At 34.5% G+C, this 72,089-nt stretch overlaps 1 protein-coding gene across 2 annotated transcripts; it reads right to left on the bottom strand.

The window, feature by feature from the left end:
- Window positions 1–42,864: 42,864 nt before the first annotated feature.
- LOC131954594 (lectin BRA-3-like) lies at window positions 42,865–59,384 on the bottom strand. 2 transcript variants are annotated; one of them, XM_059318369.1, is made up of 11 exons: window positions 59,317–59,370; window positions 57,365–57,414; window positions 51,742–51,841; window positions 47,290–47,375; window positions 46,178–46,265; window positions 45,632–45,853; window positions 45,134–45,196; window positions 44,558–44,605; window positions 44,388–44,441; window positions 43,481–43,524; window positions 42,865–43,049 (listed from the first exon to the last, which is right to left on the bottom strand). In XM_059318369.1, the coding sequence occupies exons 3-10, from the start codon at window positions 51,815–51,817 to the stop codon at window positions 43,502–43,504; spliced, it is 660 nt and encodes a 219-aa protein (XP_059174352.1). In that variant the 5' UTR covers window positions 51,818–51,841; window positions 57,365–57,414; window positions 59,317–59,370; the 3' UTR covers window positions 42,865–43,049; window positions 43,481–43,501. The 2 variants fall into 2 exon arrangements, with proteins under 2 accessions (XP_059174352.1, XP_059174351.1); XM_059318368.1 differs by lacking the exon at window positions 57,365–57,414 and having other exon boundaries at window positions 59,317–59,384.
- Window positions 59,385–72,089: the final 12,705 nt, after the last annotated feature.

The following is a 72,089-nucleotide window of genomic DNA, read 5'->3' as shown; positions in this document are numbered from 1 at the left end:
CATTCAAATTATATTTCGTTCTAAAGTAAAGGGAGGGGGCGCTGTAGACATTCATCGGGTGGGGCCGAGGTGGGAGGGGGGTGTGAAGTTACAACAAGCTATACATATTTAGTTTTCTTATCTAAACTTACATTTTAATATGTTTTAAATATAAAGTATATAAGTATACGCTGAAATAAATAGCACCATCTCGAGTCAAAAATATGAAAGCAGCTCTGTTTAGTTTTTAAACTGCTATCATTCATATACGACCCCTCACACACGCTTGCTGCAACAGTTACAATTCTCATATTTGTGTATCAACAAAAATTATTGATGAGACTGTTTTGTTTGTGTATCCCGGACTGTGTTAAGCCTCCACAATAGACGTCTCAATAACACGACCATAGAAACACGTGTGGGCAGCATCCCAGTGGACGATATGGAAAACATTAAACATGAAGCAGACGTTTTCTTTTCAACAGCCATTGCGTCATTAACATTTATTATTAATAGTTTATTTCAAGAGCAAAGATGATATACATATACTTATACATTTATTCGATCATGACTTTTTTCCGCTGAGTGTAATACGATATTACATGGATGTTAGAATCGGGTTTTCAAACACTTATTATTCTTTCTATTTTATAATATGAAGGCGATTCCTTTTGATACAATTAAGTATCGACGCGTTAATCTAGAACAAAGTGCAAGCAGATTTTATTTATATACAGTTTTTATTTTTTTTCCTAGATCTGCAACTTTGCCTAAATGAGTAACCGTTTATACCAAGGGATCCGTCCATTTATACAAAAGGAAGGGCTATCGCTACTAAGTTATTTTGTCTGCAGGTAAAACTTTATTTTGACAATGGCTTGGGATTTGTGTAAATCTATAAACCACTTAATTGTGAAAATTACTATTAGGTATTCTAGCAAGCTTTTGCGAAAATTAAAAAAGAAAATAAGAAGAAATGTATTGACAGAAAAAAATAATCCAGACAATGTATTCATGTGTGACAATATCAATATTTCTGAGGTTGTTCCGTACAGTTTTGTGTGTGAAGCTGGAAGGGCATAGATGGAAATGTTAGTCATAGAAAACAGAAATGTCTCAATGATGAAATGCGGGAGTGCATTACGAAGTTCAAATTTCTGTTCAAGCTAAATCAATAACTTAATTGTCCCTAAGTGGTACGTGTATTTCTGCAACATTAAGTGTATGACGAAATTGTAGAAATTAGGCTAAAATCATTAGCTTTTAGCAATATTATCAACATTAATGAAAACAATAATTTAAACATTACTTTTGCAACAACACATACCATATTAATGCCAACATTTAAGCCAGAATTAATGCCAGCATTAACGACAACATTAATGAAAACATTAACGACAACACTAATGGCAACCTACGTTAAAACATTAGCTACAACATTAATTACAACATTCATTTCATCAACGATTTCAACATAACACTTATTTTCGGCCGCATTTACTTCCCTAATGTGTGTCAGATACCCATCACAGATGTGTGGATCCAGGACGTTCTACTTGCTTAAACTTAAACCTAGGATTTGAAATAGCAAATTTAAAATTTGGTTAAACATATATGTTTTATGGAAAGCTGATAATAATAAAAATAAAAATACATTTAAGAAGTTGACCCTAAAAGGTAGATATCTTATAATTGTTTTAAATTATAAAATAGTTTATTTCTAGATAGAAGGCCGAGCTTTTTGTTGGAATGTTGCATGTGTGATGTACTTTCGCGTTTTATAGAAAGCTAGTCGTTAACAACTGCTATGGTATTACTGTAATGACAGACTTTTTGCTATACTATTCATGTTACTAGCATATCCATTCCATGTTGGCAATTTTAAACTACTCGTTAACTCCACCAATATAAATAAAACAAAAGAATATATAATTCGGTTTTTATTGATTCAGCAACTTTCTAGCGGTTACCTTTGGTAACTATTTCCTTTCTTATAAAGTTGTCTATTCTTACACCTGATGGGAGTAGAAATACAAAGTATATTTTAAATACAAACTTTTTCGTTTTATGTTAGTAAATGGTATGTAGGCCTACGTCTGTTAATTATAAAGAAAATAAAAAGTTATTGGCATAGGAAGTAAAATAGCAATTCTCACAATACCCTGCTATTTGAAAAAAACAACGTTACATCTAATTTTTCATGTCATTTACTTCATTAGTAAAGTAACAACTTTCTTTGACATAATATTTTACTTTTGTATTATTTTATGTTATGGTTTTGTGTTTCTTTAGCGCAAAAAGGGACTACGTAATAACTAGTTTATTGACATAAGAAATTTATAAGTGAACGATCTTTCAGATAGGTACCCAAGTTGTATCGCGTCCGTTTTTCATTCACCACGATGTAGTTTCTCAGTCTCGGTGTTTAGAAACATTGTATTATTTATTGTACGATTCTTATCGTTGCTAGTGTCAAGAGCTGGGTTTTTTTTTGTTTTGTTCTTTTTTTAATGCTTGGCTTCATCGAGTTTCTCTATATAATATTTTGTTAATTGATCTATTGCAATGTTAAAACGAGTACGACTGTTTGAAGACCAACTAGTGTATATTTGTTTAGAAGTCCACATCGCTTGATCACTAACAAACTGCAGGGAACTTTATTTTAAGAAGAGGCAATAACTGGCCCCATCAAGTTTGACGAGACGCATTTGCTGTTTGTTGTTGCCATTGAAAAACATACGTTGTTGGTTAATTTCGACTTCATAGTGGGCGTAAAAATGTATAATAAACATATAAAACTTAATCTTTTTAAATCGAAAATGTAATATTTTTAGATTCTTTGTTATATAAATTGCAAATTCCGAAAGCGTGAACATATTATTTATTTGTTTGTAGGCTACATTTCAAATCAATCTCTTTAACCCTAAACTTTAAACAGAAGTTTTATTATATTACGAAAAACATTTGCTATTTTCAGTTACTTAAATGATAAAAACATCAATACAGCTCACCTGAATTTAAGTTCCAAAAAACCACATAATCCAATTTCCATAACCACATGAATTTACATAATAACGCACACGACTGTAAAATATTGGTGGAAAATTAATCAGTTTGTTAGTTTGTTAACTCACTGAGAGGCGCAGGAAAGAGTATATCAGAAACTTTAATCAGATGTGCTTGAAGTATTAAAACATGAATTTTGATTCTATAGGACACGCAAACACACATATGTGCTTACAGACACAATTACCAATGCTCAACTAAACGCAACAGCATACGCTAATTATCATAATTTTTGGGTAGTTAAAATATTAATTCAACGAGAAAAATGGCCCGTTGAGGAAGGGTACAACGGGCGCTAGGCTGATAGTGCTGTCTCTTTTCTCTAAACTAAAACCAACCCACCCCACCACACACCTAAATTTCAAGTACCCCCACCCCTCTCCGGGGAAGAAAAAGTCTGAAAGAAACACTGGTGTCGCGCTTAGCCACTACCCGAAGAATTGCATTAAAGAAATTGCAAGAAAACCACTTTTTAGATTAGACACATTAATTAGGCGGTAATTTTATTATAGAGTATCGATGAAGAAATTTCTTTTGAGTTAGGGAGGGGGGGAGGCTCAGACGTTCTTACGCGGGGGTGGGGCTTCGCCACTACCCGAAGAATTGTACGAAAGAAACTATTCACGCAAACCACTTAGATAAGACAAAATTTCCTTTTTATTCAATGTTTACTCTCCGGTTTGAGATTATTTTCTACTCTGTGCTAAATGTGTCGACGTCATACTTCGTTTTTCGAAATACTATGCATGTTTTTAATTTCCTTGTGTTTTCTCTAGAGCGTTCTTGTCAGACAGAGCGTTCTTGTCAGATAGATAGACAGACAGCGAAACTATTAGTATTAATAAGGCAGAAATCATAGAGCTTCTTTTACATAAAAAGCAGAAATAGAATGTCCGACTTTTACAATACATGCATCCAAAATGAGATTTTTTAAATCGGTTGTCAGTATATTACAAAGCCAGTGTTGTTTGAATAACGGGGAACATATACTAACCCATTATTTATGTAATCCAAAGTTGTATATAACAAATCGATGTTCTCGGTCGCAAACCGTCTAACTCAAAACAATTCGATTTTCTTTTTTTTACATAAATCAAAAGCCAATATGATTCCCCATAATGCCTGAAAATATTAGAGAAATCTGTAGAATGATTATTGAGATATAATCATTTGAACAAACCGCCTATTATTTCTAGCGCTAAAAATCTCGGCGCAAAACGAATATCGCTATATTTGTCAGTACACTTTTGATCGGGAACGCAGTCGCACGCCGCAATCATACAATTTTACAGCACAACAGTCACAGTACTTATATGTAAGGATATTGGACTAATTATTTTCAACTATTCTATTACATTTTATCATTTTAAAGAATAATAAACAAATAGTATTTGTTTAATATAGCCTATTTCCAGATTGTCAATAACCAAACTGATTTGTTTACAATTTTTTTAGGCTAACACAATGCTTTGAAACTTCATTCTAGAATCTAAATATCAATCAAAACATTATAATTCGAATTATATTTCCACAAGAAAGTGCAATACATTTAATAATTGTTAATTCACTACTAGCTTTAGATTGAGAGTTTAGATACGTGTTAAGAAATGTTTATATGGTAGGTTACAAAATGTTTGGCGTACATGTTCAACGTCATGGTTAGTTGTCTTTAGTAAATGCTTTTATGATTAATTTTTCAACAAACAAGTCTATCTCAACACACCAGCCTCACTCGACAGACCAGCCTCTCTAAACAGACCAGATTCTCTCAACATACCAGCCTCTCTCAACAGACCAGCCTCTCTCAACAAACCAGACTTACCACATAACAGACCAGCCTCTCTCAACAAACCAGACTTACCACATAACAGACCAGCCTCTCTCAACAAACCAGACTTACCACATAACAGACCAGCCTCACTCGACAGACCAGATTCTCTCAACAGACCAGCCTCTCACAACCGATCAGCCTCTCTCAAAAGACCAACCTCTGTCAACAGACCAGATTCTCTCAACATACCAGCCTCTCACAACCGATCAGCCTCTCTCAAAAGACCAACCTCTGTCAACAGACCAGCCTCTCTAAACAGACCAAATTCTCTCAACCTACCAGCCTCTCTCAACACACCAGTCTTACCACATAACAGACCAGCCTCTCTCAACAGACCAGCCTCTCAACATATCAGCCTCTCTCAACACACCAGTCTTACCACATAAAAGACCAGCCTCTCTCAACAGACAAGCCTCTCAACATATCAGCCTCTCTCAACAGACCAGCCTCTCTCAACAGACCAGCCTCTCTTAACATACCAGCCTCTCTTAACAGATCAGCCTCTCTTAACAGACAAACCTCTCTCAACAGATCAGCCTCTCTCAACAGACCAGCCTCTGTCAACAGACCAGCCTCTCTTAACAGATCAGCCTCTCTTAACAGACCAGCCTCTCTCAACAGATCAGTCTCTCTCAATAGACTAGCCTCTCTCAACAGACCAGCCTCTCTTAACAGATCAGCCTCTCGACATACCAGCCTCTCTCAACAGACCAGCCTCTCTTAACAGATCAGCCTCTCTCAACAGACCAGCCTCTCGACATACCAGCCTCTCTCGACAGATTAGCCTCTCTCAAAAGACTAGCCTCTCTTAACATACCAGTATCTCTCAACATATCAGCCTCTCTCAACAGACCAGCCTCTCAACATATCAGTCTCTCCCAACAGACCAGTCTTACCATACAAGACACCAGAATCTGTCAACTGACAAATACTAAAGGCACCAGCATCTCTCAACAGACCAGTCGTAACATTAAGGCACCAGTAACTCACAAGAGATCAGTCTCTCTCAGCAGACCAGTCGTAATATACAAAACACCAATCTCTCTCAACTGACCAATCTTACCCTCCAAGATACCAGTCTCTCTCAACAGACCATTCTTACCATACAAAAGACCAGCCTCTCTCAAAAGAGTAGTCTTATCCTACAATAGACAAGCCTCTCTCAACACAACAGTCTTACCATACAAGACACCAGCCTTTCTCAACAGACCAGTCGTAACATACAATAGACCAGCCTCACATAACAGACATTAGACACCAACCTCTCTAAAAAGACCAGCCTTACCATACAAGAGACCAGCCGATCTCAAAAGACAAGTCAGACCTATCAAGAATTCAAAGCGACAGATAATCGTGCACTGCAGTACAAGCCTGATGCTACTATCTACTTCAAAGTGAATTAGCTGATAGCTGGCAATTGCTAAGCTAGGGTCGAAAGATTATGATCTCATCTGTAGCTCCTGTCAAGTTGTACAAGAGCAGAAAAAAAGATAAAAGCTGTCATATTTGAGCACCTAAAAGCAAGTCATAAACACACCTTTTTATGATGATTTCCCTGATTTTAAAATTATGTTGCCATTTTAATTTTTCTTTATGTGACGTTTATTCAAAAAATAAATTTTAAAAATAAACACATTTTTATGTGTTACATTTTTGAAAAATAAGCAAAGATTAAGTCATTATTAATGTGATTAGTGTGTTATGTCTCATTCATAATATATCTGACAGTAAGGTTTCTGTTTTTACTATTATCATTCTATAAACCCAGCACCCACCAGATTTAGTAAAAGAAACTGTGAGAAAAGAAAGATGTAATAAATAAAGCATAACCTTCAACAGTTAACAAGTCTAGTGCTAAATACAGACATAATGAATACAGTCGAATCGATAAAGCCATACTAAAACATCTCTACTAAAAATTAAACTGACCCCATAATGTAGAATAAACTCAAATAATTAAAATATGAGCCCAAAACTATAATCTAAATATTATGAAGTGTTAATTATAGCTTAAAAACATAAACATAACTAAATCACGTTCATTGGACAAAACGAACGAACGCGGCTGAGACCGAAATTCTCGGCTCAAACCGGCCAAGTCTGCGCGCGCACAGATAGATGGTTTGCACCGAGAATTTTAGACCGAGCAAACCGTCTATCTTTTTAAACCTGCTATAATTTTGTAAATATCAACAAAACCCATTTTAAAACGCTACAGTATAGTCGGTAGAGAGCTTCTTCGGATATATCTTTTAAAAAAATTAGTATTAGAACGATCGAGAAGGAAATAATCAGTTTTTTGTCTCTCCTGTAAAATTTACATTTTCGGAGTTAGACGGTTTGCGACCGAGATTATCGAAATACCCTTTATCCTTGAATAGCTCTGGGTTTTGGGGGTCATCCGTAAATAAAGTCACGTTTGTTTGACGATTTGTATCTTTCCCCTTCCCTTCCTACTATCAAATATCGTCACAAAACATGCACAATACTCACGTTTTAAAAGATGTCACACCTCAGACAACAGGTATTTATTTTTTGAATAACTGATTTCGACTTAGCATGGGTCTGACCGCATTATCCCTTCATATGCTTCATTTGCATAAATAGGTGAACTCTACTTCACCTGCCACCGTGTCCTGCCAGATCCAGATAGGCAACTTGTTTTATGTGAAATTTTATAAATATAAAAATACACATAGTAAGCCAGTCTATAAAAAAATAAGTATTCCCATAAAGAGACGCTAAACATAGGTAGAGGATGATAGAGAATGTAAGCGCGTTTTGTATTTCCTTTATCGTATGGGTATATAAGCTCTAACCATAAACAATATATATTTGGTTTTACAAAACCATAAAGAAAAAGTTTTATATGCTAAATCTACGAATTAAATTCGATGCATTAATTTATTAGTTACGTATTATTCACATAAATAGTGACTATACAATTATTATACTGTTATTATAAGCTATCGAGGAAGTTAACGAACACTAATGAATTTTGTCTCTAAAAACTAATTTACAAAAAGTCTTTACTTTCTTAATCTAAGACTATGTTTTTCGCGATCTCCTTAACTTCCCCACAATATGTTTGCTCAAAAGTTTCGTAAAATATTCCTATAATATTGCTCTACTAGTTGTAACCTACTTAGTTCTTTCTTCTTTTTAATAGTTTAATTTTATTAATGTTTAAATGGCCTTGAGCTAGCTTTTTGTTAAACTAAGAAATTTTCCACCATAATCATGTGATAGTATTCACAACTCTGTTCGTATTACTTGTGTTTTGGCTCCATCCCCCGATGGTCCTTGATATTGGTGTCAACATCCTATAATTTTAGAGTAATATAAAAAGGAGGAATTTTTCAGACACGAGGCGTGTAACACTTAGAGAGAACCCATGGCTCATAGCATCCATGATGTGTTAGGCCGTAATTAACTTATGTTTCAATAGTACTAAGTATTTGAGTTTTCATAGTGTAGGTTGTGTTAGTGAGATATTTTATCCAGTGTTAACTGTAGAAAGAAGGGTTTGTGATTTCCATAAAATTGTAAATTGGGTTTTAAATTATTGTATAGTTTTTGCATTGTATGTTATTATTTAGACTTGTTTGCTTTTTAGAAGGTTTTAGATTGATTAAAAGTTCTATAAGATTTCGAATCTACGAAGAGTTTGTTGTTGCTAGTAATCTTTTGTATTTTCGTATAATTATTCATCAGTCTGAAGCCATCACAAAAGAATCTGGGTGTTACCTAATATTTTATCAGTTGTAGAGTTACGTAACATAAAGTAAAACTCAACACTTAACACACGACTCATAAGGTCATCTCAGCAGTAAAATAATTGCATTGACTTCATTCAAATATAAATTATGTAAATAGGTGAATGTCAAATCAACTGAAAACACTAGCTTGTGGTTTGCACAATACTCTCTTGTGGCGATCGATAGCAAGCTGGAAATCTGCGAAGATGATAAAAAGCGTAATTGTCTTTTAGAGATGGTATTTTTAGGCGTAATGAAAAAGGATCTGGTATAGATAAGAGGTAACTAGCTTTTCAGTGCGACGGAATAAAAAAAACCCAGCAACCTCACTGTAATCAAAATTAAATTGTAATGTTGGCAATATGGGTGTTAACTAGTTTTGGGCATGTTATAAACAGAGTGAAATACTCTCAGGTGTTTGAAATTGAAAATGTATAACGTTTCCATAGAACATAATAACATCATAGTTATATAGTTGACCAAGTAGCCTTTTACACGTAGAAGTTTTATTGACTTTTCAAGTAAAGATCAATGATAGCTGACATATACATTCTTAATGAAGCTCAAACGTCATATCGATATCAATTTGTAAACATCGATACTGTTTATATAAAAGACACTGCCCAGTGAATATTATAAAGTTGATGGAATCTGACATTCTAAAGTGTCTATCAGGTTCATGATATTGGTATATTATAATAATTATTATAACTAAACTTTTCTGATACGCAGCAAAATATTGCATGATAAAACCTTTTTTTTTTAAAGTACAGCACATTAACGATGGCGGAAAAAGTGTCAATGATTTCTTCACTGGTTTGGCTGTTGTTCCATTACCTCACGACTACGTTGGGAGCTGATACATTATACAACGTTGCTCTTTACAAGCCAGCCTTCCTGTCCTCTGTGTACAATGATTGGACTCCTGAAAAAGGAAACGATGGTGATACGAGAGTTAATGAAATCGGTGGCCAATGTACATCTAGCTGTCCTTTAAACAACAGTTGGTGGATGGTGGACCTCTTGGATACTTACGTCATCAAGGCAGTTGTTCTGACAAACAGGTGGGTTAGACATATTTTACATCTATGTGTAAACAAAAAAGTGGTCGTAAAATCGGTGTCGTGTCGTTTTTTAGCGCAATTTCCATTCTGGAGAATTGCGTTTATTAACCCGTCATTTCTAGATGTATGAATGTATGAATGAATGGATGGATGGATGGATGGATGGATGGATGGATGGATGGATGGATGGATGGATGGATGGATGGATGGATGGATGGATGGATGGATGTGTGTCCGCAGCTTTAAGTCGTATCTCCTCCTCAATGAAGCAAGTTACGAGGATGAACATAGCCCATAAAAATTCCGCGTTTCTTTCATGTATTTCCCGGAAACGCCAAAAAACCTCGACAAAATGCAGTTTTTGGCCCATATCTCGGCAACCAGACCACTTAGTGACTTGAAACATGTACCAATCGATTCCTGCCATAATTTAGAACAATATTGCCGAAGAAAGTTTTCAAAAATATCCTTTCGTTCGGTCACAAAAATTGTTTTGAATTAATTAAAATTTGGACCGAATTAGTAGGCATTTTATGCAACCACACCACACGCGTCATCACGTTCAATAGCTGCGCCATCACGTTCAATGGCTGCCACGTCACGTTCGGTAGCTGGGCGCGCAATGGTTTTTAGTCATGTTACTCTATTGTAAATAAAACATTTAAAATACTGAAATTTTTTTTAATAAAAAGCGTTTTATTACTAACCAATGGTTTTACTAACCCTGCTCTTGATTTACGCTACGACAGAGCTATTTTTATATAACACAAGGAAATTGTGCGCTAAAATTGTCACTAGACTTCTTTAAATTACTTGTTTTATTGTATTTGAGTCCTCCCTGTGTGTCTGTTGAATTGTCACCAAATATGTGCTTGTGTGTGCTTGTGTGCTTGTGTATGCTTGTGTGTGCTTGTGTGTGCTTGTGTATGCTTGTGTGTACTTTTCTGTTATATATAGTGTGCTTGCTCCTCTGCAATTTTGCTGGTCTATACTGTGTACTTGTTGCGTGATACCTACTGTGTTAGAGTATTGCTGTGCTTGTTACAGTGTTTTAAAATGTGCTTGAAGTTGTAATATGTCAATGTTTTGTGAATTAATGATTGGAAAGCGAAGATTTTACCTCTCGTTGTAGTTTTCTGCTTTGGTAAGCAGCTGTTAATATTGGCTGTTATCAGGTTTGTATCATTTGTTGTAATTGCTGTCTTTTTCGTATTGATTGTCTTTTTGATGTGGGATGATATCTTTATTTTACTATTGACAGTCAAGGTTATCTTGTTTATCTCCTCTATTGTGGCGTTTACTGTATTGGCTTGCTGTACTGTGTCTTGGTTGTGGAGCCGCATGTTATTAACTGTATCTATTCTGGGTTTATACGTGGTACCAGAGTCTAGTTTAACTTCTCGCATGTGTTTTCTGGTCGTACTGTCCCCAAAGTTGACAAACTAAAGCAGAAGACTCTGGTCAACTTAGGATTCTTTATTAGTGATGTGACCTACTTAGGTCTTCTTTTTTATGTTTTAATTGTTTGATTTTATATTTAATTGGCCTTGAGTGGTCTGTGGTGCAATTTAAAGAAATTTTCCATCACGCATGTGATAAGATTCACCAATGATTTTGCTTGGCTAATACTTTGACTACTTCCTTCCCCAATAGTCTTTGACTTTGAGATCAGCATCCCATAATTATAGGGTCCTATATATATCAGGGTATTTCCTCCCTCGTGCAGAGAAAGCCTCTTAGACATCTAGCGGGAGAGAAAGCCAAGTACGACGCCATGTTGTATTTTCTAGTTTAAGCAGCAAATATCCCTAAATACCTGTGCATTCAGTATTTCTCTGTGCCTCAATTTAATAACGCGTAAGTTGTGTTGATTACTCAAGTATCTTATGCAGTGTTAGTAGTTTCATTGTGTTATTCTTCAGCTCGTAATTTGGGTCTTTCATTATTTGTATATTCCTATTATTTTACATAGTGTTTATTCTTTGGACTTCTATACATATTAAAAGGTTGTGAATTGATTAAAAGTATTACTAGTTGCAGAAGGCCTTCGTGTTTTTACCCTAGACATTAGATACGAGTTCACGGAGAGTTTCGTGGTCTGGTAGTCTTTTAGTTTCATAAGTCATCAATTTAAAACCATCCAAAAGAATTCGGTTAGTGCGTTACCTTTACCAGTGGTTGAGAAGCGCCGTAATAGTGAGAACCTGTACTTCGCTTTTCGATGCCACCTTTGTTAGATCAAATTAGTGGTCCGGGCGGTCCAGTCCCTTTGTTACAAAGGGTCGGCTTTGCCAAATTATTGGCTATTGATTACAGCTATATCGTTTCGCCGCGCATTTCCGCTTTACCAATGGGTCGCTATTCAATTGACTGGTCCAATAAGAGGTTTGGTCTTACCCAGGGTGATATGACAGCTATCGGATGATGTAGATCAAAACCGCCAGGTGTCCGTAGCATCCCGCCCTTTTTGTAGCATTAAGCATTGGCTGTAACTTTCCACTTGTTACATGCATACATACATACATATATATATATATATATATACATATATATATATATATATATATATATATATATATATATATATATACATATATATATATATATATATATATATATATATATATATATATATATATATATATATATATATATATATATATATATATATATATATATATATATATATATATATAGTATATGTATCTGAAAAACTATTTCTTTGCTGACGGCAGGAACGATGATCTACAATGGGCAGTTAGGTTAAATCATTTCCTGATTGATGTGTTTACCACCGATCCTCGTAAGACATCACCATTTCCAAATTTTCTTGGAAGCATCTGTTACCAACAGACAGAGGCCGCAGCCATTGGTACCTTCACGTGGAACTGCAGCAAGCCAATAGCTGGTCGTTATTTGAGATTAATCAAGTAAGTGTCAATTGGTTGTTTAGTCTAGATATTGTATATTGTAAATGAAAAAAAAATCTTGCTATATGTTATGTGTCTTTTTGGAATATACGAGAATGCGGAAGTCAATAAAGTGGCTATTAGGCAGCTTTGTTTACATATTAGTCGATAAAAGATAATTGCTGCATGTGTGTATCTTAGGCTTGAAGACTTGACACAAGGCAATAATGCAGTGGTTTAACAATATTAGTCTACCCAAGAACAAACTACAATGCAGCAGATATTTAATATTCGAGATGTCTCTTCTAGATGAGTGGCTGTCCTCAGATACCGAGCCTCAACTGCCTGGGAGATTTAAACTTGGGGCATGGGACAACGCCAATAAAGACTAAGGAAGCAAATCTTCTTAACTTTCTCGAATATTCTTATATAACACAACGGGGGATGGCAAATCGGGATATAGACATGATTTTAATCAATGTGTACATACTAAAACTACTTTAAAAGAGATTAGAAACTTGCAGAAAAAAATAAAGTGCACACAAAAAAAACAGCAAATTATGTGTATATAATAGTGCGGAACATTCGTACTTTATAAATTCATTTGTGTTTTGTTTACAAAATCTAAAATAGCGTAAAGTGGTGTTTCCGTTCACCGGAAATTAATAAAAAATGTTACCTAAAAATTTATTAAAAAGTAGATATTTTACGTATTGTGATTTTAATTTTCGGCAGAATTACAATGATTCCTAAATACTTCGTATACATGAATGTTATAAACCGGGAGTGATTTCCCCTAAACTTTCTCGAATATTTTAATATAACACTACGTGGGATGTCAACTCGAAATATAGACTTGATTTTTGTTTACTTAAACTTTTTAAAATAGATTAAAATCTAGTAGAAAAAAGTTGCGCACCAAGCGAGCACCAAAACCAAATGTGCGTAATAGTGCGCAATATTATTAATACTTTATATATTTACATGGGTTTTTAGAGAAATCGGAAATAGCGTAAATTAGTACTTCCGATCAACGGAAATTACTCAAAATTTGATAGAAGGTAGAAAATTAGATCTCTTACTTACACGTGAAATTTCATTTATCTATCTGAATCAGTACTCAAGTTATATGCTTTTGAAAAATTCAAAGTAGAAAATGTACCACTTCCGGTTATCGGAAATCGCTCAAAAGTTGATACGGATCTACGATTTTGATATGATACTTATATATGAAATATCATCAACCTAGCTGTAACGGTACTCAAGTAATCGTGTTTAAACACAGACAGACAGACACACACACACACAGACACACAGACATACGGACAAGATTGCAAAATTATGTTTTTCCGTATCAGTGAGGTGAAAAACGTCGAGATTTGTAAAAATCTCGATTTTTTTTGCACGATTACAAGACTTTCTCTATACTTCGTATAATCGAGAAAGTAAAAAAGAAAAGCAGGCTGAAATTTAAGTCAGCAGCTTAAAAGGTCTTTATCATATTGATTCATAACACATAATTGTATTGGATGGATTTCTATGATTTAGAACACAGAATAAGAATTTGTTTTGAAATGTTCGTTTAATTCAAATCCGCGTATCGGTTAATATAAGCTTTAATGTCTATGTACTCATTGTCGGCTAGAAACGCCCCTAACCTTTACTCAATGGAACGCAAATGTTAGACGATATGTTTAAATCATTCTTAAATTCTAACCAACTGTCTTTATCTACAGTTTCAATGTCCACCAGGTTTGCTATTTAAAATAAATCTTTGTATGAGTTTATTTTTGTATTTCAACAGGTATACTGAAGACTTTCTCAACTTTTGTGAGCTACAAGTGTTGGCTACAACACCAACAGAAGCCAGCCCTTTTAAAGTTTACAAGAACAAAAAGCTTGACGTCACGTCTATGTTTGATCTAACTGTGTCCCGGTCCATGGTGTGTGCTTCTAAATGCCTAGAGAAACGTTACACAGACGGTTGTGCTGCTTTCAACTGGTTCCCTTCAACACGTCTGTGTCAACTGTTGATTGTTGACCCGAGAGATGTCACTGTTGTAACAAAACTTGTCTCAATGTCTGATGTCCAGTTCTATATTATAAAGTTCTAGATATAGTTTCGGAATAGTGAAAATAATGTATTGACACTCCAGGTAGTGATATTACTGGTTTGACACGGCGACTTTGACTCTGGTTTAAAAACTTCACGACCCAGATTGTGAAATGCATCATTTGGATCAAGTCTAAGCTCTACTATTTCTTTCGTGTTTTCTTTGATATGTGTACATAATGTTACGTTTTTCCGTTTTTAATTAACTAATTTGATCTTTTATTTAATTAAATATGATCTTAAAACTTATCATGCCACATTAGGCTTCTATAGCTTGCTTTTCAGACAGCACTTTGACTTGAATCACTTCCTTAAAAGCCTTCTTTGCATGCTGATGCTAATTATATTAAAATACTTGTCCGTTGCTAAATCATGAAAATATTTACAGCTAATTTTGACTCTCTGAATATTTTATATTTACAAGTGTCACCCCCTTCAAATTTAGTACCCCCTACCCCTAAAACATTTTAAAGTGCACTTTTTTCCGTTTTTATTCAACACATTTTCGATGTGTTTTTGTATCACATCACAATTTTTCTCATCCGGTGCGGTCCACAACCGCCGCCCCCGCATAGCGACGCCTCTGTTTATAGCAATATGGCACGTAATAACACTGTTGCACGTTGTCCAGACTATCACTGTCACGCTAAAAGTAATACGGTCGCCAAGACACATTGTTGCTGTAAAATAACTGGGTCGATTCGTTTTTAAATTTAAATTTTTTGTTTCAGTTATTCTTTCTGTTTTATCACAACCACGCAGGGTATTTTTGCTCTAGTAAATGAATAAGGAATGGGAAAGTTAATGTTTACATTGTATTAACATAAAGAATACGCTTTTATGTTCCGTTTTTCTATTGCTGTAACATCGAAGGGTATGTTGGGGCTCCAGCCTACATTCATCATTGTGTGTGTAGGCCTATTCAGTCGTATCGTGCTAGTCTAGGCAAAAAACATTTTTGTAGTCGATGCCAATCGAGTGAAATATTTATTTGTAGCTTATATCATGTTTTCAAAGAGCAAATCTATACTTTTTCTTGCAACAAAACTACGAACACCGACTCTGATCTTTGGACCAACATTACTACCAACACAAACCAAAATGTATAATTTTATACGCTGATAAAAACAGCATAAACTATAAATAAAACCTTATTTTCAAAAAGGCATACCCCTCAGTTCAAATGTGTTTTTTTTTACCTGCGGAAAAAAAATTATCCTTACGTAATTCGACAAACAACACAAACAGTTACACATTTACAAACAAAGCGAAGCTGTGTCTTAATTATTTTTTAACCTATTTATTTTTTAAACCTATTTATATGAAGAAATCCAGACTGTAAATTACTGTTCATGTATTTTGATGTTATTTGCTAACCTTTTAATAAAGCATACTTTTTATCTAACGGGGTTTATTTCATGTAATTTATTGTTTAAAATAAATTTTAAAAAAGTTAAGTTAAAAGAAGTTAAAAATGTAAATGTCTCTTTTCGATCATGGTGGTCCATTGGGGTAGTGAAGAAGATTTTACCTGTTTCCGTGATTGCGGTTTTAAGGGATAGTGTAGTGAGCACCATGCCCAACCGCAGTAAGTCATTAATACGTTGTGTTATAGAATTAAGTGAGGCATACGACGGCTTGACGGTTTCACTGCGACCACCTGCCTACTAACGGCCTATCTAAGTAGAGTTATAAAAACAAACAGCTTTTTAAATTGTATTCTTATTTTGTGATGGTAGCTACAGAACAATACAATAAAAGAGTACCAATCCAATTACCTACTATTAAATTACTTTTGCTAAAAGTGCTAATGTTGATGAAGAATCTTTTTCCCGCTCGTTTTAAACATGAATTATCCTCGATGTTTTAGATGCAAGTATGGGCAAAGTGTTATTACTAACCACTGTATAGTAGATGACATATTTGTTTCAGTCACTTGATAGATAAAAATTAAGGATTTACATATCTAATGTATAAACGTATACGTGCTTATCTACCTAATCATGTAGCTTTTAGCGAGTTACTAGCACTAACTGAAGTCATAACGATTAGTCATTAATTACAGTTGTAGAGAGCTGGACTGCTAACCCGAAAGTCTCGAATTTGAATCCGGGTTCAAGTCAGTCGACCGTCCCCGAGTCATACCAACTCTTATGGGTACCTAACTCACTTGCCCCATTTGAAAGGGAAACTTTACTTTTCATTAATTAAAATTCTTAGATACATGAGCAGTAGTTGTTATGTTTATCATTTTGACATCAGCTTTAACAAGATACAATTAAAAAGGAATTTTTAAAAATATTTTAAAACATTTTTACTAATTCACGAAATTCGAATTCGTCTCACACATGCACTGAAATCCTGCACGTTCGGAAACAAGTTGTCCTGATTTAATCTTAATAGATCTGTCGTCTGCAATGCATACATCTTTCCAAATCTTTACTAACGCTTACTATATATTTTATTTTTCCGGTATTTTAGTGTATATCTACAATGAAATACTACACTTTTAAAATTAGAAGTTTTTCTTTTTAGTCTCTATTATCAATGACTTAATTATTATTGTGCATCATTTTCAGCATTCCATTTTAAATTAAATTTTGTATTCAACACTCAATGACTTATTTCTTTTTTGTGTGTAGACGCCAAATTACACATAACCATAATACTTTACCTGGTAACCTGGATCCACACGTACTAACTGCACATTCATACTAAATATAGTCGTAGATCATACCCTTAAACCTTGCGAGTAAACTTACCCTTCAAAATTTCTCACAGGTATCTCTAGGTTGGTGGGGGTGGGAGGGAGGGGGGGGGGGGGTGGGGGTTTGCTGAGCCCCTTCCCTCCCGAAATATATAAATGTTTTTATAGAAAACATACTTTTACAAGTGTCCGCCCCCCCCCCCCCCCCTCGGAGAAAAATGTCATTAAAAAAAACCACTGGTCGCTAGACCCTACATCTGTAGAATAGAACCATTTCGTACTTTGTGCCACGAAACCTTAGTCATGCAGACATGGTTTCTTTCAGACTTTTTTTCACCGTGGGGAGTGGACTAACATTTTTGCAGGGGCGGATAAAATTTTCCGGGAAAGGGGATGGGGTGGACCCTGCTAAAATTAATTATTTTCCATTCAAATTATATTTCGTTCTAAAGTAAAGGGAGGGGGCGCTGTAGACATTCATCGGATGGAGCGGAGGTGTAAAGTCACAACAAGCTATACATATTTAGTTTCTTATCTAAACTTACATTTTCATATGTTTTAAATATAAAGTATATAAGTATACGTTGAAATAAATAGCACCATCTCGTGTCAAAAATATGAAAGCAGACCTGTTTAGTTTTAAACTGCTATCATTCATACACGACCCCTCACACACGCTTGTTGCAACAGTTACAATTCTCATATTTGTGTATCAGCAAAAATTATTGATGAGACTGTTTTGTTTGTGTAACCCTGACAGGTTACGCCTCCACAATAGACGTCACAATAACACGACCACAGAAACACGTGTGGGCAGCGTCCCAGTGGACGATATGGAAAACATTAAATGTGAAGCAGACGTTTTCTTTTCAACAGCCATTGTGTCATTAACATTTATTATTAATAGTTTATTTCAAGGGCAAAGGTAATATACATATACATATATTCAATCATGACTTTTTTCCGCTGAGTGTAATACGATATTGCATGGATGTTAGAATCGGGTTTTTAAACACTTATTATTCTTTCTATTTTGTAATATGAAGGCGATTCCTTTTGATACAATTAAGTATCGACGCGTTAATCTAGAACAAAGTGCAAGCAGCTTTTATTTATATATAGTTTTTATTTTATTTTTTCCAAGATCTGCAACTGTGCCTAAATGAGTAAACGTTTATACCAAGGGATCCGTCCATTTATAGAAAAGGAAGGGCTATCGCTACTAAGTTATTTTGTCTGCAGGTAAAACTTTATTTTGACAATGGCTTGGGATTAGTGTAAATCTATAAACCACTTAATTGTGAAAATTACTATTAGGTATTCTAGCAAGCTTTTGCGAAAATTAAATAATAATCATTAAAAAAGTTTAAAAAAACCCACGTTTTCTGATTGAACTAAAAAGTAGAAAATAATTACTATACATCACAATAATGCAAGCGATCACTCTACTATAAGCGATGAAAAACGTATAGGACACGCAAACACACATATGTGCTTACAGACACAATTACCAATGCTCAACTAAACGCAACAGCATACGCTAATTATCATAATTTTTGGGTAGTTAAAATATTAATTCAATAAGGCAGAAATCATAGAGCTTCTTTTACATAAAAAGCAGAAATAGAATGTCCGACTTTTACAATACATGCATCCAAAATGAGATTTTTTTAATCAGTTGTCAGTATATTACAAAGCCAGTGTTGTTTGAATAACGGGGAACCTATACTAACCCATTATTTATGTAATCCAAAGTTGTATATAACAAATACCCTTTATCCTTAAATAGCTCTGGGTTTTGGGGGTCATCCGTAAATGACGTCACGATTGTTTGACGATTTGTATCTTTCCCCTTCCCTTCCTACTATCAAATATCGTCACAAAACATGCACAATACTCACGTTTTAAAAGATGTCACATCTCAGAGAACAGGTATGTATTTTTTGAATAACTGATTTCGACTTAGCATGGGTCTGACCGCATTATCTCTTCATATGCTTCATTTGCATAAATAGGTGAACTATACTTCACCTGCCCCCGTGTCCTGCCAGATCCAGATAGGCAACTTGTTTGACGTGAAATTTTATAAATACACATAGTGCAGTGGTTTAACAATATTAGTCTACCCAAGAACAAACTACAATGCAGCAGAGCAGATATTTAATATTCGAGTTGTCTCTCCTAGACGAGTGGCTGTCCTCAGCTATCGAGCCTCAACTACCTGGGAGATTTAAACTTGGGACTTGGGACAACGCCAATAAAAACTAAGGAAGCAAATCTTAACTTTCTCGAATATTCTTATATAACACAACGGGGGATGGCAAATCGGGATATAGACATGATTTTAATCACTTTGTACATACTAAAACTTCTTTAAAAGAGATTAGAAACTTGCAGAAAAAAATAGTGCACACAAAATAAACAGCAAATAATGTGTGTATAATAGTGCGGAACATTAGTACTTTATAAATTCATTTGTGTTTTGTTTACGAAATCTAAAATAGCGTAAAGTGGTGCTTCCGGTCACCGGAAATTAATAAAAAATGTTACTTAAAAATGTATAAAAAATGTAGATATTTTACGTATTGTGATTTCAATTTTCGGCAGAATTACAATGATTCCTAAATACTTCGTATACCTGAATGTAATAAACCGGGAGAGATCTCCCCTAAATTTTCTCAAATATTGTAATATAACACTACGTGGGATGTCAACTCGGTATATAGACATGATTTTTGTTTACTTAAACTTTTAAAAAGAGAATAAAATCTAGTAGAAAAAAAATTGCGCACCAAGCGAGCACCAAAACCAAATGTGCGTAATAGTGCGCAATATTATTAGTACTTTATAAATTTACATGCATTTTTAAGAAATCGGAAATAGCGTAAATTAGTACTTCCGGTCAACGGAGGTTACTCAAAATTTGATAGAAGGTAGAGAATTAGATCTTTTACTTACATGTGAAATTTCATTTATCTATCTGAATTAGTACTCAAGTTATAGGCTTTTGAAAAATTCAATGTAGAAAAAGTACCACTTCCGGTTATCGGAAATCGCTCAAAAGTTGGTACGGTTCTACGATTTTGATATAATACTTATATATGAAATCTCATCAACCTAGCTTTAACGGTACTCAAGTAATCGTGTTTACACACAGACAGACAGACACACATACACACACACAGACACACAGACATACGGACAAGATTGCAAAATTATGTTTTTCCGTATCAGTGAGGTGAAAAACGTCGAGATTTGTAAAAATCTCGATTTTTTTATTTTTGCACGATTACAAGACTTTCTCTATACTTCGTATAATCGAGAAAGTAAATAAACCGGGAGTGATCTCCCCTAAACTTTCTCGAATATTCTTATATAAAATAACAGGGGATGGGAACTCGGGTTATAGACATGATTTTTAATCCATTTTAAATACTTAAAGTTTTAAAAATAGAATAAAATCTCGTAGAAAAAAGATTGCACACCAAGTGAACGCCAAATAAAAAAGTGCATAATAGTGCGCAATATTATTAGTACTTTAAAAATTTACATTAGTTTTTTGAGAAGTCGGAAGTAGCGTAAATTAGTACTTCCGGGCAACGGAAATTACTCTAAAATTGACAGAAGGTAGAGAATTAGATCTTATACTTACATGTGAAATTTAATTAACTATCTGAAATTGTACTCAAGTTATAGGCTTTTGAAAAATTCAAAATAGGAAAAGTACCACTTCCGGTTATCGGAAACCGCTCAAAAATTGATACGGATCTACAATTTTGATAAAATACTTATATATGAATTTTCATCAACCTAGCTGTAACGGTACTCAAGTTATCGTGTTTACACACGGACAGACACACACACACAGACATACGGACAGAATTGCAAAGCCCAGTTTTTTTTTTCAGACTGGATTACACATAAAACCTCTTAATTTTGATAAATCTGGATTCATAATTTTTGCCCGATTAAAATAAGTCCTCTATACTTCGGATGTGATGAAGGACTGAGGTGTATTACGGTGAAAATTGTTAAAATTTCAATTGATTTTTGTGCACGATTACAATACTTTCTCTATATTTCGTATATACGAGAAAGTAAAAAGAAAAGCAGGCTGAAATTTAAGTCAGCGGCTTAAAAGGTCTTTATCATATTGATTCATAACACATAATTGTATTGGAGGGAATAGCTATGATTTTGAACACAGAATAAGAATTTGTTTTGAAATTTTCGTTTAATTAAAATTCGCGTATCGGTCAATATAATCTTTAATGTCTATGTACTCATGGTCGGCTAGAAACGCCCCTAACCTTTACTCAATGGAATGCAAATGTTAGACGATATGTTAATATTAAACATTCTTCAATTCTAACCAACTGTCTTTATCTACAGTTTCAATGTCCACCAGGTTTGCTATTTAAAATAAATCTTTGTATGAGTTTATTTTTGTACTTCAACAGGTATACTGAAGACTCTCTCAACTTTTGTGAGCTACAAGTGTGGGCTACAACACCAACAGAAGCCAGCCCTTTTAAAGTTTACAAAAACAAGAAGCTTGACGTCACGTCTTTGTTTGATCTAACTGTGTCCCGGTCCATGGTGTGTGCTTCTAAATGTCTAGAGAAACGTTACACAGACGGTTGTGCTGCTTTCAACTGGTTCCCTTCTACACGTCTGTGTCAATTGTTGAATGTTGACCCGAGAGATGTCACTGTTGTAACAAAACTTGTCTCAATGTCTGATGTCCAGTTCTATATTATAAAGTTTTAGATATAATGTCAGAATGGTGAAGTTAATGTATTGACACTCAAGGTAGTGATATTACTGGTTTTACACGGTAAACTTGACTCTGGTTTAAAAACTTCACGACCCAGATTGTGAAGTGCATCATTTGGATCAAGTCTATGCTCTACTATTTCTTTCGTGTTCACTTTGTAATGTGTACACAATGTTACGTTTTACCGTTTTTAATTAACTAATTTGATCTTTTATCTAATAAATATGATCTTAAAACTTATCATGACACAATAGGCTTCTTTAGCTTGCTTTTCAGACAGCACTTTGACGTGAATCACTTTCTTAAAAGCCTTCCTTACATGCTGCTTTTAATCATATTAAAATACTTGTCCATTGCTAAATCATGAAACTATTTACAGCTAATTTTGACTCTCTAAATATATTATATTTACTAGTGTCACCCCCTTCAAATTTAGTGCCCCCCACCCCTAAAACAATTTAAAGTGCACTTTTTTCCGTTTTTATTCAACACATTTTCAATTTGTTTTTGTGTCACTTCACAATTGTTGTCATCCGGTGCGGTCCGCACCCGCCACCCCCGCATAGCGACGCCTCTGTTTATAGCAATATGGCACGTAATAACACTGTTGCACGTTGTCCAGACTATCACTGTCACGCTTGAAGTAATTTGTTCGCCAAGACACATTGTTGCTGTGAATTAACTGGTTCGATTCGTTTTTAAATTTAAAATGTTTGTTTCGGTTATTCTTTCTGTTTTAACCCAGCCATGCATGGTATTTTTGCTCTAGTAAATGAATTATGAATGGAAAAGTTCATGCTTACATTGTACTAACATAAAGAATACGCTTTTATGTTCTGTTTGCTATTGCTGTAACATCTAAGGGTATGTTGGGCTCCAGCCTACATTCATCGTCGTGTTAAGGCCTATTCAGTCGTATCGTGCTAGTCTAGACAAAAAAACATTTTTGTAGTCGATGCCAATCGAGTGAAATATTTATTTGTAGCTTATATCATGTTTTCAAAGAGCAAATCTATACTTTTTCTTGCAACAAAACTACGAACACCGACTCTGATCTTTGGACCAACATTATTATCAACACTAAACCAACACGTATAATTTTATACGCTGATAAAAACATCATAAACTTAAAATAAAACCTAACTTCCAAAAAGCATATCCCTCACTTCAAATGTGTTTGTTTTTTCTGCGAAAAAAACATTATCCTTACGTTATTCTACAAACAACACAAAGAGGTACAAATTTACAAACAAAGCGAAGCTGTGTCTTAATTATTTTTTAACCTATTTATTTTTTTAACCTATTTAAATGAAGAAATCTAGACTGTAAATTACTGTTCATGTAGTTTGATGTTATTTACTAACCTATTAATAAAGCATACGTTTTATCTAACGGGGCTTATTTTATGTAATTTAATGTTTAAAATAAATTTTAAAAAATAATATAAAAAGCCTTGAAGTTAAAAATGTAAATTTCTCTTTTCGATCATGATGGTCCATGGGGGTAGTGAAGAAGATTTTACCTGTTTCCGTGATTGCGGTTTTAAGGGATAGTGTAATGAGCACTATGCCCAACCGCAGTCATTAATACGTTGTGTTATAGAATTAAGTGAGGCATACGACGGCTTGACGGGTTCACTGCTACCACCTGCCTACTCACGGCCTATCTAAGTAGAGTTATAAAAACAAAGAGCTGTTTTAATTGTATTCTTATTTTGTGATGGTAGCTACAGAACAATACAATAAAAAGAGTACCAATCCAATTAACTACTATTAAATTAGTTTTGCTAAAAATGCTAATGCTGATGAAGAATGTTTTTCCCCCGCTCGTTTTAAACATGAATTATCCTCGATGTTTTAGATGCAAGTATTGGCTAAGTGTTATTACTAACCACTGTATAGTAGATGACATATTTGTTTCAGTCACTTGATAGATTAAAACTAAGGATTTACATATCTAATGTATAAACGTATACGTGTTTATCTACCTAATCATGTAGCTTTTAGCGAGTTACTAGCACTAACTGAAGTCATAACGATTAGTCATTAATTACAGTTGTAGAGAGCTGGACTGCTAACCCGAAAGTCTCGAATTTGAATCCGGGTTCAAGTCAGTCGACCGTCCCCGAGTCATACCAACTCTTATGGGTACCTAACTCACTTGCCCCATTTGAAAGGGAAACTTTACTTTTCATTAATTAAAATTCTTAGATACATGAGCAGTAGCTGTTATGTTTATCATTTTGACATCAGCTTTAACAAGATATAATTAAAAAGGAATTTTTAAAAATATTTTAAAACATTTTTACTAATTCACGAAATTCGAATTCGTCTCACACATGCACTGAAATCCTGCACGTTCGGAAACAAGTTGTCCTGATTTAATCTTAATAGATCTGTCGTCTGCAATGCATACATCTTTCCAAATCTTTACTAACGCTTACTATATATTTTATTTTTCCGGTATTTTAGTGTATATCTACAATGAAATACTACACTTTTAAAATTAGAAGTTTTTCTTTTTAGTCTCTATTATCAATGACTTAATTATTATTGTGCATCATTTTCAGCATTCCATTTTAAATTAAATTTTGTATTCAACACTCAATGACGTATTTCTTTTTTGTGTGTAGACGCCAAATTACACATAACCACAATACTTTACCTGGTAACCTGGATCCACACGTACTAACTGCACATTCATACTAAATATAGTCGTAGATCATACCCTTAAACCTTGCGAGTAAACTTACCCTTCAAAATTTCTCACAGGTATCTCTAGGTTGGTGGGGGTGGGAGGGGGGGGGGGTGGGGGTGTGCTGAGCCCCTTCCCTCCCGAAATATATAAATGTTTTTATAGAAAACATACTTTTACAAGTGTCCGCCCCCCCCCCCTCGGAGAAAAATGTCATTAAAAAAAACCACTGGTCGCTAGACCCTACATCTGTAGAATAGAACCATTTCGTACTTTGTGCCACGAAACCTTAGTCATGCAGACATGGTTTCTTTCAGACTTTTTTTCACCGTGGGGAGTGGACTAACATTTTTGCAGGGGCGGATAAATTTTTCCGGGAAAGGGGATGGGGTGGACCCTGCTAAAATTAATTATTTTCCATTCAAATTATATTTCGTTCTAAAGTAAAGGGAGGGGGCGCTGTAGACATTCATCGGATGGAGCGGAGGTGTAAAGTCACAACAAGCTATACATATTTAGTTTCTTATCTAAACTTACATTTTCATATGTTTTAAATATAAAGTATATAAGTATACGCTGAAATAAATAGCACCATCTCGTGTCAAAAATATGAAAGCAGACCTGTTTAGTTTTAAACTGCTATCATTCATACACGACCCCTCACACACGCTTGTTGCAACAGTTACAATTCTCATATTTGTGTATCAGCAAAAATTATTGATGAGACTGTTTTGTTTGTGTAACCCTGACAGGTTACGCCTCCACAATAGACGTCTCAATAACACGACCACAGAAACACGTGTGGGCAGCGTCCCAGTGGACGATATGGAAAACATTAAATGTGAAGCAGACGTTTTCTTTTCAACAGCCATTGTGTCATTAACATTTATTATTAATAGTTTATTTCAAGGGCAAAGGTAATATACATATACATATATTCAATCATGACTTTTTTCCGCTGAGTGTAATACGATATTGCATGGATGTTAGAATCGGGTTTTTAAACACTTGTTATTCTTTCTATTTTGTAATATGAAGGCGATTCCTTTTGATACAATTAAGTATCGACGCGTTAATCTAGAACAAAGTGCAAGCAGCTTTTATTTATATATAGTTTTTATTTTATTTTTTCCAAGATCTGCAACTGTGCCTAAATGAGTAAACGTTTATACCAAGGGATCCGTCCATTTATAGAAAAGGAAGGGCTATCGCTACTAAGTTATTTTGTCTGCAGGTAAAACTTTATTTTGACAATGGCTTGGGATTAGTGTAAATCTATAAACCACTTAATTGTGAAAATTACTATTAGGTATTCTAGCAAGCTTTTGCGAAAATTAAATAATAATCATTAAAAAAGTTTAAAAAAACCCACGTTTTCTGATTGAACTAAAAAGTAGAAAATAATTACTATACATCACAATAATGCAAGCGATCACTCTACTATAAGCGATGAAAAACGTGGGGCGCCGAAGTAAAAGTTATATTACTATTGATTAGATAATACTATTGACTTTTATTAGAGAGCTTGTAGAGAGTCAACAGTATTAGAAACTGTAAGAAAATCACGGCGCCCCACGTTTTTGATCGCTTATAGTAGAGTGATCGCTTGCATTATTGTGATGTATAGTATTTATTTTCTACTTTTTAGTTCAATCAGAAAACGTGGGTTTTTTTAAACTTTTTTAATGATTATTATTTTCTACTTTTTAGTCTTTGTCTGTTTGTTTGCATTAAAATCTTGCTATCGATTTTATCTTTTCACTTTTTTTTGGGTAAACGAAGACAACTCGTAAAAAGACAACTCGTAAAAAGACAACTCGAAAAATACGTTACTGACTAGAACACATAGATTTGAACCCGTGTCGAGTGGGATAGCAATCGTGTGCCCAACCACTCGACCATATCGTCTCCCCCAAACTGGCCTACCTCCTGTAACTTTAAACTCGGTTCAAACTAAATTATCTGCCCCTAAGCCTGTGGCGACGTGGGATCGTTCGCTTCACTGCGCGCGAGGTACGCGTCGCTCGTTTTTTTTCTAATGGCTCGCAGAGGAGAATTATATATATAGATTATATAGCGGTCTAAAATGCTCAATAAAATGTTTCCATTGATCAATTTAGTAATAATAACAATTGCATATTCTATGGTCATCCAAAAGAAAGCTTCCCTGAAAATTTCAGCGCGCTAGCTAACTGGGAAGTGCCAGAAATTTTGATCGCAAGATTTGATTGGAAAGACAAACAAATAAACAAACAGAGAAAGCAAGTTAAAGAAAACGTGGGAAAAAGAAAATAAGAAGAAATGTATTGAAAGAAAAAAATAATCCAGTCAATGTATTCATGTGTGACAATATCAATATTTCTGAGCTTGTTCCGTACAGTTTTGTGTGTGGAGGTGGAAATGTTAGTCATAGAAAACAGAAATGTCTCAATGATGCATTAGGAGCCATCTCTAAACTTGTAGGTCTCAAGATCACCAAAAAAGACAGAGGTAATGAGAATCAACAGTAACCAAGAGGCCCCAGTGACAATAGACGGTAGACATTTACATGATGTTGAAGAGTTTGTCTACCTTGGCAGCAAGATCAGAAAATCGGGAGGCACAGAGGAGGACATAAGTGCTAGAACTAATAGAGACCGCTGCGATTTCAGAGTTCTGCGACCCATATGAAAAAATTCTGCCTTCTCCATTGCAACAAAAATAAGGATACTTAATTCAAATGCCAAGGCCGTTCTGCTGTATAGAGCAGAGGCATGGACGTCTCCAAAGCAAGCACAGCGAAAGTACAGACTTTCATAAACAGTTGCCTTAGACAGATTTTGAAATTGAGATGGCAGGACTAAGTGCCGAACATAGAATTATGGAGGAAATCAAGGCAGGAACCTATGAATGTGCAAATAAGGAGAAAGTTGCGATGGGTGGGACACACGCTACGAAAGGCTGACCCAAATGTTACACGCCAAGCGCTTGAGTAGAACCCTCAGGGAAAGCCGAAGAGAGGGTGCCCAAGACAGACCTGGAGGCTTCTTGAAGAACTGAAGCCAACAGGGATGCCTCGGGGATGCCAAAACTAATGACCGGGGATCGGAAGAAATGGAAGGAATTGGTGGAGGCCCTATGTTCCATAGGGAGCAAAGAGGACTTAAGTCAAGTCAAGTTGTCTGCAGGCTTTTGTCTGCCGTGTGTCGTGTGAAATTTATTGTCTGCTGGTTGTTGTCTGCCTAGATACCGTTTGTTGACTCTTGATTATTGGCTGTTGTGTGCCGGCTGTTGTCTTCTTGTTAGCATCTTCCGGCTGTACTCTGCAAGGTTTTGTCTGCCTTCTGTTGTCTGACGGTTAGTGCCTGTCGGCTGTTTTCTGCCGCTGTTGTCTTGGACACAGGATAGTACATTGCTGTGTAAACATAAAATAAAATAAAATACATACGTTTTAGGATTTAATCCTAGGAGAGGAATAAGCATGATCTTTTTAAATCAGACTATAGTACAATCCATCTGCCTGGAATAAAAAATTCTAAATAATTCATTTAGCTCGCTCACTTTTCAATCGCTTAGGCTTTATTTTTATTTTGCCTATTGTGTGTAAATTAAAATGTATAGACTAATTCTTCTAAAAACTGTCTTTTTTCACTTTTTCTATTTTTGTACATATGTTGTTAAAATATAATTGTGTGACATAGACTATATTCATTCCATAATGTGCCTTGAGTTTACAAGACAACACAGGATACACCCAGTTGTTAGGGGTACATGCGTTAGCTGAGTAAAGGAGGGTCAGAAGACTATGGCACATAGAACGGTTTATAGAACATTAAATACCAATAAAAACTTATGGTGTAAAATGTCCTTAACCGGGAAAAACCATTTATATAAAAAAACGTTTAGCTTATGAATAGAATTCAAACTAAATGGGATAGGACTTCACGACTTTTCCCCAGTGAGGAAAAACATTAAAATAACACAGAACCTTATACGTGTTTGCTAGGTCAAATAATAAATAATTTTTATCAAAATAAATATTATTATGATTATAAAATTTTATTAGCAGTCGATATCGATTTATATAGATAACAGAAATGTAGGATGTAGATGCTATGACCTACTTGTGACAAAACTAGCGTTTAAGATCAAACATTCGTACCTTATATTAAATATTCAAGACGAAACAATTATATTATCTATTCATTTACAACAATTTAATTGTCTTTAAGTGGTATCTTTATTTCTGCAACATTAAGTGTATGACGAAACTAATTACATTGTAGAAATTAGATTAAAACCATTAGCTTTTAACAATATTAGCAAATTTAATGAAAACAGTAATTTAAACAATACTGTTGCAAAAACAATTACCATATTAATGCCAAGATTAAAGCCAGAATTAATGCCAGCATTAACGACACCATTAATGAAAACATTAACGACAACACTAATGGCAACCTACATTAAAACATTAGCTACAACATTAATTACAACATTCTTTTCATCTATGATTTCAACATAACACTTATTTTCAGCCGCCTTTACTTCCCTAATGTGTGTCAGATACCCATCACAGACGTGTGGATCCAGGACGTTCTACTTGCTTAAACTTAAACGTATGATTTGAAATAGCAAAATTTAAATTGGGTTTACTTTATATGTTTTATGGAAAGCTGCTAATAATAAAAAAAATACATTTAAGAAGTTGATCTTTTATAATTGTTTTAAATTATAAAAGAAGTTGATTTCTAGAATAGAAGGCCAGGCTTTTTGTTGAAGTGTTGCATGTGTGATGTACTTTGGCGTTTTATAGAAAGCTAGTCGTTAACAACTGCTATGGTATTACTGTAATGACAGACTTTTTGCTACACTATTCATGTTACTAGTATATCCATTCCATGTTGGCAATTTTAAACTACTCGTTAACTCCACCAATATAAATAAAACAAAAGAATATATATTTCGGTTTTTATTGATTCAGCAACTTTCTAGCGGTTACCATTTGTAACTATTTCCTTTCTTATAAAGTTGTCTATTCATACACCAGATGGGAGTAGAAATACAAAGTATATTTTAAATACAAACTCTTTCGTTTTATATTAGTAAATGGTATGTATGCCTTCGTCTGTTAATTATTGAGAAAATAAAATGCTATTGGCATAGGAAGTAAAATAGCAATTCTTACAATACCCTGCTATTTAAAAAAAAACAACGTTACTTCTAATTCTTCATGTCATTTACTTCATTAGTAAAGTAACAACTTTCTTTGACATAATATTTTACTTTTGTATTATTTTATGTTATGGTTTTGTATTTCTTTAGCGCAAAAAGGGACTACGTAATAACAAGTTTATTGACATCAGAAATTTATAAGTGAACAATCTTTCAGATAGGTACCTAAGTTGTATCGCGTCCGTGTTTCATTCACCACGGTGTAGTGTCTCAGTCTCGGTGTTTAGAAACATTGTATTATTTATTGTACGATTCTTATCGTTGCTAGTGTCAAGAGCTGGGTTTTTTTTTGTTTTGTTCTTTTTTTTATGCTTGGCTTCCTCGAGTTTCTCTATATAATATTTTGTAAATTGATCTATTGCAATGTTAAAACGAGTACGACTGTTTGAAGACCAACTAGTGTATATTTGTTTATAAGTCTACATCGCTCGATCACTAACAAACTGCAGGGAACATTATTTTAAGAAGAGGCAATAACTGGCCCCATCAAGTTTCACGAGACGCATTTGTTGGTTGTTGTTGCCATTGAAAAACATACGTTGTTGGTTAATTTCGACTTCATAGTATAAATATTATAAATGTATAATAAACATATAAAACGTAATCTTTGTAAATCGAAAATGTAATATTTTTAGATTCTTTGTTATATAAATTGCAAATTCCGAAAGCGTGAACATATTATTTATTTGTTTGTAGGCTACATTTCAAATCAATCTCTTTAACCCTAAACTTTAAACAGAAGTTTTATTATATTACGAAAAAAATTTGCTATTTTTAGTTACTTAAATGATAAAAACATCAATACAGCTCACCTGAATTTAAGTTCCAAAAAACCACATAATGCAATTTCTATAACCACATGAATTTACATAATAACGCACACGATTGTAAAATATTGGTGGAAAATTAATCAGTTTGTTAGTTTGTTAACTTACTGAGAGGCGCAGGAAAGTAAAGAGTATATCAGAAACTTTAATCAGATGTGCTTGAAGTATTACTACATGAATTTTGATTTTATAGGACACGCAAACACACATATGTGCTTACAGACACAATTACCAATGCTCAACTAAACGCAACAGCATACGCTAATTATCATAATTTTTGGGTAGTTAAAATATTAATTCAATAAGGCAGAAATCATAGAGCTTCTTTTACATAAAAAGCAGAAATAGAATGTCCGACTTTTACAATACATGCATCCAAAATGAGATTTTTTTAATCAGTTGTCAGTATATTACAAAGCCAGTGTTGTTTGAATAACGGGGAACCTATACTAACCCATTATTTATGTAATCCAAAGTTGTATATAACAAATACCCTTTATCCTTAAATAGCTCTGGGTTTTGGGGGTCATCCGTAAATGACGTCACGATTGTTTGACGATTTGTATCTTTCCCCTTCCCTTCCTACTATCAAATATCGTCACAAAACATGCACAATACTCACGTTTTAAAAGATGTCACATCTCAGACAACAGGTATGTATTTTTTGAATAACTGATTTCGACTTAGCATGGGTCTGACCGCATTATCTCTTCATATGCTTCATTTGCATAAATAGGTGAACTATACTTCACCTGCCCCCGTGTCCTGCCAGATCCAGATAGGCAACTTGTTTGACGTGAAATTTTATAAATACACATAGTAAGCCAGTCTATAAAAAAATAAGTATTCCCATACAGAGACGCTAAACATAGGTAGAGGATGATAGAGAATGTAAGCGCGTTTTGTATTTCCTTTATCGTATTGGTATATAAGCTCTAACCATAAACAATATATATTTGGTTTTACAAAACCATAAAGAAAAAGTTTTATATGTTAAATCTACGAATTAAATTTGATGCATCAATTTATTAGTTACGAATTATTCACATAAATAGTGACTATACAATTATTATACTGTTATTATAAGCTATCGAGGAAGTTAACGAACACTAATGTATTTTGTCTCTAAAAACTAATTTCCAAAAAGTCTTTACTTTCGTATTCTAAGACTATGTTTTTCGCGATCTCCATAACTTCCCCACAAAATGTTTCCTAAAAAGTTTCGTAAAATATTCCTATAATATTGCTCTACTAGTTGTAACCTACTTATTTCTTTCTTCTTTTTAATAGTTTAATTTTTTTATGTTTAAATGGCCTTGAGCTAGCTTTTTGTTAAACTAAGAAATTTTCCACCATAATCATGTGATAGTATTCACAACTGTGTTCGTATTACTCGTGTTTTGGCTCCATCCCCGATGGTCCTTGATATTGATGTCAACATCCTATAATATTAGGTTAATATAAAAAGGAGGAATTTTTCAGACACGAGGCGCGAGACACCCAGAGAGAACCCATGGCTCATAGCATCCATGTTGTGTTAGGCCGTAATTTACTTATGTTTCAATAGTACTAAGTATTTGATTTTCATAGTGTAGGTTGTGTTAGTGAGATATTTTATCCAGTGTTAATTGTAGAAAGAAGTGTTTGTGATTTCCATAAAATTGTAAATTGGGTTTTAAATTATTGTATAGTTTTTGCATTGTATTTTATTATTTAGACTTGTTTGCTTTTTAGAAGGTTTTAGATTGATTAAAAGTTCTATAAGATTTCGAATCTACGAAGAGTTTGTTGTTGCTAGTAATCTTTTGTATTTTCGTATAATTATTCATCAGTCTGAAGCCATCACAAAAGAATCTGGGTGTTACCTAATATTTTATCAGTTGTAGAGTTACGTAACATAAAGTAAAACTCAACACTTAACACACTACTTCATTAGGTCATCTCAGCAGTAAAATAATTGCATTGACTTCATTCAAATATAAATTATGTAAATAGGTGAATGTCAAACCAACTGAAAAGACTAGCTTGTGGTTTGCACAATACTCTCTGATGGCGATCGATAGCAAGCTGGAAATCTGCGAAGATGAAACAAGCGTAATTGTCTTTTAGAGATGGTATTTTTAGGCGTAATGAAAAAGGATCTAGTATAGATAAGAGGTAACTAGCTTTTCAGTGCGACGGAATAAAAAAACCCAGCAACCTCACTGTAATAAAAATTAAATTGTAATGTTGGCAATATGAGTGTTAACTAGTTTTGGGCATGTTATAAACAGAGTGAAACTTTCTCAGGTGTTTGAAATTGAAAATGTATAACATTTCCATATAACATAACAACATCATAGTTATATAGTTAATCAAGTGGCCTTTTACACGTAGACGTTTTATTGACTTTTCAAGTAAAGATCAATGATAGCTGACATATACATTCTTAATGAAGCTCAAACGTCATATCGATATCAATTTGTAAAAATCGATATTGTTTATATAAAAGACATTGCCCAGTGAATATTATAAAGTTGATGGAATCAGACATTCTAAAGTGTCTATCAGGTTCATGATATTGGTATATAATAATAATTATTATAACTAAACTTTTCTGATACGCAGCAAAATATTGCATGATAAAACCTTTTTTTTTTAAGTACAGCACATTAAAGATGGCGAAAAAAGTGTCAATGATGTCGTCACTGGTATGGCTGTTGTTCCACTACCTCACGACTACTTTAGGAGCTGATACATTATACAACGTTGCTCTTTACAAGCCAGCCTTCCTGTCCTCTGTGTACAATGATTGGACTCCTGAAAAAGGAAACGATGGTGACACGACACTTAATGACCTCAGTGGACAATGTACACATACCTGTCCTCTAAACAACAGTTGGTGGATGGTGGACCTCTTGGATACTTACATAATCAAGGCAGTTGTTCTGACAAACAGGTGGGTTATACATATTTTACATCTATTTGTAAACAAAAAAGTAGCAATAAATTCGGTGTAGTTCGTTTTTTAATGTATTCGAGTCTTCCCTGTGTGTCTGTTGAATTGTCGCTAAGTGTGTGCTTGTGTGAACTTGTGTATTGGCTTGCTGTACTGTGTCTTGGTTGTCGAGCCGCATGTTATTAACTGTCCTGGTTTATCCGTGGTTCCAGAGTCTAGTCTAACTTCTCGCATGTGCTTTCTGATCATACTGTCCCCAAAGTCGACAAATCATGCCAAAGCGGTCGAGGTCCAAATCTGTCATTACTTACGACCGTCTCTAATCTCGTCCTCACCTCGTGGTCAAATTCTGGTCAGCTCAGGATTCTTTATTAGTGAGAACCTGTAGTTCGCTTTCCGAAGCTATCTTTGTTAGAGCAAATTAGTGGTCCGGGCAGTCCAGCTTTTCGGCTATTGATTACAGGGATGGCTATCTCGTTCCGCAGCGCGTTTCCGCTTAACCAGTGGGTCGCTATTCAATTGACAAGTCCAATAAGAGGTTTGGTCTCACCCATAGTGATATAACAGCTAACGTTGTTACATGCATACATATATATATATATATATATATATATATATATATATATATATATATATATATATATATATATATATATATAGTATATGTGTCTGAAAAACTATTGCTTTGCTCACGGCAGGAACGATGGTCTACAATGGGCAGTTAGGTTAAATCATTTTATGATTGATGTGTTTACCAACGATCCTCGTAAGACATCAACATTTCCCAATGTTCTTCGAAGCATCTGTTACCAACAGACAGAAGCCGCAACAATTGGTACCTTCACGTGGAACTGCAGCAAGCCAATAGCTGGTCGTTATTTGAGATTAATCAAGTAAGTGTAAATTGGTTGTTTAGTCTAGATATTGTATATTGTAAATGAAAAAAAAATCTTGCTATATGTTATATGTGTCTTTTTGTATAACCTGCTGGAATATACGAGATTGCGGAAGTCAATAAAGTGGCTATTAAGCAGCATTGTTTACATATTAGTCGATAAAAGATAATGATAAGTCAATTTCTGCATGAGAAAAGCTGCAAAACGTGTGTATGTTAGGCTTGGAGACTTGACACAAGGCAATATTGCAGTGGTTTAACAATATTAGTCTACCCAAGAACAAACTACAATGCAGCACAGCAGTTATTTAATATTCGAGTTGTCTCTCCTAGATGAGTGGCTGTCCTCAGCTATCGAGCCTCATCTGACTGGGGGATTTAAACTTGGGACTTAGGACAACGCTAATAAACACTAAGGAAGCAAATATTCTTAACTTTCTCGAATATTCTTATATAACACAACGGGGGATGGCAAATCGAGATATAGACATGATTTTAATAAATTTGTACATACTAAAACTTCTTTAAAAGAGATTAGAAACTAGCAGAAAAAAAATAGTGCACACAAAATAAACAGCCATTAATGTGTGTATAATAGTGCAGAACATTAGTACTTTATAAATTCATTTGTTTTTTATTTACGAAACCAAAAAAGCGTTAAGTGGTGCTTCTGGTCACCGGAAATTAATGAAAATATTATTAAATTTTTTTTTTTACGTATTGCGATTTCAATTTTCGGCAGAATTACAATTTCTCAATACTTCGTATACCTGAATGTAAAAAAGAAAAGCAGGCGGAAATTTAAGTCAGCGGCCTAAAAGGTCTTTATCATATTGATTCCTAACACATAATTGTTTTGGAGGGAATTGCTATGATTTAGAACAAAGAATACGATTTTTTTTTAAAATTTTCGTTTAATTCAAATCCGCGTATCGGTCAATATAAACTTTAATGTCTATGTACTCATGGTCGGTTAGAAACGCCCCTAACCTTTACTCCATGGAACGCAAACGTTACAAAATATGTTAATATTAAACATTCTTCAATTCTAACCAACTGTCTTTATCTACATTTTCAATGTCCACCAGGTTTGTTATTTAACATAATGCTTTGTATGAGTTTATTTTTGTACTTCAACAGGTATACTCAAGATTATCTCCACTTTTGTGAACTACAAGTGTTGGCTACAACACCAACAGAAGCCAGCCCTTTTAAAGTTTACAAGAACAAGAAGCTTGACGTCACGTCTATGTTTGATCTAACTGTGTCCCGGTCCATGGTGTGTGCTTCTAAATGTCTAGAGAAACGTTACACAGACGGTTGTGCTGCTTTCAACTGGTTCCCTTCTACACGTCTGTGTCAACTGTTGAATGTTGACCCGAGAGATGTCACTGTTGTAACAAAACTTGTCTTAATGTCTGATGTCCAGTTCTATATTATAAAATTTTAGATATAATGTCGGAGTGGTGAAGTTAATGTATTGACACTCAAGGTGGCGAAACTTCTGGTTGGGCGAAGTTCACTCTGGTTTAAATATGTAACGATCTAGCTAGCAGTTAACCATCGTGTTGATGAAATCCATCATTTTAATTAACCGGGAGTGATCTCCCCTAAACTTTTTCAAATATTCTTATATAACACTGCGGGGGATGGCAACTCGGGATAAAGACATTAGTTTTAATTACTTACACTTCTAAACATAGAATAGATTCTAGAAGAAAAAGGAATTTCGCACCAAGTGAACGTCAAACAATGGGTGTATAATAGTGTTGAATATTATTAATACTTTATAAATTCATATGCGTTTTTTTAATAAATCGGAAATAGCGTAAATTACTACTTCCGGTTAACGGAACATCGCTAGTCTTCATTTATTACTCAAAAGTTTTAATTCAATTTTTTTAAAAACAGGAACATAAATGAAACTTTGAAACATTTTTGTAAATTTCAAAAATAAAATCCTCCTATAAATGTGAAATAAATTATTAAAATTTAAGCAGTCACCTTAAATCGCGGACTATTTTAATTACCTAAAGATAGATTACCCAAAAATAATTATCCACTAGAACATAAATGCTCAAGGTGAAAATAAGTTGTTTTCTTGTTGCTTACATTTTTTTAGACTAATTAAAATGTTGTCTAATTAATAAATGTCAAATTATTGTCTGACAAATTTTGTTACTGATCTCGATATTTCCGTCATGATGTCGGTTGTTTTATAACGTTCCAAATCCAATGTAAAGCGGAAGGTGCCATGTAGCAGGTATAAGTATAAACAACTGACTAGTAATGTTCTATTTCAATGAGGTGAACTTCAAATAAACCTTAACTGATACCAGACACAATCGTTAAGATCTACATCTTGTGTTGTCCTACTCCAATAGAAATGTTAAGTGAGATCGGAGTTTGTCGCTCTGATAGACTGACACTTGTGTAAACATTTTCTTTATTCTTATTTCTTCTAAATACTTTGATTAGCTGGTGATAGAACACTCGCATGTTGAAATGTAAATATCTCGTTCCTGAGTCAATTCAGCTCTGAAGGGTTCATGTATAAAATCGGGAAATTTAAACGCGGCCGTGACGGCATATTTTTTAAACATATGGCTTTATGATATTGTCATGGTCCAAGAAACAGATTAAATCTATTTTATCAGCTAAATTGACCTTCACATTTTTAAGATACCGTAACTTCCTTGGATTTTATGTCAAAACTTGATAAATATTTGAAACATTAAAAACAATCATTCATACACAAAACCTATGGTTTATAATGAACTCACAAAAAATTAAAGATTATAGGGGCATTGTTTTTATCTAAAGAGTATGATTTAGAGTTATTTTGATGCATGTAATATTAATCAAATTTATTACATGCTGTAAAGTCAATATATTCCAGACATTTAGTCTGATAGCAAGTGCAAGTTCCTTATTTCATAACTTGAGAACTGAAATGAAAGGAAAGCAATTATAAAAATATTAAAAAAAAAAAAAGAATTTTATGATTATCTTTCTTTTATTCCTGTTTCTATCAATAGTTAATAGTGAACGTCCTAAATTAAGAATAATTAATGTTTAATTTCTTTTGTAATCGCATATATTTTTAAAGAGATGCTGATGTCTTGTATAGTAAGACTTGTGAGTTGAGAGAGGCTGGTCTGTTGAGAGAGGCTGGTCTGTTGAGAGAGGCTGGTATGTTGAGAGAGGCTGGTCTGTTGAGAGAGGCTGGTCTGTTGAGAGAGGCTGGTCTGTTGAGAGAGGCTGGTCTGTTGAGAGAGGCTGGTCTGTTGAGAGAGGCTGGTCTGTTGAGAGAGGCTGGTCTGTTGTGTGATAGGACTGGTGTCTTAAGAGAGGCTGGTCTGTTGAGAGATGCTATTATGTTGAGAGATGCTATTCTGTTGAGAGAGGCTGGTATGTCGAGAGAGGCTTGTCTTTTGAGAGAAACGCTGATATGTTGAGAGAGGCTGGTCTGTTTAGAGAGGCTGATGTGTTGAGAGAGACTTGTCGGTTGAAAAATTAATCATAAAAGCATTTATTTAAGACAACTAAACATGTCGTTTAACATGTACGCCAAACATAAAAATTGGTTTACAGAATGAAGGGCAACGGAAAAAAGCGCACACAGAAAAAAGCGCAAATACAAAAAAGCGCAAAACGAAAAAAACGCAAAACAAAAAAAGCGCACACAGAAATAAGTGCAAACGGAAAAAGCGCAAACAGAAAAAAGCGCTTTTTTGTGTGTGCTTGTTTCTGTTTGCGCTTTATTCCGTTGTGCTTCATTCTGGTCACCATATATGTATATATATATATGTATATATGTATATATATATATATATATATATATATATATATATATATATATATATATATATATATATATATATATATATATATATATATATATATATATATATATATATATATATATATATATATATATATATATATATATATATATATATATATATATATATATATATATATATATATATATATATATGTATATACCAAAGTATCTTTTTGAGGTACGAAATTCTTATGTAGTTTTTTTTTAAATTTTTCTCTCTAAGTAAAACTATTTTATGTGGCTGGTACTAAATTTCACCTACACCGCTGGGTAGTTAGAAGCTGTTTATAATTCATGTATTTAAATGTTAAAGAACATCAGTTGATTCTTTAAACAAGTCATTGTTGAGAATAATGAAACAACTGCTACATGAATATCTGAAAAATGATGTCCCAGAAGTTATAAACATAATCAAATTCAGAATGAATTGTAATTTAATTTTTATCCTCCTAAAATGGTTTCTATATGGAACTTTTAACTACGTATGTATTAGAGCTACTTGTAGATTTAGACTTGAGTTCAGAAACATTTTTTTTTTTCGGGCAATCGGCCTTCTGGCAAACGGAATTTGGGTAAATATCTTTCGGAAAAACGTCTGGCTCCCAAATGTCGTATCAGTTTGAAAACGCAATGTTGACCGAGCAATATAACAGAGTGCATTTTAAAAACTTGTTACATCTTTCTACATCTTTCTATACTCAACAATAGAACATAATAACCTCCTTTGTATTAAAGTGACATTCATTGTATACAATTTGTTACATTATATATCATCTTGTTAACTGAATAAATGTTTTTTTTTAAATTTTGGTCATGTAGTATTGGTGCTATGGCCTTTAGTTTACGCGTATAAATTCTGCAAAAACAAAGTGTCATGTTCAAAGGGAAGTAACAATGAAAATGCAATACAACTTCATGATTGTCTTTCTTCTTAAATAATTTCAGAGCCGTAATTTGTTTTGTCAACGTTATAGCAAATATAAATAAAAACAAAAACCAAAATAGTTGCACCAATGAGCGTCAAATCGTGTCGTTTAAACCTCACAGAAAATTAGTTTTCAAGTGGCTATTAATACAATAGTGCCAAGCTGGGTAGCCTACAAGGAGACAAGTTATTGTACGCGGTTTCAAGTGCCTATACCAGGGCTCGGCAACCTGCGGCTCGCGAGCCACATGCGGCTTTTTTACTGTCAAGATGCGGCTCTCATGCTCCTTGCACAAATGTTAATAGTTATATTATTTCATTTTCAAAACTCATATTAAATATCATAATGTAAAGAAAAACAACTTTAAACAGAATTAAAACAATTATCAGAGAACATTGAGAATATGTGCAGTAGAAAGTATACGGACAGCCCTGTGGCAACAATCCCATGCTTGCCACTGCCCAAGTGCCGACTTTTTCGAATGTTTTTAAATGGGAATGTTATTTTTATTTAGAATGCATTTCCATATGTGTCAGTAATCATTAATTTGACATGAGTGACGTAGTTTTTTTTTAGCTATTAGCTTCCTATTGATGAACCGGGTACTGGACTTTGGGGTAGGAGTTTACCCTGTGTTCAGTGGGGTGGAAGTTACACCTGGTGATAGCCAAAGGACAGAAGCGACAGATACACTGTTACGAAACCGATACCCAAGCCAGTTAGTCGGAGTTTGTCGTGTTGAGGCTTGCCTAGCTAATGGCAGACACTTTTTGAGCCGGTGATATCCGTTAAGAGAGAAAAAAAAGTTAACAACTTCTAAAGTAGATTGGGATAGTCCTATAGTTATATTATTTGATAACTAAGTTTATTATTCTTGAGAATTATGTGTATGTTTTTATATGAATAAATATTATTTCATATTCAAAACTATTTATCTTAAATAACAAATCACATTTATTTACCTAGTCCTAATCAAATAATAAAATATTGTAAAAACATGTGGCTCTTTAAAAACTGGGAAATTTTGAAAATTGTAACATTTGGGTCTTCCGTCTCAAAAGGTTGCCGACCCCTGGCCTATATCGTTTGGTTTCTTTGAAAGAAAAGAATGCATTTTAATGTTTACAACTGAAATTTTAAACAAAACGTAAACACGTTTTGTTCTCTAGGTGTCAGCGGTATGGAAAGGAATATGCATAGTAAAATTGTGTACCTGATTCGTCAGGTATATTGTTAGGATTGCTTCGATTTTCTTTGGCATGGCACTGTTCATTATTGGATGTCAAGTACGCATCTTTAAATACCGCATTCCACTGTGATACAACGTGTGTATGTGTGTATATATATATATATCTAGCTGCAATTTGCATCTGTATCTCATCACTAAACCTAAGGCAACATCTAAATTTAGCATCGATAAGGTCTTAACTAATTACCTAATCAAGCTGTGTCGATCTGTGTAAAGCACAGCTCAAGGTGTGTAGAACTATGTTTAGCACAGCTCGAGGTGTGTAGAACTATGTTTAGCACAGCTCGAGGTGTGTAAAACTTTGTTTAGCACTACTTGAGGTGTGTAGAACTATGTTTAGCACTACTCGAGGTGTGTAGAACTATGTTTAGCACTGCTCGAGTTGTGTAGAACAGTGTTTAGCATTGCTCGAGGTGTGTAGAACTTTGTTTAGCACTACTCGAGGTGTGTAGAACTATGTTTAGCACTACTCGAGGTGTGTAGAACTATGTTTAGCACTACTCGAGGTGTGTAGATCTATGTTAGCATTGCTCGAGGTTTGTGTAAAAATTGTTTCAGTTAAAATTTAAATGGAATAATTTTTGAATAGAATTATAATTATAATAAGATCTGCGACTAGTTAAGCCAGGACGTCTTTGCTCGTGTCCTCTAGTCTCTTGCTGATGTCTTTTGAGGAGGAATTTGGAATAATTTAATTTCCGCTACTTTTCCTGAATGATATTTCACATCATCAACACAGCTGGTGTTATGAGTGTTTCCCCAATGGGTTGTAGTTTACCCTGCTTTACCACCAGGAAAACGGCATTAAACGATGTCGCGACGATCAGTTTATTAATGGGTACAAAGCTTAGTGCAGACAGAGTAATGTTTTTATCGAATCTACCTCTTCACCTTGAAGAGTATTAAATTTCCGACCAGCGTTTCATAAAAATCAGCTTGTTAGGTAATTATAATTAACAGTAGCCAGCCCGTAGCATACTACTAAATCCTACTCGTTGTCCATAGACAAGCATATACATTACATTATGTTAACGTAAAAATAGAGACGAGGTATGCGTCTAGTACATGGGTCAGTTAACCTCCGGCTATTATTACACTTGTATTACCCGTCTCTCTCAGTTGAATTACAATCACGTTAATTACCCACCCCTTCTGTGGAGTATACACGTTAACCTGGTTTAAGTAAAACTTAAAACTCAGGACACTTCATATATTTGACACGTTCAGAGACGCGCCAAGTACGTGCTGCTAGTTTTATATTTTTTAAAAAAAGCGTTTCAGCTGAAGAATGTAGGCCTATGTGTCTGTTACCACTAATTGATAGATTTCCTACAATGTAACAGTATGTGGTGCCTTAAACAACAACAGGATACTGTGACATATCTGGCCATGGTTAGAATACACATGCGACAATATTTTAATTGTGTTTGTTATGTAAGTCTATTTTAGGTCCGAACCACGAGATGTGATTGCAATGTGTCTACACTGTACTAAGGTGACGCTAAATTCATCTACCTGATTTCTTACCACGCGTCTACCAGTCTTGTCACTTTATAATAGCCTATGTTTCAAAATACACCACGTCTACTCAGTTGTAACTACAACCTAAGCTGTATTAATTTATGTGCCTGATATCTTTCAAAACATCTACTTTTTTGTTTGGGATACATCTAGATTTTTAACCCCGTTTTGGAGATGTTAACTTATGAGTTTCAAATAATCATGTCAAAAACTATCCAAACTAAAAAAATTATTTTTTGCAGAAACCTTCCAGGTTGTGTTATAATCAAATCCCCAACGTCTAATGGCTATCGAATGAACGGTGTCATCTGCCCAATGATTCGAACTCGAGACTTTTCGGTTTAGCAACCATGAGCTTTACCGAAATAATAATACGTGTATATACCAATGTCAAGTTAAATGGTGATTTTGCGTTAATGTACTCTATTGGTCGCTAAGTTTGTATGGTTGTTTACGTTGCTTTCTTGTGGTTTTTTATTTAGTATTATATATTTGGTTGAAATTTTTTAAACAATAAAAAAAATTATAAACTCTAGTTAATAGTGCACTTCGAATTTTTTATTAGAATATAATAATTTTCAAAAAAGCTTTAAACTTTATTTTTTGTGAATTGATTTTTTGTTTCTTAGAAATTTAATGCAGAATTTAGTTCCGAATTCTAAAATTATTTAGCGAATTTTGTAGATTATTTTAGCAAGTGCTGCGTTCCAAGGATTGATAACAGGTCAGGCTATCTGGAATAAAATGAAGAACCAAACTATATTAAACAAAAATGAAATTTGATTTACTTAAAATTAAACGTATATTCTATTACAATTAAAAATTTGAACATATTTTTCGTCTGTCTAATAGCTACACAACAGCATAAGCATAATCTCAAGGTTTACATTTAACGATTCTACTAGTTGCATACATAAGAACAATTAAAATTAATTCAAATGTATAAAAAAAATATTCAGTTTGAAACATTACAATGCAAACGTTGTCTATACAGTCACATTTTTTTTAAAAGCCATCAACCCATCCCTCCTAAACAAACATGGTCACACAAGTTTAATTTCCTTCTACCCAAGGTGTGTGACGTCGTTTTAAAATAGACCTCTTATAGTCTTAAATTGGAGCATGTTTTAAAAGTCACTAAGTAAATAAATACAAAGGAACTTACGACTGTTAAAACTTCCTGTTTTTAGCCTCTATGGCATTTTCGCCCTAAAAATAAATAAAAATTTTAAGAATAAAATGTGTGCAACAATTCAATAGCAAGATATGACATTTTAATTAAATTATCACTAAGATGGATTTGAAACAAACCGGCTGTGGTCTCCCCTAAACTTTCTCGAATATTCTTATATAACACTACGGGGGATAGCAACTCCGGATAAAGACATGATTTAAAATCTATTTTTTAATTACTTAAACTTTAAAAAATAGAATAGAATCCCGTAAAAACAAGAATTGCGCACCAAGTAAACGGCAAAGTGTTTGTGCAAAAAGTGAGAAATATTGTTAGTACTTTCTAAATTCATGTGTGTATTTTCAGAAATCGAAAATAGAGTAATTTACCAATTCCGGTCAAAGACATTACAAAAAATTCGACAGATTGCAGAAAATTTGATATTTTACTTATATGTAAAAGATCGTTTATCTATTTGAACCAGAACTAAAGTTATAGGCTTTTAAAAACTAATAGTAGAATGAGTCGCACTTCCATTTATCTGAAATCGCCGAAAAGTTGATACAAAACTCTAAATTTGATGTAATACTTATGTATAAAATTTATGAACCTCTCTGTAACGGTACTCAAGTAATGGTGTTCACAGACATACACACATACGTTAACACACATAGACAGAATTGCAAAACCCAGTTTTTTCGACTTGATTATGCGTAAAACGCCAAAATTTTGTTAAATCTGGATTTATAATTTATACCCAATTGCATTAAGTCCCTTTTACTCCGTATATGATACAGTACTAAGGTGTAAAACTGCGAAGACTCAAAATTTCACGTGATTTTTGTGCACGATTACAATACTTCCTCCATACCATGTATACGGTAAAGTATGAACGTACTTGTAGTTTTTGTGGTTCCAGTCGTCATCGTAGTAGGAAGGTGTTCTGTGGTTTCTGAAACAAGAATATTTTTCAAATGCTGTAAGAATTTAAACGTTTATAATTTCATCTAGAAAGATACATCCTGCCGTCCTAAACAATTATTCACTGCCCAAGTTTTAAAAACATACCCATAGTAGTTTCAAATGACGTAGTAGTAGCAGAGAGTGTTGTAGTTCCTGAAAGAAAAAGATGTAATGTTAATTTAAAGTTGATAACTAGACTAGTTCACACATTTATAGAATAACATTTACTTCTAAGTTGTTTTTTTTCATTTTCGACATTTTTCATATCCGTTGCGTTATGTCACTTGAGTGTAAAAATGTTCTCTATCAAATGAAACACATAGAATAGGAACAAATATTAAAAAATAAAAACAGCTAAAAACTAATCTGTTTCTAAATAAGCAAAAACCGGTTAAAAGTGCGTTCAATAATGCATTTTAAATATACAGCCTAGGAAATGTTTAATTAATTGCTCATTAGGCTGTGCGTTAGTCTCTGGATAAGTTTAAAGGAGTCCATGCAAGTTTGTTATCTAATTGTAAAGATGCAAGATATATGAGAGTAAATTTACAAAATAAAAGTATATGTTTTTCCCAGCTCTAAATCGATTTTTATAACATTTCCACAATACAAGTTTTTTGATTTTATAAATAAGCATTGCATTGGACAGATAATTAGTTATTGTAAATTTAAGAAACCAACCAGTTGTTGCCGTGGTAACATCCTCTGTTGTTGTTGGAGCAATACATTTTGTAGTACGTGAATCTAACAATATGTAAGTTAATAGAGTTTTAGAAAGCGAAAACATTTTAAATGTGAATGACATCTGTGTTACGTATTATCGAAAGACATTTACTAATTCAACGACCATATTTTAGTTTATTTAAATATTTACTACATTCTTAAAAATTACTGGTTCTTAGTGTCTTTATGGTTGAAAGAGATAGTGTGTTTTGTGTATTTAAACTATAGTTGTTACTGTCACGTTGAAACACAGTTAAACAAATTAAATACTAATGTTACTGATTGGCGCATTAACACAGTTATTAGCAAATTGCATTGCATTTTGTGCTTGCCTAGGTATTTGCCTCAAGGTACAACAAATTCCACAAATTTCAACCTAACTGTTTGGGGAACTTAATATGAAATAAAATGTGACATAGCCAAATGAATAACAATTAAAAAAGAGATTTAACATACTTGGTTCCATGCACACGTAGAACGTTGTGTAACTATTGCATAGTTGGTCGTACACCTGGTCACTCAAATTAATAACGACGCAGGACCATACGTTTCCGTCCCCTGTGAACGGAGCACCAGATGTCCACCAACTATATATCACACTAGCCGAGCTCAGATCTTCAGTCCAAACAAAGGTTCCCTCAGTCGTTAGATCATTTGCACCAATCCAGAATTCGCTGTCTTTAGTCAAGATATTAATAAGTTCATTTTTAGTGAAAGCATTTACTTACTTTAGCATTTATCAATTTTTATTTGTTTCATATGTTGATGACTTGTTTGTAATTATATGCTGGATTATATTAAGTGAAATTTATATATATATATATATATATATATATATATATATATATATATATATATATATATATATATATATATATATATATATATATATATATATATATATATATATATATATAATTTGAAGGCATCATTTTCAGGGCATTTTTTGTAATCACAGCGAAGGGTTACATAGATGGTTTTAAAGAAAAAGCTTAAACATACCATAAATATTAAGCGCTGCTCTTAGCGCCGCCAACTGTGTTAATGATGTAATCGTTGCAAGAGTACCCCCCATGTTTTGACATGCTGACTGTTAGAATAAGATTTTTATTGTAGAATAGTTAACGTGTACTTTGTACAAATCTATATTGAAAAGACAAAAGTAACAACATAAAGCAAGGTTGAGTTCTCTAAAATTTGTCAGTTAAATCTGACTACAAAAAAACGTTTTGGATTAAAAAAATCCGCTGTTTTTTGAGAAACAATGTGTTGCTTTTTGACAATTAGGTTTGAATTATATTCAAAATGTCTTTTTTTTTTAACTTGCGGTTAATGGAAATCTCTCAAAAGCTGAAAGAAATCAGTGGATAGTATCCAGAACTTATAAATCAACGCTCCTGAATTTAAATGAAACGATACTCATTTTATCTTGTTTGCGTACTCACTGAAATAAAAAATAAGTCAAGCCATGTTTGCAATCTTGTCTGAATGTATCTCTATCATTGTGAGTGTGAATACAGTCACTAAAGTATTGTTTTAGTTAGGCGGACATAATTTTAAATATAATTGTGATATCTGATGGTAGGTTTCTAACTTTTTTTCCGGTAAATAACTTTATTTCCAGGTGAACATTATACGGTGTGTATCGTTTGAATTAAGTGGTGGATATTTTTATTCACAAGTGCCAGTGCGATTACCAGTTAACGGAATTGGAATCTTACTATATTTTTTGTTTCCTAATAACAGAGGAATTTGGTCATTTGAAAGCATATTATAAAAAAAAAACAAATTCTCAGAACTCTTGCCCTATCACTTCTATTTTTCGTTTGCTCGATTCCACTGCAAGTGCCATTTACAATATTGCTTATATACACAAATATACGAGAAAGTTTAGGGAGCGAAGTTACTTTTTATCCGTTATGCTATAAAAATATTCGCGTCATAAATGTGTAGAGTCAGAATTTATTGTAAATACTTAGAGAAATGATCAATATGGCTTATATAATGTGATATATTAATGTAGTTAGTTATAAAACAGATAGATTTAGCTAACTATTGTGTATGCATAGGAACGAGCTGCATTAAGGCACTTAATTTTAAAGACGTTAACTTACCAAGGCACTGTTCCATGTAGCTGGCTCTCTTACCAACAGAAAACATTTTCCATCCACTACTTTACCGCCGTCCCACAGATCTGAACCTGTAAATATAAAGTTGGTTGCTGAATAAATTAAAATTTGGATTTATTAGTTTTCTTTCTTTGAAAGCAATGCAGCGTCTATCAAAATAACTAAATAAGAATGTGTATTGTAGGCAATTATGTATTGTTTTTTTTTTAATGCAGACTACCGAAGATGCGATTGTTTTGGATAATTAGATATAGTGTTGCAACTGCAAACCCTAACACACCTCTCCAGTCAACGACCTCTCTAGCAAAAAACACTAACAATCAAATACCCAAACCATATTCAGCCGAACAGCAGACACGTATATAAAGCATTACCATACAAAATGCATGTGTAATCCTATATACACAAGACACTGATGCCTTTACTAAACAAAGTAGGTTTGTTTTATTTTTCTTACTAGGCATTTTGCAAAGCTTTGCTTAGGTTTGCGAAAAAAATTATGAACAAAATCTTAACTTCTACATAAGCAGTCATGTAGTAATCTGCTTGTAAAGACTAATAAATATTTAAAATTATAATACAATAGATCTACTTTTTCTGACATGTTGGCCTACTTTAATTCCGTAAAAAAAGTTTTGTTTATACCTACTTAATACATAACATTTAATTTTACTTTAAGTTAAATCTGATAATTTTAGTATTTAATAAATTGTTGATTAGATGATATGTGACAAGTTGTACAGTACAAGTTCAAGCAGCATTTTTTTCATTTTATATTAACAGTAGCCGTCTCGACTAGACCATGCACTGCCCTCTGTGAAAATCATATATGAAAGGACCAAAACGTGTGTTTATTAACCATCATGGACGTTTGACAAAAGAACACATAACCTTAAACCCAACTCTAACTTTGAATTTTAAACTATCCAAAACCAACCAAAACACAAACACAAAAGCAAACACAAACGCAAACAAAAACAAAGACAAACAGTAATAATAACACAAACCCAAATACAAAAGTAAAGTAAAAACAAACGCAAACATAAACACAAGCAACATGTAAACTCAAATACAAACTCAAAAACAAACATAAACCAAAACGGAAACAATAACGCAGAACACAAACACAAATTGAAATGCAAACATAAAAGCATAGTGGTCTTGTTATAGCAAGGGCGCCAAATTACATCCTGCCGGGGCGCTGGCGGAGCTGCCTGATTTAACTTAGTAAACGACTATAATACCCCAGCTTTCCCATAATCTATTGAACTCACTAAACTGAACGTAGGCGTCCTAGCGCTCACGGAAAAAAACCCTGTTGCGCCAAATAGCCACATGTCGGGGCACTGGGAGACGCCTAAGATTTTATTTATTTCAAGTCAATAGACCGTCCCTGAGTCCACACATCTCTGATGAGTACCTAACTCACGTTAGGGAAAGTAAAGGCGGCTGGGCATAGTGCTGACCACTCTATCTCTTCATATGCCGAGGATACTGAAACAGGTGAATTCTACTTCACTTGCCACATAGACTGTCAGGTTTAAAAGGAAACTTACTATAGTAACCTTTATATCCATAGTCTATCGCACTGTTTAAATCGAGTGTATGCACCATAGCGCATACATGATAGCCAAGTCCTCCACATCTAGGGGCGCCGGCGGATGCACTTGATTCAATTTAGTGAACGACTCTAATACCCCCAGCTTGTCCGTAAGCCGATAGATAGAATTAAACATAGAGGACATTTCGGAGCGGCCTCTAAGCTGTTATTGATTAAAAATAATAATTAATAAACAGTACGCTCAGTGTATAAAATAAATAAAAGTATTTAAAATATCCGTGTTTTACCTACTATATTGCACTTTATCAATTCATGCTAATTATATATTTTTTTTCCAACATCAAATCAAACTAATCCAAAAAAAATTCATAAAAAACGTTTTAATAACAAGCTTTTATGTAATGATGCACTAAAAAGTAGAAAATAAATTATAGACTACTATTTAAATAACTATAAAGAAAAGCGTGGGTCACTTTAGTATCTATTGGATACCTTTACTAATGTTAAGGAAAACACCCACGCTTTTCTTTATAGTTATTTAAATAGTAGTCTATAATTTATTTTCTACTTTTTAGTGCATCATTACATAAAAGCTTGTTATTAAAACGTTTTTTATGAATTTTTTTTTCAGTACTTTACATGTTTTATTTACAATAGAGTTACATGACTAAAAACCATTGCGCGCCTACTGAACATCACGTTCAGTAGGCGCGCAATGGTTTTTGAACGCAGCCATTACGTGATGGCGCAGCTATTGAAGGTGATGACGCGTGTGGTGTGGTTGGCTAGACATGCCTACTAATTCGGTCCAAATTTTTATTAATTCATAAAAAATTAGTTAGGCATCCAATTAAGCCAAATTTAGTTTCAGATTGCATTGTCTTCATGTCTTGACCCACGTGCTAACTTTGAATCGTATCGATCAAGTAGAACTGTCCGAATTTTCACTCCTGCGTTTCCGTCTAGACAGACAGACAGAGGAAGTAAGTTAAATAAAAGCTTGTAAAAATGTTCATCACCGATGTAATGTTTTTTTTTTAAAGGAAAGTAACTGTGTTTCCATGAACCATCAAGAGAAGTAATTAGCAATAAAGGAACAACCTGAAATAATTTTTACTATTGTAAAGGACGATACATTTTTTGTTACATTGTTTATATGATTTGACGTTAGTTAAAATTAGGAAACGAATGGTTTTTTTTTACTTTTTTATTTTATTTATTTATTTGTAAAACAAACGCTATAAAAATATTACACTATCGTTATCAAGCAGAATTTTTTACTAAATGCAATGCTTGTCACGGATCCGACGGCTGTCCGCTACAAACAGAAATGAGTTTTATTTAGGTTTAAGGTGTTCAGGACAGAAATAAATAAAGTATTAATTTTAATTTAGACAGTCTCAAGCCAGCCAAACATCACTCGATCATCCCCAAGTAAATTAATATTAGAACAGTCTTCTGTTTCCCAGGTTTTTAAAGTGCACAACCTGAATGGTAGAAAGAGATACAAACCTCAACCCCCCCACCAACACACACACACAAACACACTTCCCCCAACTCAACCGGACTGGCAGATATTTCAAGGTAGCGTGCCCTCATTGTCAAGGGTCAATTTTATGTCATGGAAAGTTTTGAAATGAAAGATCAGTTTGTGTATTACAGAGACACTTCTCTTACGGTCGTTTCTATTTCTGTCCATGGGTAGCTACAATCTGAACTTTTGACTCCGCAGCTAAGGACTAAGCACAGTAAACTATGCAGTCAAGAGAAACCTAATTTGCACACCTTATTTTAGTTTAGTTCTTATGCCATTTTATTTTCTCCCTTTTATTATTATATATGCAACTGATGTTCATTGTTCATGTCTTTGATGCTGAGTAAAATCTATCAAATAAATTATTATTACTGAAAAAAAATATTAGATTAAAGTTTTTAATCTAACGAACTATATAAATCGTCATTTTTTTGTCTCAAAAAAGAAATTTATTTTAAAAATTACAACTTTAAAACAATTACTTATCTTACACATAGTAAGAAAATAAAATCATTATTGTTCAGATTCTTTTCCAAAAAATTACAATGTTTAAAAAAGCAAATACTGATACTTATAACAATCTGTTTTACCTCTGCTTAGAATCCGACCGACAGTTATCCTATATCGCCGAGTGAATTACCGAGGTTAATGTTTTTTTTAGCCGGCTTTACAGAGCCTAAATACTCTAATAACTTTTTAAAAAATTCGCCTCTGTTTTTTCATAACAATTTATATAAGAAAATGGGTCGCTTTTATCGGCCTTGCAAGGTTCCCGATCGGAACACTGCTTTTTTTATTACCCAGGGGTGTCGTCCTATGAACTCAGGAGTTATCAGAAGTTTATATATGAAGAGCCTAGTGCTAAAATTACTTAAGTCAAATTTTTGTGAAAATCAAACCAAGCAATGTTCGTTACTTCTGTAATTTAGCTTTATCTTAAATAGAAATAACAATACTGGAAAAAAAAATAAGTTGCTCTTTTGAATAAACATATAATATAAACCGTTATGTTTTACAGTAAATTAAATTTTGAACTCATTTATCTCAAAATGCTGTTTGTGTGACTTTAGTACTTTTAGCACTAAGGCCTTCATATATATTGCTCATATGAAGCGCTTGTCACTAACATTAACTTTGTTGCCGATCAGCAATTTTGTGGTGTACTCCCCTGCAAAATTGTAAGCGCCTTTAACACCGTCAAGTTCCCTAACCAGCAGCTGATAATTTTTCGTTTTCTACATAGTTTTTCTGTGCATTTAAAGGCTCAATATTTTTAGCATTTTAATAGTTGTTTTATTGTTCCGTTACATTTTACAATATATCTATAGAGAAGCGAACTCACCTACTGCCCCAGGAGAGTTGATGATGAAAAGCACCAAAACTGACACCACTAGTTGAGATAATTGTGCAATCCACATCCTCGTCAATTTTAGTTTGCAAATCTGCAAATAAAACTTCACTAGCTTTTGACAAGAATACAGCAGATTTTTCTAACATTATTTAAACTATCTTAACCGTCGCAGGTTGCTGCGATCTGGTACTGCTAAAAATGACGCAAAGTAGGTTACTTTTAGACGTTTATGTTCATTAATGTAATGTGATGTTAAATATTTATTTGTTCTTAATTTTTGAAGTGAGTGACATTGGGAAGGGGGGGGAAGAGTTGAAGTAAAACTTAAACTGTACGTTAATCACGGTTTGAAATAGTGAGTTCAAATACGACAGGCGTATTCAGGTTTTCGGGTAAGGGTGAGCGTCAACCCCCCCACCCCATTCTCTAACCATTTTTATATAGGCGGTAAATCATAAACAAGAACAAAAACTACTAATAAATTAACAAAATTAGTAACTATTTCTGCTATTTAATACAAGAATAGGAATACAACAATTAACGCTAACCCGCCATCAAATGGAAAACAATCAGAAAATACTGCTATCTACAACTAGAAAGTAAAGTCCCTAGTCAAATCTAATCTAAGTCTACAGACATCCCGTTGCCTGCCACCAGCTTACAGAGACGCCCCGCACCGACTACCTACTCCAGCTATTGATCTCTCCGAGTGTCGTCTCAAACCCTTCCTAAAATAGTCAAGTAAGAAACTCCGCCAATCGATGTCCTACAGTAGCGCACGCTATTAGTAGCGTTGATGGGAGTTATCAACAGCAAGCAGTTACAGATTATTGGGATCAATAAAAAAACTAGCACTATGCATCCTAATATATAAAAACCCATGTGAACACCTCTCTTTCTCTCTATCTCTCTCTCTCTCTCTCTGTCCGAAAGTTTATTTTTAATCGATGTGATTTGTATGTTCAGCGATATATGGATAACTTAAAGATACCAACTTTTGTTGAAAATAACATGGTGATGTCATAAATGTATAAACTAAAGATATGTTCAGCGATGTATGTGTATGTGTATGTGTATGTGTATGTGTATGTGTATGTGTATGTGTATGTGTATGTGTATGTGTATGTGTATGTGTATGTGTATGTGTATGTGTATGTGTATGTGTATGTGTATGTGTATGTGTATGTGTATGTGTATGTGTATGTGTATGTGTATGTGTATGTGTATGTGTATGTGTATGTGTATGTGTATGTGTATGTGTATGTGTATGTGTATGTGTATGTGTATGTGTATGTGTATGTGTATGTGTATGTGTATGTGTATGTGTATGTGTATGTGTATGTGTATGTGTATGTGTATGTGTATGTGTATGTGTATGTGTATGTGTATGTGTATGTGTATGTGTATGTGTATGTGTATGTGTATGTGTATGTGTATGTGTATGTGTATGTGTATGTGTATGTGTATGTGTATGTGTATGTGTATGTGTATGTGTATGTGTATGTGTATGTGTATGTGTATGTGTATGTGTATGTGTATGTGTATGTGTATGTGTATGTGTATGTGTATGTGTATGTGCATGTGTTTGTGTATGTGTATGTGTATGTGTATGTGTATGTGTATGTGTATGTGTTTGTGTATGTGTATGTGTATTTGTATGTGTAAGTGTATGTGTATGTGTATGTGTATGTGTATGTGTATGTGCATGTGCATGTGCATGTGCATGTGCATGTACATGTGCATGTGCATGTGCATGCGTATGCGTATGCGTATGTGTGTGTGCGTGTGCGTGTGTATGTGTATGTGTATGTGTGTTTGCGATGTTCAAACCGAGTCATGGGCGATACCCGGCGCCCCTGCTGTAGTGGCCCAGAAAGCACCCCGTTAAGTCACTGACACTTGGACGGTCGCTGAAGTGTGTTCTACATCACTATAACTGAGGATAATTAGCTTACACAGCCATCCTGGGGCATATAGGTGGTAATGTAGACAAACCCTTGCCTCGACAACTAGTACTCATGAACAGTGGCGTAGCTACCGTAAAGCTAGCGTAAGCAATGCATAGGGGCCCAAAGCAAATAGGGGCCCTTTTTCAAACGTTTGAGGGGGGGGGGGGGGTTGCAAACCGAAAGTCTGTGGGGGGGGGGGGGGGGGGGGAGGTGCTAATAGAAAGTTTGTCCCCGTTCGCCGGAAAGGGTCAATACGCCTCTGAGGGGCCCACTAACACTTTTTCATAGGGGCCAAAAATCCTAGCTACGCCACTGCTCATGAAGTGTTTTTTTTTCCTTTAAAATAAACGAGTTTGTAGAAAATAAGGTCACGTGGCTCAAAATACAGAATTTGTAACAGTTACGTTATATCGTGTTAGTGATTATTTCGTCTCTTATTGTGCAATAGCCATCGGTGCCCCTTACAATTATGGTGACTTTTAGCTCTCTTCTCTTTACAAATAGGCTAGATATTTAGATATTTTTCTCGGGGAGCGGCATTAAAATCTGATACTACTTTCTCTATATTTGTAATGAATTACTTTTTTCAATTTCGTTCGGAGGTGATAGGGGAAGAAACGGTAGTGGGTAACGAAATGAATTGTACATCAGCTATTAAAAACGTCATAATCGGAAACTTAGGAAAAGAAACATTTTATTGACCAAGAACGTTTGAATGAAAAATTGTTAAGATTATGAAAAATAAGGGGTTTTGTTTTATGTACAGTCTATGTTTATACTAGTTTAAAGTAATGTAAACTACCAATATCTATCAGAAAAATTAAAACCAAATTGTATTCATTATTAGACAACACAATTCAAAAATGTTGTTTTTGTCTTTTAAAAACACCTGTTTCGATTGAGCATGGGTCTGACCACACTATCAATTCATGTGCTGAGAATAAAGAAACAGGTGAACTCTACTTCACCTGCCCCGTGTACCGCCACGTCCCGAGAGGCAACTTTATTATTCACATCTAAAAAAACAAATTGAAAAAAATAAGTTGACGTCTCTAACCCGTACATCCCGCATTGTGTCAATAACACTATCATTTCAGCTATTTAGGCACTTTAACTTGTATTCAGAATAAAAGAGGTACTTAAGAAACTCAACTTATGCGAAAATGCCCTATTATTTCAAATTATCCCAAATAAGCCAATTCCATATCTAAACAAACAAAGATTTCTATAAAATAATTAAGGCATGAAATAGTTTAGCATAGAAATGTATTTCTGGAATAGATTCTAGATCTATATAGAGTCTATATATAGAACTAGTACCTAAGTCTAGTTTTTCCGTAGATCTAGGTATACATCTAGTATCTCTATATAGATCTAGAAACCAAATCGGTAAAGTAAATTTTATAATTTATGCCGAGAAAATTGTATTCAATTCATAGCGTACGTAGATCCAAAACAAATTTGAATGAAATAGTTTATTTCTTTGTAGACTAAAATAGGAAGATGAACGCCATTAGTTTTGTCTTATTTTCTTATACTTAGTTTAATCATGTGTCATTTGACGTCATTGTTTATTGCGTTCTTGTCACGACAATAAACGCTTTGGTTAGAAATCTATTTTTACATTCAAATATGCCTTTATTTTTTTCACTTCTTTAATTAAAATTTTATTTATACATTATAACATCCACCATATTATTTCAACAAAAGTCCGTATCTTTAAGTTCTCCATTTATCGCTAAACATGCTGACGACGTTGCCAAATATATTGTGGATAGAGAGAAGTGCGCACATGGGGTTTCATATATTAGGATATCATGGTTACGTTCCTAAAGTATTCAGTGTGTTTACCGTGCTGCGTAGCTGATGTGCACATGTGCAGCAGTTAAATAAAGATATAGCCAGGGTGAAGACGAGTCGTCTAGCTGTCTATATATAATAATAAAGTGACAAGGTTAACTCGGAGATCTGTATTTAAGTAATGTAACAGTAACTCTTTGGTGAAATCCTCTTGAAATATTGCATCAGCCTTTTTTTCTGAGACCGCACCAAAGTATCTTTAAACAAAACAAGTTAATAAAAAGTCTAGTGACAATTTAAGCGCAATTTCCTTAATTAATTTTTTTAGAGATCATAGACCTACGTAAAAATCCTTTCGAACCTTCGCTCATTTGCTATGGTAAAATCCTATCGAACCTCAGCGCTTTGCGCTAAAAACCTACACGATGCTCAGTTTAAATTAAAAATATCATCCTAGGCCTACACGATGCTCAGTTTTAAAATTCTTAATTAAATTTTTGTGACCGAACGAAAGGATATTTTTGAATACTTTCTTCGACAATATTGTTCTAAATTACAGCAGGAATCGATTGGTAAATGTTTCAAGTCGCTAAGTGGTCTGGTTGCCGATACATGGGCCAAAAACTGCATTTTTTGGAGGTTTTTTGGCTTTTCCGGGAAATCCAGGAAGGAATTCCGGGATTTTTTTAGCCTATGTTCATCCTCGGAACTTGCTTAACATATTTGCTTTGGAACTAGTCCTTGATATTGCTTTGTTGAGGAGGAGATACGACTTAAAGCTGCGGACACGCTGCGGACATCCATCCATCCATCCATCCATCCATCCATCCATCCATCCATCCATCCATCCATCCATCCATCCATCCATCCATCCATCCATCCATCCATCCGTCCGTCCGTCCGTCCGTCCGTCCGTCCGTCCGTCCGTCCGTCCGTCCGTCCGTCCGTCCGTCCGTCCGTCCGTCCGTCCGTCCGTCCGTCCATCCGTCCATCCGTCCATCCGTCCATCCGTCCATCCGTCCATCCGTCCATCCGTCCATCCATCCATCCATCCATCCATCCATCCATCCATCCATCCATCCATCCATCCATCCATCCATCCATCCATCCATCCATCCATCCATCCATCCATCCATCCATCCATCCATCCATCCATCCATCCATCCATCCATCCATCCATCCATCCATCCATCCATCCATCCATCCATCCATCCATCCATCCATCCATCCATCCATCCATCCATCCATCCATCCATCCATCCATCCATCCATCCATCCATCCATCCATCCATCCATCCATCCATCCATCCATCCATCCATCCATCCATCCATCCATCCATCCATCCATCCATCCATCCATCCATCCATCCATCCATCCATCCATCCATCCATCCATCCATCCATCCATCCATCCATCCATCCATCCATCCATCCATCCATCCATCCATCCATCCATCCATCCATCCATCCATCCATCCATCCATCCATCCATCCATCCATCCATCCATCCATCCATCCACCCATCCATCAATGACGAGTTAATAATCGCAATCCCCCTGTATGGAAATTGCGCTAAAAACTGTAAACATGTGTATTTATTGAGTTAATATTATTAGTAAGTAGAAATATCACATGAAATGTCTTTATATTTCTTTCATTTTTGTAAAATATAAAAATAAAACATTTTTTTGCCTTAGACATGTATGTACAGGGTCAGTTTGTCTTGCCATATTTGCATCAGTATGCAGTTTTCACCACCGGCTTGTGAGGACTGATACAAATTTACAATAGTAATACTTTTTTCTGACATAAAAATTCATTCCTTTAAGATAACATATTTATACCTAATATAAAACAATATTTACATTTTAAAACCTGCAAATGCAAATGTGACACAAAGAGACAATTCAATGTTCTGTGGAGAGAGAAAATAAACCGTGAGTTATCACCCCTGAACTTTCTCGAATATTCTTATATAAAACAAGAGGGGATGTTAACTCGGGATATAGACATGATTTTAAATCCATTTTAAATACTTAAACTTTTAAAAATAGAATAGAATAGAATCTCGTAGAAAAAAGAATTGCACACCAATTGAACGCAAAACAAAATGTGTATAATAGTGCGGAATATTATTAGTACTTTTTACTTTGTCGTATATACGAAGTATAGAGAAAGTCTTGTAATCGTGCGAAAAAAATTGAGATTTTTTTTACGTTTTACACCTCACTGATACGGAAAAAAACATAATTTTACAATCTTGTCCGTATGTCTGTGTGTCTGTCTGTGTGTGTGTCTGTCTGTATGTGTGTAAAAACGATAACTTGAGTACCGTTACAGCTAGGTTGATGAAATTTCATATATAAGTATTTTATCAAAATCGTAGAGATTCTATTCTATTATAAAAAGTTTAAGTAATTAAAAATGGATTACAAATATTGTCTATGTCCTGAGTTGTCATCCCTTGTAGTTTTATGGGAGATCACTCCCGGTTTATTACTTCCTAACTTCTATCAAAGTTAGAGTAATTTCCGTTCTGGAAGTAGTAATTTAAATTATAAAGTACTAACAATATTCCGCACTATGTTTACAAGCTTTTATTTAACTTGCCTCCTCTGTCGTCAGTCTGTCTGTCTAGATCAAAACGCCCGAGCGAAATTGCAGGCACTTCTACCTGACATATACGGTTCGTAGTTGGTACTTGGGTTAAGACATGAAGACAATTAAGTATGACAAATTGGTTGCCTAGTTAATTTTTTATGAATTAATAAAAATCATGTCCGAATTAGTAGACAATATTACCCAACTATTCCGCGCTATTATAAACGCGTCATCACGTTCAATGTGTGTGCAAAGGTTTTTAGTCATGCTTCTCTAATATAAAAAACATGTAAAATACCAAAAAAAAATCATAAAAAAGTTTTTATAACAAGATTTTATGTAATAATGCACTAAAGGTAGAAAATAAATTAAACACTACTATTTAAATTACTATAAAGAAAAAGCGTGGGTCTCTTACTTACTAAATATCAGTAAAGGTGTCCAATAGATACTAAAGTGACTCACGCTTTTCTTTATAGCAATTTTAAAAAAGTAGTTTTTATTTTTTTTTCTACTTTTTAGTGCATTATTACATAAAAGCTTGTTATTAATCGTTTATATGAAAAATAAACTGTTTTGCATCCACTTGGTTTGCAATTCTTTTTTTCTACGAGATTCTATTCTATTTTTAACTTACTTATATTTGAAATTTCATTTATCTATCTGAAATAGTACTCAAGTTACAGGCTTTTTGAAAAATTGAAAGTAGAAAAAGTTCCACCTCCGCTTATCGAAAATCGCTAAAAGTTGATACTGATCTACAAATTTTATATAATACTTATAAATGAAATTTCATCTACCTAGCTATAACGGTACTCAAGTTATCGTGTTTACAGACACACACACAAAATCACACACAGACATACGGACAAGATTGCAAAACTGTGTTTTTCCGACGCAGGGAGGTGTAAAAAACGATATTTTTTTTGCACGATTACGATAATTTATGTAAAAGTATATTGTGTTTTTTTCAGGCAGTGGGGAGGTGTTAGTATGTCGAGTAGTTATTTGCTTGTAACTTGAGCTGAATTAAATGAAGGATTAAAAAATAATAATATAGATATTTTAAGCAGCACGACCGATATATACAATGTAAATACGACTGAGATATTTCAAAATCCTGCTCTTTAAAAGGTGAATAATTAAATAACAAACATAAAAATAAAAAATATCGGAGTTTTTAAAATAACAAATAAAGTTGAAGTAAACGTCTTACCCTAGCAAGCTGGTGTCCACTTCTACTGCCAAACACTACACCCGAGACTAATGCGTGCTACACGTTTTATCCCTTCTTTCTAAACCCACGCTCATTGTGTAGGCGTCTGGGTAACATCCAGTGGCGTAGCTACCGTAAAGCTAGCTTAAGCAAAGGGGCCCCAGGCAAATAGGGGCCATTTTCCCGCTTGAAAAAAACGAACACTTTTATTTTCACTTTTATATTTGTATTAAGTAAATAGTTTTAAAAAAGAAAAAAGGAAATTCTTTTTTTTTTCTGCTGTAGAAATAATTTAAAGTTCCAAAAAGGCCCCCCCCCACCCTTTCTTACTGAACAGGCATTGGCATTCAGTGTGTGTGTGTGGGGAGGGGGGGGGGCGAACATGGCCCATATGGCGCTACTAACCCTATAAGTTTTTGGTTTTCATCCAATTGCTGATAAAATTTGGGAATACTCCAGGCAGTGTTTTTTCGCCAGAAATTTTTCTGAAAACATGCCTGAAAGAAACTCTGGGGAAGGTTTCTAGCATTATATTTCATTTTATTCATGGCGGCGCCCCGGCAGTAAGCCCTCACTATAACGGAGAATGATTAACGTACACTCAATGCTTTCATACAGCACGCCCAAGGGCGTCTGACCGGTAGTTTGGACGAACCCGCGCCCCAGCAACAAAGATCAGAAAAAGAAACAGTAGCGTTGTTTGCCTTTTAACTATCTCAGTTTTAGAAAACAATGACACACGACTACAAATACACCATTGGCAACGCGTTGATGAAACCCGTACAAACTGTTTCATTACACTGGTATGTGGGACTAGATCGCAGTAACGCGGATGGATATGCTTGATACAGATAAACATTCTTTAACATTCCACTGTGATCAGGAAGGAGATTTTGATGTATATGATGGCATTTTTTAAACACATTATTTGTTCATTATGATGCTGTTATTCGTGATGAAACAAATTGTAGATATGCCCATTGGGTCAGAAGCTATCCTAAGTATCTAACATAGAGAAGCAGATATAAAAAGATCTCAAAGAACTTATTAATCATTTTTTTCATAATTAAAAACATGAGAAAAAAAATCTAAATAAGTTATGAGCAGTTTAAAAAAAAGTGATTGTAGCGTCACAATGTCGGGTCTTCCTTAACGCGTTTACTAAAGATGTCACCCAATCGTCCCTAACAACTTTGCATTTTCGGTGGGGTGTCACCCTCTCTGACTTTTTTATTATTTTAGCTGGATACAACAGAATTTTTAACGTAAATTTTAAAATGTTTCGTCAGGGTGTCACGACTTATTGTTGTTAGCCGCACCTCTGCCCCAGTGTTGTGACCCTATGTGTTTGGGTCGTTGAAAAACAAAAACAAACTGTCAGCCTGTAACATTTTTACAAAACTACGGGGTTGTAGGCCTACATAATAATATAGCATAAATAAACAACTAGGAGGTATAAAATGTACGGTATATTTATATGATTTAAAACCCTACATCGGAAGAAGCAGTTGATTTCTTCGTTTCACTCCGTTGTAGCCTAACGGCTGACGAACATAGTTTCTCCCAGGCATCTTTTTTGGGGGAGGGGGTGGGGGGAGCGAGCCCCAAAGAAAGTCTACCGCCCCCCCCCCCCTCTCCCGCCCCGAACGAAATGGAATTTATATAAAAACCTATACTTTTAACAATGTACGCCCCCCCCCCCCTCACTGAAAATTTCAAATGCCCCCCCCCCACAGAAGAAAAAAAAACTGGAAGAAACACTGCTCACGAAGGGGCCCACTGATAATTTTTGCATAGGGGCCCGAAAATCCTAGCTACGCCACTGCTCCCCCACCACGCGCTTTCTTACGTTATTGTTACACAATACACTTTAATACAATTGGACGCTTATCTAAGTGTTAGTAACGTTATCACACATTTAGTACACATTCTTGCGATTTTTAAGACAAAAAAGCGCCCCCCCCCCCCACCATGTTCGACAGAGTTAGTGCAGCGGGTTTGAACGACAACAACTCTTTTTAAAACTTACACAATACAAACTTTACTGCAGTTAGTTTCTTTTCTACGTGATAAAGGTTATCTACTCAATAATCCAGCGTAAACCTTGCGATTCTAGTAGGCGAAAAGTGTACGCCCATCCCCTCCCTGAAAATTTCAAGTGCCCCCCCCCCCCCCACCACTGGAGAAAAAAATACGAAGGGGCCCATTGATTTTTGCATAGGGCCTGAAAGTCCTAGCTACGCCACTGGTAACATCCCACGCAAAAGTATTAACCTCAGGATTATAACCCACGCGATATCTACGCCTGTTCTGCACCTGAAAAATCGTTAACATATTGACTAAATAAACCCAAGTTAGATGTTTGTTTGTGGCCATTTCCAATGTTGTTTGTGGATACACAACCTAAAGCTGACGCAAGACAAAGCCTCTTACTTCAATGGATTAAAAATGAATTATTATTGTTTTATTGTTAAATAATAGAGCAAGTTGCTGTTTCAAAAGAAGTTAGGTAATAAAAATATTTAAAAATTATTTATTTTAAATAAATATTTATATGTATATATATTTATATATATATATATATATATATATATATATATATATATATATATATATATATATATATATATATATATGTATGTATAGATTATATATAATACACACATATATTTATAGAAATGGAATTGGTTAGATTATGATAAAGTTAATTTAAAGTAAAATTGGACTTTTTTTTTCCTTTTTTACGGAGTAAAATAACTTTAAATATGATCTGCCAAATTATATCTGGCGGGTAGGCAGAGTCGACAGCGTGTTAAAAACTGTTTTTAAAAGTTACTGAGCAAAACACATACAGTTATAACTTTTTAAGTTCCCTTTCTGATCATTTTCAGGCCTTACATACTTCATTTAAATCTTTGCTTTATAACAATAAAGTAGGTTACTTTAGGATTATAATTTATCTTAAAATAATATGTGTGTGTGTTAGTGTTTAAGTGTTCAAGTTGCAGCAAGGCAACTCGATTTACGGTATACACACACATATATACTATATACATATAAAATCTATAAATTTATAGATTATATTATATATATATATATATATATATATATATATATATATCGCAAACCAAGTGAACGCAAAACAATATTGTATAATAAAGCGTAATATTATTAGTACATTTGGTGAACGGAAGTTACTCAAAATTTGACATAAGGCAGAGAATTAGATCTTTTACTGACGTGTGAAATTTCATGTATCTGTCTGAAATAGTACTCAAGTAATAAGCTTTTGAAAAAATTAAAGTTGAAAGTTCAACTTTTAGTTATTGGAAATTGATCAAAAGTTGATGCGGATCTACGACTTTTATGTAATACTTATAAATGAAATTTCATCCTAGCTGTAACGGTACTCAAACTATCGTGTTTACAGAAACACACGCACTCATACACCCACACAGAGACATACGGACAGAATTACAAAGCTCATTTTTCAGATTCGATTACGCATAAAACAACAAAATTTTGATAAATTTTAATTTATAATTTTTGCCCGATTAAAATAAGTCCTCTATACTCTAGATAAGATGAAGGACTGAGATGTAAAACGATGAAAACTGTCAAAATTTCAAGTAATTTTTGTGCACGGTTACAATACTTTCTCTATACTCTGTATACGAGAAAAAAAATGTATGTACGCAACATACCATCTGTCGCAGTACAAAGTCTTTTTCTTCAAACGCTCCACCGACAGATTATCGTTGTTATATTACCGATTAATGATGTTTTCTATCATATCAAAAGAAATTTCTAAATCAAAACATTGTATACAATCTTAAATAGTAATGATTTTGTTTTCAATATTAACTTCATCAAATAAGTTTTTGTTTGCAACATTTATATGCGAACACACACACACAACTGCGTTGGCGGGAGTGGTGGTTGGGGGGTCAGGGGGCTTATAACCACACACCCCCGTCCACCCCCACCCCCTTTACGGTTCTCTGTGTAAAAAAAAAACCACATTGTATCGTCACAATACCACTGGTACTATTTGACTCTATTTCTACATTTGTATATATAATAATTAATTATGTATTTTTTAAGACATCTAAAAACTATCGCTGTGTTCCCTCTGAGTCCCCCCCCCCCAACTAACCACTAAAACCAGTAGCGAAATCAGAAAAAAAATGCCCCTGGATATATCATGTTTGGCTCTTAATTAATACTAAATCAATAAAAAATAATGTTTATTATTTTGATTTACTAATGAATAAACATTTCTAAATAATATAAAAAATTGTCTTACCTTCCTTGCTTTGTGAATTAGATTTAACAAATACTATATGTAAACTAATTCTGATTTGAGCAATGCACTTTGTTTTTTTTAAAATAACTTTGCCGGCGATAGAGTGTGTTCGATGGTAGGGGAAAGAGAACTCAGCTATGGCAATGGTATAAAAAATATAGTATTATAAATAAGGGGTCATACATAAATGACGTCACACTCGTAGGGGGGAGGGGGGGGGGGGTCCGTAATTTTGTGACGATGTGTGATGAGGGGGAGGGGAGGGGTTCAGATGTTGCGACGTCACACTTTTGCATTATAAAAAAGCAATGTTAGAAAACGAATTTTAGACGTTATTTCGCGTTTTAGATAACTCTTTTAATAAATTGTAATAGTTTAGACAAGATTTTGGAAAAATATCGATGTTTTAAAAAAATTCAACTGCAATTTTGAGGGGGGTTGTAGGTTGAGGTGTGACGTCATTTTAGGGGGGGGTCTGACTTTTTGTGACGACGTGTGACGGAGGGGAGGGGGGGGAGGTAAAAATCATCAAAAAAAGCGTGACGTCATTTATTGATGACCCGTAAACTACTTTTTTATATAAATCAATTTGGCTACAATTTTCAAGACCAATATTTGGTCCCCGACACCTGCCCTATTCCCGCCATTGCCTTTGATTGCCTCCAACACAAGTATACTTGTTAACTGGTTTTGCGCCATAGAGGCCGATGAATCTGATTTCAGCCTGCTTTTCTTATTGGATTTGCTTCATTCGCCTTTGTACAACCAAGAAAAACTATAAGGCGGCAGTTGTTTTATTTTTGAGTTGTCTTTCCTGGAAGAGTTGCTGTCCCCAGCTGTCGAACTTTATCTTTCCGAGGTTTCGAACTCGAAACTTTTCGATTTAGCAAAAATGGGCTTTACGGCCTCGTTGTTGGATGGAGTCGGCCATGTGTGTGGTTGTAGTTGACCGTCCATACCGACCCCCTTTCGCCCACTAGAATAGCAAGGTTTTTGCTGGATCAGCGAGTAGATAACCTTTATCACGTAGAAAAGAACCTAACTGCAGTAAAGCTTCTATTGTGTAACTTTAAAAAAGAGTTGGTGTCGTTAAAACCCGCTGCACTAAATCTGTCCATCATGGGGGGGGGGCGCTTTTTTCCATAAATAATCGCAAGAATGTGTACTAAATGTGTGATAACGTTACTAACACTTAGATAAGCGTCAAATTGTATTAAAGTGTATTGTGTAACAGCAACGTGGTAGAGGCAGCTTTTTTTCCGATGAGACAAATGGGAAATATTTTCACTTAAAAGGTGAGTAGATAAATAGTTTAACACTTAGAATAGAAACCAACTGTATTAACGCGTAATGAACGATGTTACTAGCCGGTTTTTGTTAAGTAGTGACGTGGCTAGTTCTTTGTACGATTCTGACGATTATCTAAACTTTAACGGGAGAGACCCCATATTTTTTTCTCGATTTCATTACATGTTGCTTGGATCCAATATATTAAAGTAATAAATATCGTTATCTGATCAGTAGAATAGCTTACGGTCGGAGCGGGTGGGCGGAAGGCGATACCCTTTGGTCAAAATTTAAGAGCTAAGAAAAATATAACACAGCTTTCTATAATAATATTTAAAATTACCTAATAAAATTGTTTCCTAGAAAAGTAGAATATTGTTCAGAATATATCATTTTCTATTGCTTATGTCATAACAAGTCCCTTAACTGCATTTTTCTTATAGTTAAGGCCAATAAACCTACTAAACGAGGTTAAACCGGTACTACACGATGACTGCAACTGCATTGTTATTTTATTCAACCTAACTGATAATTTAGAACGCTAATACACTATTCTTTCACGAGGTACCGAACTTCACCAGTTTCAAATGCGCATTTACGGAACCTTTTTTAATAGTTCTATTATCCGCACAGTCGAAATCCGATCTTGAATCATATAAGTCGGGGTTGTGTCTTGACCTCCGCCGAGTCGCTGAAACTGACTCATCAAACCTTTTGGGTTCGATCGGACCCTGGTTAAGAACCACTGCTGTAAACTATTTTGATTTTCTTTTTTTCCTTTCGTCTTCCTAAGTGCGTAAAAGTAGGCAACCATTCGTCAACTCACTTGATTTTTATTAAGATCGATTTCTGTTAATACAGCCTCCCCATCTCTGTTGTAAACGATTTTCTTCATGACGTGTATGGGCTACCCCTCATCCCTCTTCCCGGCAGTCGTCACACCAGCATCTGCTTAGTGATGTTTGTTTTAGTGTCTTTCTAATATTGTGCCCTAACCACCACCTTTTCGTTGCTCTTATTTCATTATCCTCTGTCTGTAGCCACCTAGCTTCGAGCCATCCAGTGAAAGAAACTTCACATTTAGCTATAGATCCAGACTGAAATAGCAATATCAACGGAAAGTGATATTTGAACACAAACGGTAGACAAAGGTACAGAATATTGTCCTAGTAGAGACAGAGCAGTCAAACATTAGGGGATCCGAACCTACCTATCCACGTGGCACCAAATCGACTCGCCGTCTATTGTTGATTGTAGTTAAAATCACAGGAAAAAATATAGCGGCCCACGCTTTTAATAATATAAATGGTAGTGCATTGATATATTTAAAGAAAGTATTTTTATATATAGTAATCGCAGATTTATTACATTTTTAAAATTATTTTATCTCTATATATAAAAAGCAATGTATGTGTGTTTGTCTGTCTGTTTGTTTGTCCTTTATGCATTACTACACCTCTCATCACATCGCCGTGAAACTTAGGGAAGTTATAGTGATTATTCCTGGTAAGGTTTCTGCGAAAAAAGAAATTTCAAATTCGCAGGGGTGGCGCCCTGGCAGGGCGCGATTTGTTTTTCTCTTTATACGGTATATAAAAATAAAAGTCGATTTTTTTATTTTGACACCATTCATCTGATCGCTATCAAACTTTGGTGAGTTCATAAGAACACTTTAAGGAAGGGTTCTGTAAAAAAATCATTTTCAATTTCACAAGGGCAGCGCAACGGGAGGGTGCGATTTTTCTCTATATACCGTATATAAAAATAATAAAAGTGAATTGCCGTGACACCGTTTACACGATCGCCATGAAACTTTGGGAAGATGTTGAGAATACACCTGGGGAGGCGTCTGCGCTAAAAACATTTTCAAATTCGCAGGGGTGGCGCCCGGTAGGGCGCGATTTTGTTTTCTTAATATACGGTTTATAAAAATAAAAGTCAAACCATTCATCCGTGTACTACGAAACTTTGGGGAGAAGATTAGATCACTCAATGGTAGGGTTCTGCAAAAATTTTTTTTAATATTGCAAGGGCGGTGCCCCCGGGGGGGGGGCGATTTTTTTCTCTATACACGGTATATAAAAAATATAACTAGGATGCGGTTCATCGGAGTGCCATAAAACTTTAAGGAGTAGATGAGAATACTCCCGAGCATATTTCTGCGAAAAAGAAAACTAAAGTTTCTTATGGGCGGCGCCATGTAGGGTACAATTTTCGTCAATACACGGTTTGGCGACCAGAGTTTTAGAGCGACTATGTTGGCACTTGGCATCCGTTAACCGAGCGTCCTGCAAAGCGAGTAAGGGGTACTACTATATTCAGCGGTAAAACAACAAGAGCCTTATAAAAAAATAACTTTGTAACTCGAGGAAATCCTGTACAGTTTCGTCACCTTGCGAAAGATGAAAAAATAACTTTTTGACTATATGGGGAGCCTACTGTAGAGTTTCGTCACTTTGCGAATGATGCAATAAGCATCTATTATTAGACGATCCAGTCAGAAATTGAGATCGAGCATCTAATAATAGACCATTAGTAACGCTAGCATATTGCATCAGTCACACTGATGTTTAAAACACGTCAAATATTTTTTTAACGTGTTAAAGAAAAAATTCTGTTCATTTGTGTCACTTTAGCGAATGACGAAATCTGCATCATTATTAACAGGATGCTATTGGCACGCTTGGTTATCCTATGAGAACGATGGCGCCTGTTAGTTTTAAGGAGCCAGGGGCCGTACGCTGCGCCTATGCGGTAGTGTAATCGGGGGGTGGAGGGCTCCTGAAAGCGCCCCTCTACGTCCCTGGCAATCATGGGTGGTCACCGAAGTGTGTTCTGCCTCATTATTTCGGTGAGTGATTAATGTACACTCAAGGTTTTCATGCGGTAGTGTAGGAAAACCCGTGTTCCGATAATTATTATCCAAGCGCAAGCATTGTTTACATTTAAATAACACAGTTTTAGAAAAGAAGGACACGCGTTTAAGAACATATTATTGGTAATGCATTGGTGATATCCTTCTAATATATTTCGTCAGACTTTCTTCTATCCCCGCGGCAACGCGAGGGTGGCGGGTACGCTACTATTTAATAAAAATTGTATTATTTTCTTCTTTTTAGTGCATTTATAAAAGCTTGAAATTATAAAAGTTTTAATGTATTTATTATTTTTAAACTTTTTAGTATTAACGAGTTATACAATATAGTGTAGCAACAAATACATGATACATAATTTGAAAAAAAAATGTTGCTTTAATAATATGATTAGTTTTGCTATACGTGTTACATTATTATTGGATGGCGTAGTCTAGTGGTAAAGCACTAGACTGCTGACCCGACTAAGAACCATCACGCGCCTATGAACGTGATGACGCGCTTTTGACGTAGAGCCCCCCATGATAAGTGCGTTACCCCTGTAAGACCTTAGCGTTGCTGAATATATAAATGTTGCAGTAGCTCTAGTAATCAGATAAAAATGTAAAGGCAGCTCGATACATACGCACAAACAGACATACAATAAAACATTCTTCATTTTGATATAATAATGTGTTATTTTTACAAGGCTTTTTTCGTTCTACAAATTTGATTATAATTTCCACGTAAATTTTCATCGTATCAGAGAAACACGTTATTTTATTATGTATAAAAGTTGTGATGGGTGTAGTGTATTGTATGGCGAGTATTTTAATGTGTTGTATCACAGTGGAATGAGGTATTTAAGGATGTGAACGCGACATCCAATAACGAACAGTGTCATGTGTAACGATCGCCGTCTGACAGACGCAGAACAGGCGAACGCCCCGGGTTCGTTTAATGTAGTTAGACAGAAATACCCATGTACAGAATGAGCACACCTGCATCTACGTGGGCTTGTTTCACAGTTTAGGGGAACTTACACGTAGGAAAGATGAAACTCAACTTAGGTTAAACTGACAACTACTTTTTAATTTGTGAACAAGTATGTACAATAGATACTAAGTCAACACCAAAGTATAATTCATTAAGTGCAATAAATAAACCACAAAAATCACTTACAGTTAACTCAAAGATACTGAAATATATCTAACAATTAGATTGGTGAAATAACACACCTAAATACAATATTATAAACACTGGAAGGATCATACAACTTGGTGAAATTACACACCTAAGCAATATCTCATAAACACTTGAATAACCATACAACTTGGTGAAATAACACACTTAAGCAATATCGCATAAACACTGGAATGGCCATACAACTCCTATGGTGAGGAACTAAAATATATCACCACAAACTGAACAATTCAAATAAGACCTGACACACACACACCGCATTGTGTCTCCCGGGGTCTAGGTCAAAGTTTTTCCTCAGAAGTCTCGTGTCGAATTTATATCTAAGATCAAAACCAAGGGAGGTTACAGTAATGTTGTAAGGCCATTGGTCGAGGATCGGTTAAGGATCTTCACTGCCATAAGACCATTGGCCGAGGATCTGATAAGGATTAAAATCCAAGTCACATGACGTGACGGAGTTCAGTTGACCTAGGAGATCAGGTGAACTTACAATTATCCCAAGGTCAATTACATAACTCAAGTAAACTAAATAAAATAAATAAAGAAAAGACCTAAGTAGGTCACACATGCCACAGAAAATCGAAACAATCATAAGAAATTACATGACGAACCAGGAACACTAAGCATATTCCTTGCCATACAGCTCACACCTGGTAAATCACTTTACTTCTACATTAGTGTTACACTCACTGACATTAGTACAAAGAGCCGGTCCTATTTTGTTTTGTGTAGTCTTCAAATCGCGTCTGACGTCTCTATCTCTTTCTGATATAGCTGTGTCTATTGTACGTATCTTAATAGATATTGTCTTGAATCCCCTAGTAGGCCTGTAAAATCTTCTTAGGCTGGCCTGAACATTAAGCTTAATTCGTGGGCGGCAGAGAAAAACGTGTTAAAGTTTTGTTTTAAATTGCAGTTGTAAACTTAAAAAATGATTGTTTTGTCTCAAAGCACGCGATACCGTCTACAATAGCGTGCCTGCTTGTAGGCTACCCAGCTTGACACTATTGTATTAATAGCCGCTTTAAGAATATTTCTTTATGGTTTAAAAGACACGATTTGACGCGTTTGGTGCTTATACGGTAGTATCACTTTTGGTATTGTTTTCATTGATGTTTGCTATAACGTTAACAAAACATTTATAGCTATGAAATTAAAAAGAAAGACAACCATGAAATTTTGTTGAATGTGAAATAATTTTATTGTTATTTCCCTTGGACCATGACACTTTGTGCAGGGTTTAACAAATGACCAAAGATAAAAAAAAAACATTAATAAGTACATTAAGAACATGTCATGTTATGAAACACAGTGTATACAACATAGGTATGTCCCTATAATACGATGGAGGTTAATATCTTCCTTTGTTGATAGATAAACGACATAAACTATTGACAGGAACAGTAAAAAGGAAAGATAACCATGAAATTCTTTTCTTTTAAAATATTTTCATTGTTGCTTCCCTTTAACTGAAAACTTTTTTAAAAATTCTGTTTTCAGCTAATACAATAAAGAAATAGCCTTTCTATCAGATCATATATGTGGCATATGTTTTACAGCTTGTAATAACTTTGATCAATATTACATGCATCAAAATAGCTATAACATATATTCTATAACATATATTCTATAGATAAAATACAATCTTTACATTTTTTGTGAAATCATTATGAACCGTTGGTTTTGTGCATTAATCATTGTTTGTAATGTTACCAATATTTAACTAGTTTTGCCTAAAATCCAATGAGATGAAATAGAGTTAATCTAATTCTTTGAACATTACATTTTTAAATGATTCCATCACAGTCGCGTTTAAATTTCCCGATTTTACTCAGGAACCCATTAGAGCTGGATGGACTCAGGAACGAGAGACTTACATTTCAACATGCGAGTGTTCTATCACCAGTTGGTGAAAGTATTTAGAAGAAATAAGAATAAAGAAAATGTTTACACAAGTGTCTGTCTATCAGAGCGACAAACTCCGATCTCACTTAACATTTCTAATGGAGTAAGACAACACATGATGTAGATCTTAACGGTTGTGTCTGATATCAGTTAAGTTTATTTGAACTTCAATTCATTGAAATTGATCATTACTAGACATTTATTTATACTTATATAAGATACATGTCTGCCTTGTCATTACATTGTATTTGGAATATTTTAAAACCACTGACAGCATGGCGGTAATACCAACATCAGTATCAAAAACTTTGATAACATTTTGCTAATTCTAATTAGTCTATAAAAAATAAAATTAACAACAAAACAAATAAGTTCTATCTTGGGCATTTATTTTCTAGTATGTAATAATGTTTTAAACAATTAAACAGGGCAAGAAAGGTAATATGTTAAGTTTCATTTCGTTTCAAGGTTAAAACAACAATTTTGCCGACATTTGTTACAGACAAAATATTTACCACAGTAAACATGTAAAGAGACTTTGTGGTAGATTCAAATTATAACTGTTAAACGGTTTAAAACAATAAAAATATTTTTAAAAATTATTTAAATGTAATAAAATGTATACAAGGCATGCAAGTCTTAACACAAACAGTTTAATGACGGGAACAAGTTCCGCCATTTTGCTTGTTTACATTGTGTACACAAGGGAAAAGAACTAACAGTTACATCAATACCAAAACTCCACAGTTTAATTTTCTTCAGAGTTTGTTCCACTGTGGGGATGGTTATACGACCAGAAGTTATATAACAGCCAGTAGACAGTTGCTCCACGTATCTGGTCCAATCATCCCTCTCACGTTTGTGTTTGTCCTACAGAGACCTGTTTAGGACAGCCATGAGGATGTGACAAAATATCGGTCAACTTGTCCACATCACCAAATCTGCTGTATATTTTCCTTAATTCCCAACTAAGATAATAAAAGCTCTCTCATGTCTTGTCCCGTTCATCAACTAACTCTATGTCACATATCTCAACAAACACCATTCTATCTCATCGTCTGTCTCATCCATCTCCCAGCCATCAAGACTGACCACTGGACTTTTATTGTCATCAAAACCTAAAACACACCTGGTCTGTCTCGCCTCACTGGCATCAAACACCACTGGGTGTGGCAGAGACTTGACACTTGGCACAACGACAAGTTTCGCCACTCTCTGTG

The sequence above is a fragment of the Physella acuta genome, unplaced genomic scaffold (assembly GCF_028476545.2).
Source record: "Physella acuta isolate Inbredline_101_S28 unplaced genomic scaffold, ASM2847654v3 ptg001014l, whole genome shotgun sequence".
In the NCBI taxonomy this organism is placed as follows: domain Eukaryota; kingdom Metazoa; phylum Mollusca; class Gastropoda; family Physidae; genus Physella; species Physella acuta.
This window is presented reverse-complemented; position numbering and strand designations above follow the sequence as displayed.

Bases quoted from the DNA above. Each gene is read 5' to 3' on its own strand.
- LOC131954594 (XM_059318368.1), bottom strand. From the start codon at position 51,817: ATGTGGATTGCACAATTATCTCAACTAGTGGTGTCAGTTTTGGTGCTT. The intron at 47,376-51,741 runs GTGAGTTCGCTT...TTATATTTACAG, and splicing joins CAACTCTCCTGGGGCAGTAG to GTTCAGATCTGTGGGACGGC. The intron at 43,525-44,387 runs GTACGTTCATAC...ATTTATTTTTAG, and splicing joins TGGAACCACAAAAACTACAA to GGCGAAAATGCCATAGAGGC.